Below are 54,406 nucleotides of genomic sequence, written 5' to 3' on the forward strand. Positions count from 1 at the left end.
ACATATTATTGTTATTTTTAAATGTAAAATGGTAATTTTACATATGTTTAATGTAGTATTTCCATTTTTTATATTGTATGTTTACATTATTATTATTATTTTCGAAATTATATATAATTGTTTTTTTACAAAATAGTAATGTTACATTATGGAGATAAGCGTCTTTTTTTAATGAAAAATGGTAATCTTACATATGTTTAATGTAGTTTTTTTCATTTTTTATGTTGTATGTTTACATATTTTTCTTAAAATAAAAATATAAAATGGTAATCTTACATATGTTAATGTAGTATTTCCATTTTTATGTTGTATGTTTTACATATATTTATTATTTTCAAAATTATATATAATGTTTTTTGTTTTTTTTATAAAACGGTAATGTTACATTATAGAGATAAGCCGTCTTTTTTTAAGTGAAAAATAGTAATCATACATATGTTTAATGTAGTTTTTACATTTTTTTATACTGTATGTTTACATATTTTTTATAATTTTCGAAAATAAGTAATATTAAAATGTAAAACTATATTTTAATGCCATGTGTCATCTTTCGAGATTATATTATATATTTACTATTATTTATTTTCTTTATATTGTGTATTTTTATTTCTTATACTTTCTATTTACTAATAATTTTATATTTAAGATTGATTTACATTTTAAGATAGATGTTTAAATACTAATGTACTTTTTCTATTTTTTTAAATTGTGTATTTCCTTTTCTTATACTTTCTATTTGCGTAATATCTATATTTTACATTTTAAGATAGATGTTAAATCTTAATATACTTTCTCCATTGTTTTTAAGTTGTGTATTTCTTTTTCTTATATTTTCTATTTACTTAATATATATTTTACATTTTAAGATAGATGTTTAATATTTAATATACTCTTTCCATTTTTTAAAAATTGTGCATTTACTTATTATTGTATATATAATTCAATATTTATATATTTATAATATTTACTTATTATTTATTTTTTTTATATTGAGTATTTCTCTTTTTTATACTTTATATTTAGTTAATGTCTATATTTTATATTTAAGATAGATGTTTAAATCTTTACGTATTTTCTATTTTTAATGTAAAACAGCAATGTTTAATAGAAGAACTTGGACAAATAGTCAAACATATTTATGTTTAATGTAGTATTTCCATTTTTATGTTGTATGTTTTGCTTATATTTATTATTTTCGAAATTATATATAATGTTTTTTGTTTTTTTTTTATAAAACGGTAATGTTACATTATGAAGATAAGCCGTCTTTTTTTTTTAAGTGAAAAATAGTAATCTTACATATGTTTAATGTAGTTTTTCCATTTTTTAATGCTGTATGTTTAAATATTTTTTACAATTTTCGAAAATAATTATTATTAAAATGTAAAACTATATTTTATGCCACGTGTCATCTTTCGGGATAATTTTTTTCTGCTGATGTGGACGCCCTATGGAGGCTTAAAAGCTCTCTTTTATTGTTTTTCCATTTTTTAATGCTGTATGTTTAAATATTTTTTACAATTTTCGAAAATAATTATTATTAAAATGTAAAACTATATTTTATGCCACGTGTCATCTTTCGGGATAATTTTTTTCTGCTGATGTGGACGCCCTATGGAGGCTTAAAACCTCTCTTTTATTAGTAGAGATTCTCGGTTGATTTAAAAGAGTTGTACTGTGTATACTTTTTTTATGTCACATGACCGTAAACTTTAGTTACATTAATTATAAGTTTATAACATTCGTTCCTTGTGTACATAGTCAAATAATGCACCTACCTCTTTGTTTGGTTAAAAAATAAAAATAAAAATTTCTATTTATTTCTTTTGTAACAACATTAGTTATTTGCATATGGTATTTGCTTTGTTTTTTCCTTTATGGAACACGTTTATATTTTCGTACAGCCTAGGACACTAATAATTTTGTTTTTAGGTCGATCTTATAATATTTCATTCTTCTCTCTTTAGTTTGGAATCAAGATCAGTCTCAAATTTTGTAGTAAATCATATAAAATTTTATGTTAAATTTGAATCTGTGTTTTTTTTTCTTGTTTTGTTTATATTTAATGTATGTTTCTCTAATGGATTTAGGACTTTAACTATTTAAACAATATTCGTACGGTAGTCCTGAAAGAAATTTTTAATGAAATATAAAAACAGTCTTTCGTTTTAATTTTTTGCCATGATTATATTATGATCTATCTAGGGATTAACCCGGGCTACGCCCGGGATTTTTATTATTTTTCTAATTTAAGTTGTTAAATTATTTATATTTAAGGTATGATGTATATATTTATATAAATGTTAAGATGCATGTCATAATTAAAATTTATTTTTAAATTTTAACACGTTAAATTAACATATTTTTTACTATTTAAATATCTTTTTTTGTAATTTTGTTGGCTATCTAGTTATCATATTTAGCAAAACTATCCGTTGAATGTTGAAATAAATGTTTTAGATATTTAATTAAACTGTAGAGTATTTTCGGATCGACCACATGCTCAACAATCGATCCATCCGTAAAAAGATGGTCGATCTCCTTGGCCAGGTAAGTACAATTTTAGCAAAAATATCTTTTATTTTCAAATATTAAGTATATAACTATTCTTTTGAATATTGGTTTTTTGAATTGTATTTTTTGATTAAATTATTGCATTATAATGTTTATGTAAATATTTTTTGATGTTTGAATTTGTGTTGTTCGTATACTTAACCTAGATGATATTGCTGTTTAACAATTTATTGTTTTCTGGATATAGAAAATAATGATATATCAAAACATATCTAATACTTGTTAAATGATAGTATAATGTAAATTACTTCCATTATTTGAAAATAACAATTGTTGTTTTTATTTTTGTTTTTAATCAGAAATTATTTTTATTTAAAAACATCATTCATATATAATATAATAGTTTAAGTTTGGAAGATTAATCTATATATATAAATTTATGTATATTTAAAAAAAAAAAATTTAAGATATTATATATTGAGTAACTGAATAAAGGCTGAATCTCTTATCTTGAAAATCAAATATTTATAGTTTTGTCTTCATGTTATACTCACCAGTCCATAATTGATATTTATAACTCAGTATGTTTTTTAAAAAACTTAGTTTTAAGTAATAAATAAATTTAATAAATTAAATTCATCCCCTATAATGTGCTGTAAACTATATTTAAAAACTCTCTAAAATTATATTTTAAGCATAATATTACTATTATTTAATTTAAGTTATTTTAAGCATAATATATGCTAAACCATCTTAAATTATATTTACAATAGGACCATCCTAAACCGGTTAATAAACCAAAAACAATACTAAACCAACATGAACCAATACCTGATTCGGCGAGGAAGGAAGTGTTTCGGGATAAACGCTTGAATGGTTATTAACTGTAATGGTTTGATCATGAAAGAGTTAGTATGAATATTAACAATAAAATTATGGATTAGATTAATTTAAATTTGTAAGAATATCTTTGAGTCTAAGAAAAACAATTCAATTCCCATGAATAAGTTTGGCTTTTGGAAGTTGCGGGTTTTCCAACAATGAATCCACCTAACAAAAAGTTTGTTGTTATAAAAAATCTCCTTCAAGGTCATTAAAGGTTTTTGGGACGGCAATATTTGATGGTGGAACCATTTTTTTGCTCGAGTGCTATGAAGTTTTTTTGATAGTGTGAGGTTGATGTTGATAGAATAATGAGTTTTATAGAGACTTTCTTGATGTAAAACTATATTTTTTTGTTTAATGTGGTATTTTTATTTTTACATAATTTACTACCATTTTAAGATAGATGTCCATTTTATTTAATGTACTATTTCCATTTTTTTGAAAACTGTGCATTTACTTATTATTGTATATATAATTCATATATTTATATATTTATAATATTTACTTATTATTTATTTTTCTATATATTTTGTATTTCTCTTTCTTATATTTTATATTTTGTTAATATCTATATTTTATATTTTAAGATATATGTTTAAATTTTAATGTATTTTTCCATTTTTAATGTAAAACGGCAATGTTTAATAGAAGAACTGGACAAATTGTCAAATAGTTATATTTATGTTTTTTTCTTTTTTTATAAAATGGTAATGTTACATTATGGAGATAAACCGTATTTTTTTTGTGAAAAATGGTAATCTTACATATGTTTAATGTTGTTTTTCCATTTTTTATGTTGTATGTTTACATATTATTTTTAAAAATGTAAAATAGTAATCTTACATATGTTTAATGTAGTATTTCCATTTTTATGTTGTATGTTTACATATATTTATTATTTTCGAAATTATATATAATGTTTTTTGAATTTTTTTTATAAAACGGTAATGTTACATTATGGAGATAAGCCGTCTTTTTTTCAAGTGAAAAATGGTAATCTTACATATGTTTAATGTAGTTTTTTCATTTTTTATGCTGTATGTTTAAATATTATTTATAATTTTGGAAAATTAGTAATATTAAAATGTAAAACTATATTTTATGCCACGTGTCATCTTTCGGAAGAAGTTTTTTTTTTGCTTATGTGGACGCTCTATGGAGCCTCAAGATTATATAGCAAATTACATGAGTTTATTGGTGTATCTACGCCAATTACTCTATATTTAATGTAGTATTTTCATTTTTTATGTTGTATGTTTACATATTATTTATTATTTTCGAAATTATATATAATGTTTTTTTTTACAAAATAGTAATGTTACATTATGGAGATAAACCGTCTTTTTTTAGTGAAAAATGGTAATCTTACATATGTTTAATGTTGTTTTCCATTTTTTATGTTGTATGTTTACATATTATTTTTTAAAATAAAAATGTAAAATAGTAATCTTACATATGTTTAATGTAGTATTTCCATTTTTATGTTGTATGTTTACATATATTTATTATTTTCGAAATTATATATAATGTTTTTTGACTTTTTTATAAAACGGTAATGTTACATTATGGAGATAAGCCGTCTTTTTTTCAAGTGAAAAATGGTAATCTTACATATGTCTAATGTAGTTTTTTCATTTTTTATGCTGTATGTTTAAATATTATTTATAATTTTCGAAAATTAGTAATATTAAAATGTAAAACTATATTTTATGCCACGTGTCATTTTTCGGAAGAAGTTTTTTTTGCTTATGTGGACGCTCTATGGAGCCTCAAGGTTATATAGCAAATTACATGAGTTTATGGGTGTATCTACGCCAATTACTCTATATTTAATGTAGTATTTCTATTTTTTATGTTGTATGTTTACATATATTTATTATTTTCGAAATTATATATAATGTTTTTTGTTTTTTTTATTAAACGGTAGTATTACATTATGGAATTAAGCCGTCTTTTTTTTAAAGTGAAAAATGGTAATTTTACATATGTTCAATGTAGTTTTTCTATTTTTTATGTTGTATGTTTCATATTATTTATAATTTTTGAAAATTAGTAATATTAAAATGTAAAACTATATTTTATGCCACGTGTCATCTTTCGGGAGAATTTTTTTTCGTTGATATGGACGCTCTATGGAGCCTGAAAAAGTCCCTTTTATTGGTAATATTACATTATGGAATTAAGCCGTTTTTTTTTAAAGTGAAAAATAGTAATTTTACATATGTTCAATGTAGTTTTTCTATTTTTATGTTGTATGTTTCATATTATTTATAATTTTTGAAAATTAGTAATATTAAAATGTAAAACTATATTTTATGCCACGTGTCATCTTTCGGGAGAATTTTTTTTGCTGATGTGGACGCTCTATGGAGCCTCAAAAGGTCCCTTTTATTAGTAAGGATTTATGTTGTATGTTTCATATTATTTATAATTTTTGAAAATTAGTAATATTAAAATGTAAAACTATATTTTATGCCACGTGTCATCTTTCGGGAGAATTTTTTTTCGTTGATATGGACGCTCTATGGAGCCTGAAAAAGTCCCTTTTATTGGTAATATTACATTATGGAATTAAGCCGTTTTTTTTTAAAGTGAAAAATAGTAATTTTACATATGTTCAATGTAGTTTTTCTATTTTTATGTTGTATGTTTCATATTATTTATAATTTTTGAAAATTAGTAATATTAAAATGTAAAACTATATTTTATGCCACGTGTCATCTTTCGGGAGAATTTTTTTTGCTGATGTGGACGCTCTATGGAGCCTCAAAAGGTCCCTTTTATTAGTAAGGATTTTCGTAAATAAGAATCGTTGCATTCGTGAAAAATAAAATGGAAAGTTGATATAAGGATGAAAATTATAAATCAAAAAGATAAGGGGAAGAAACATAAATATACAAAAGCAGCGTTCTCCCAACGATCTTCGGTTGTCTTTAAGAACTCTCTCAATCTCTTATATACCTCGTCTCCGATATTTTTGCTACACGTTTAATCCATTTTCCAGGAAATTTTCTATAGAAAATTTTGAAATTAAGGTTTCCCATTTCAGACATAGAAATGAATCTTACCCTAACATTTGCTAGTTCATTTTGATATAATCGAAACTTCCAGAACATGTTATTATTTCAGAAACAAACTATCTTCATATGATTGAATAAGATGGCGATTGAGGAAGAACATTGAATGTTATTTGGTTTTGTAAAATATATTTTCTGCAGAGTTTGGAGATAATAATGTCCAAAACTCAAATCGAATCATTTTCTGCATCTCTTCTGCAAGAACTTGAGGTTTGTTGTTTCTTCAGCTCCAAGAAACCGCCTTTTCCCTCTTCTTTTTGAAATATAGAACCGTTTCGATGATGTGGTTCTGTTTCTAATACAGATTATATGGGACGAGGTTGGAGAAACCAAAACCGAAAGAGAAAAGATTTTGAATGAGATTGAAGACGAATGCAGAAACATTTATATTGGTAAAATCGAAAAGGTTAAAGAGGAGAGGAGTCGGCTAAGACAAGACATTGTTGACTCAGAAGCAAGAGTGATTGATATATGTTCTGTAATGGAAGAGCCATCAGGTCCTGGAAGACAACAACAATCTGATCAATGTGGAAGAAATTTGAAAGAAGAGTTAGGAAAGATTCTTCTGAAACTTGAAGATATGGAAAAGAGAAAATCAGAGAGGAAAAATCAGTTTATTCAAGTGATCGAAGATATAAAAAGTGTAAGAGATGAGATTAATGGTGAATCTGATGAGACTTGTTCATCTGATTTTCCGGTTGATGAATCCGATTTATCTCTTAGAAAGCTTGAAGAGTTACATAGAGAGCTTTACACACTTCAAGAACAGAAGGTTTCCTAAACTTAACTAACTACTTTTTTTTTACTTTGATTTAATTTCTTGATCAAGAGGTTAATATTTTGAGGTGTTTTTTTTGGCTCAGAGGAACCGGATGAAACAGATTCAAGATCATCTAAGAACTCTGGAATCGCTTTGTTCGGTTCTTGGTTTGAATTTTCGAGAAACTGTTACCAAGATTCACCCAAGTTTAGTAGAATCTGAAGGGTCAAGAAGTATAAGTAATACAACACTTGACAAGTTAGCTTCATCAGTGAACCAATGGCACGAAACAAAGATACAAAGAATGCAAGAAGTCAGTTTAATGTTTACAAACTTTTTTTTAGTATCTTACAACTTTGCTCTTTGTTCTTTACATATAATCCATATTATTGATTGCAGCTTCAAGATCTTGTGACCACAATGCTTGGGTTTTGGAATTTAATGGATACACCAGCAGAAGAACAACAAAAGTTCATGAGTATTTCATGTAATATAGCTGCTACTGCTTCTGAAATAACTAAACCTAATAGTCTTTCCACAGATTTGCTTGAAGAGGTATCTTCACATCAGCTTCAACTTTTTCTTATATTTATAAAACTTTTTTTGCTAATTGATTGTTTAATCTTTAAAAGGTTAAAGCCGAGGTATGTCGGTTAGAGGAGTTAAAATGGAGCAAAATGAAAGAACTTGTTTTAAAGAAGAGGTCAGAGCTTGAAGAGATATGCAAAAGAACACACATTGTTCTTGAAGAGCAAGATATTGCGGTGGAGAATGTAATTAAAGCCATTGAATCAGGAGACGTGAACCCTGAAAATATACTAGAACATATCGAGTATCGAGCTGGGAAAGTGAAAGAGGAAGCTTTAAGCAGAAAAGAGATTCTTGAAAAAACTGAAAAATGGTTGAATGCTTGTGAGGAAGAGACTTGGCTTGAAGAGTATAATCAGGTTTGTCTCTTTTATAACCATCCATGGTCTTTCACATTTTGTGGTTAGTTATGGATTTTTTATGATTTGTATAGGATGAAAACCGGTACAATGCTGGAAAAGGATCTCACCTAATACTCAAACGTGCAGAGAAAGCTAGAGCACTCGTTAATAAACTTCCAGGTTTCATATAAAGAAAGTTTTCAGATTGTTATCTTTGGGACTCTTTAACTAACTGAAAACTTCTTGATTCTTCTTAGCTATGGCTGAAGCATTAGTTTCCAAGATTACAACATGGGAATCAGAGACAGAAGCTGAGTTTCTATTTGATGGTGTATGAGTTATCTTTTTCTGTCACTCAAAGTCCTCTCTTAGCATGCATAATTGATCTATTCATCTGATTTTCTACATTCAGAATCGTCTACTTTCAATGTTAGAAGAGTATACAGAACTCAAAGAAGAGAAAGAACAAGAACGTCGCAGGAGAAGAGTATTTTTAGCTAACACTCTTTTGCATCAATACACTTCTATGAGTAACCAAACGTAATGCTTGTTGGGTTTTGGTTGTTTATAGGAACTGAAGAAACTTCAAGGTCAAGTTACACCAGAACAAGACAAAGGAACCCCTACTAAGCATCAAAGCGCGAAAAAGAGTCTTAAAGTATCAACTAACAAGAGATTTGGATCATCTCCTCAAACTCCTCGATCTGATTCTCCTCATTCAGCAAAATCTTTTACATCTCAATCACGCCATGCCTGAAAATATGGAGCAACAACTTAAAAGTAGTCTTTTTAGTTCACTTTTATTCAACTAAAAAGAATCTATAGGAGTGATTACATGAAGACACCTCAACTATGTTCTTAACAACACCATATAAACAAAAGAGATCAGAAAGAGAGAGTTGTCTAGAAACTAAGTCATCAGCTTTTTTTGTTGGTAATATGTTATGATAAGTCACCACTTTTGTTAAACCCTTCGGTATGCTTAAAGACTTGCTAACTTATTAAGAGAGTCTGACAAATGAAAGGAATCTGAATGATTATTGGATCATTTCATTTGTGTTATGTCATGTACTCCAAGTGTGTACAGACACTGTGTCGCGGAAAGTAGATTTGACTTTGACCGACAAAATGTACTTGCTGCAAAAATCAGTGTCGATTCTTTATCCAAAGACTACTTCTTCTTTTTTTGAGAATTTATTTCTAAGTACGTGAAACAAAATCCTTGCGTAAGTGAATAAAAAGATTTAGCTTATCTTGAAAATTAATTGGTCTTAGTATATTTTCAAAGCAAATTTCGTTGGTCAACGTTACTAAAAGTGATTTACAAAGGATATTGTCAGAACACGGTATTTTTTATTTTTTTGAAATTTTCACTTTAACTTTTTTTTTTTTTTGCAGTTTCGTTTTATTTAATTAGACATATTAATTTTCCAAGACGGACGTGGATCTTTCTCTAAACCAAAATTAATAGATTGATTTTATAACTATTATATCATCGATATTAGAATAATATTAAATGAAACAACTGTCTACATGATATTTTTAGTATATAGTATTATTTCTTTCTCCTACAATTTTCCATTTTATTTATTTACTTCCTTTTTCCTTTGCAAAAATATATTATATCTTTCTGTTATGAAAAATTTGGGGGATATTGCATCTAATTTCTGAGAGATTTTTTACTTTGCTAATTTCCGGTGAGATCAAGAGGTTAATCACCCACTGAGAAAGCTTTTGCATTTTTCTGCTACAGTGTTAGTTTCAGCTCCATAACTGTTGAAAGGTAAGAAACCAAATCTAAAAACGGTAACCAATTTTTTTCTTCTGGTTTAATCTTTGATCCCAGCTATTTCATCCATCTTTATATCTAGTTAATTTTGTCTGAAAAAAAAAACAAAGGAAAACAAAAGAAATATTTGCTTCTTCATCTTCTTCCTCTATCTCTCTAAGTTTCTTTCTCTTCATCTTTGTTGAATTTAGCATTCACGGGCAAAATTGTTCTGCTATTTTTTTGGTAATTTGAGACTTTAAAAATGGAGGAGAAAGGTGGAATGAGTCCAAGTGGGGTCATCACAGTTAAGGGAGATGAAACTTTGGCACCAAGAACAGAGTTTCAACAAAACCCTAGCTTTCTTCCATCTGTGAGACCCACGACGGTGGTACCTCCTCTCCCTCCGGCTCCAGCCACTGTGACTCCTGGCTCAGCCGCTGCAGCGCCTCCGCCATCAATCTCTAGCGCAGGGACAGATCTGACAAAGAAGAAGAGAGGGAGGCCGAGAAAATACGCTCCAGATGGTAGTCTGAACCCTAGGGCTTCGAGACCAACTCTGTCTCCGACTCCAATCTCATCTTCCATTCCATTCTCTGGAGATTATCATCATCATTCTCATTGGAAACGAGGAAAGGCTCATCAGCAACCTGTTGAATTCATCAAGAGATCTAACAAGTTTGAGTATGAAAGCAGCCCAGGTAAACTTTGCAGTCTAGTCGTGTGTGTTTTAATCTTTTGCATTGGTTTTAGTGAGATAGATCTGATCTGGAGTTTTGAGTTATGTGTTGATGTGATTTAATGTGAATTTTTTGAGATGTTGGGAAGTGGGACCAAACATAACTGGGCACCCTTTTGTCTGAAGAAGGTACAAAGAGACCAGTTAGAAGACAGAGAAAGAGATCTGATGATGCTGATTGAACAAACATAAAATAAAAATACAAAAAAGATTTAAAACAAAGAGAGAATAATCTCTTGTTGTCTCTTCATCTTTAGAAGATAAAGAGTGTCTAGTCGTGTTAATTGTTAATTTGTCAGCATAGATCTTAAGGTTTCTAATCAGCTTGGTTAATTCTGTTTTAATTATTGTTATGGATAGTTATAGACAAGGATGATCAAGTTGGCTAGTTGAGAATTAGAGTTTATTAATTATCTGATTAGTCAAAGTCAATATCATCAAAACTCTGTTTTATCTATTTGTAGCTCCTCCTCCTGCTGGGCTATCATGCTATATGGGTGCAAATTTTACAACACATCAGTTTACTGTCAATGCTGGTGAGGTAATAAATTTCCCAAAACATGATTTTTTCTTTGGTAATGGATTATGTGTATCATTGTTTTGAGAATATATATTTTCTTTTAATCAGGATGTAACGATGAAAGTTATGCCGTATTCACAAGGTTCTCGAGCTATATGCATTCTTTCTGCTACTGGTACCATCTCCAATGTCACACTTCGTCAACCTACCACTTCAGGAGGCACTCTTACATATGAGGTAACCTAATTAACACTATATTTTTGGTTCTTGATGAGATTTTTGGCGGTTCTTGAATTAGTTTGTTATCTTGTCTTAGGGTCGATTTGAGATACTTTCTCTATCTGGTTCCTTTATGCCTACTGAAAACTGTGGAACCAAAGGTCGGTCCGGTGGTATGAGCATTTCTTTAGCCGGACCAAATGGTAAAATAATCGGCGGTGGCCTTGCTGGTATGCTCATAGCAGCTGGTCCTGTCCAGGTAACAGAATCTTGATTATCTAATAAATTAAAAACATATTTAATAATTCCATTGTGATTATAATTTGTGACAGGTGATAATGGGAAGTTTCATTGTGATGCATCAAGCAGAACAAACACATAAGAAGAAGCCTCGAATCATGGAGGCTTGTCCTCCTCCACCACAACCACAACAACAACCTCCAACTTTCACTATCACCACTGTGAATTCCACTTCTCCTGCGGTGGCCACCGTAGAGGAGCCAAAACAACAAACCTACGGTGGTGGTGGTACAATGAGACCGTTGTCTCAAATGCCTTCTTCTTTCCACAACGATAGTATCACAACGACCTATCATGGATATGGGAATATGAACACTGGTGCTACTAATTATAAAGAAGAAGATGACTATGAAAATGGTGGGGATGATGATTCCGGCGATACTAGGAGCCTATCTAATAGTGGTTGAGCAATCCTAGGACTTTCTTTTGTAGGAAGTAAGATACCTTTAAGGTCAAAAGTGTTTCAGCTATTCTTTTCTTTGCTTTTAGAGGGTTGTTTCAGGTGTGAGGCTTTTTCTAAAAAATTCTTCTTACTGTGTGTTTTTCTAGGGTATTTGTTTTTGTGATCGGTTTAGCTTAATTATGTTGAAATCGTCGATTAAATTATGTTTTATGGTTGCGGTTATTGAGATTAAAATTTACTATTTTGCATATGACATAGTTCTAACCAATTTTATATTCTACATAATTTTTGATTTAGTCAAAATAACACTCGAAATCTATAAAAAGTTCCAATGGTCTCTTTGGCCGTCCTTGTTTTGATAACACTGGTTTTTATCGGGAGATCTAGAAGATCGATCCAATCCAATATTCAATATTAAGATATACATCAATATATTAGAATAGGAAGTTTATCATTATCTATTATATACTATTCCATATTAGTTTAGGAAATTAGTTTGATTTATTCTCTATATAAACTATGCATCTTGTAACATTATTTTCATGAGAGTCTAATATAATTCTTCCATAAACACTTTTGTGTTCTTTACTCTCATCAATTTGTCATGGTATCAGAGCAAGAACAAAATTAAAAACATCAAAAATATCCTTATTCTCGTGTTGTCTTGCAAAATCGCAGAACAATCACTTCTCATTCAAAAACTTTTTTATTCACGACTTGAAGAAGAAGATTTTTATTCAATCATAGTCTTGGTTGTCTTTGCAAAATCGCAAATCATCAAACTTATTCTCTATTCTTTTGTTTCTCAATTTGAAGCAAGGAAAATTCATTCAACAATTTAAATTCATTCATCAACTTTCGTATGGCTATTAGCTCACGAAGATTCAGATTTCTTGACAGCAGTTTACCGGCAGCCGATTCACCCTACCGTGAAGATTGCAAAGCAAACAATCATCTCATTGTAGGATGGATAAAACAAATATTCGAACCAAAACTCAGATCATCTATCTCTGCTTGCAAAATCGCAAGCTATGGGACATTCATCAAGCTTCTGCAACGATTAGCGCATGAGCTACTTCTACCACCTATTTTGAAGATTGTTCAATCTCATACGTGTTACCACGTATGAACTTGAGGGAGGGTATTGGGAGATCTAGAAGATCGATCCAATCCAGTATTCAATATTAAGATATACATCAATATATTAGAATAGGAAGTTTATCATTATCTATTATATACTATTCCATATTAGTTTAGGAAATTAGTTTGATTTATTCTCTATATAAACTATGCATCTTGTAACATTATTTTCATGAGAGTCTAATATAATTTTTTCATAAACACTTTTGTGTTCTTTACTCTCATCAATTTGTCAGTTTTGCTTCGGGTGATGTTATGAGCAAGTTGGGTCCGAGGGAAGTCGCCATGGTTAAGGAAATGAATGAGTAGGATGAAATTATAAAAGAGATACGAGCAAGATAATAGGCATAGTAGTTTCAAAAAAAAAAAGATAATAGGCATAGCAGGGCTTCATTAAACAAAGAATGATGGAGAGTCAAAGTCGAAACTATTTTTTTTATCTCTAAGGTGAATGGCAAGATGCATAGCTTTTGTTTTTGGTCTAGCTCTTATATTATCAGTGGCGCAACCTATGAGGTTTAAATAATCTTAAGACCCAAACATTTCAGAATCTATGAGGTTCAATTAACGGCCCAAACATTTTAGAATTATATTCACTAAATTCTGATTCTAATGTTTTATGTTCTATAATTATATTAAAAACTCTGATAATATACAAAAAATATAAAAAAGGTTTTTTGTGTATAGGAGTCTAGGACGTTCAAAATTACTTATCAAAGGTTCTACAATGTTTGTGAAGCCTTCCATTAAGTTTTGTGGACTTTAAAAATCATAAAGCTGTGATAATTTAGAAAACAAACTAAAATTAATTTAAAAGAACTTTTGAGTTATTTTAATTTGGGAAATTTGCCAAAACGGAATAAAAACATAGCATGGTTGTCCATTCGCTATAATACCATCATTAAATTGTCCCTTTAGTATAATTTATTTCATAATACCAAAACTAACCTTTGATTAATCAAATTAAATACATTAAACACAATTTAAAAGCTTAACTGAACTTTAAATAGTTAAATAAAAAGGAAAACAATTTTTTAATTTAAAAGTTTTATTTTTTATTAAAAAGTTTAATAAAACTAAAAAGTTCAGAAACGTTTTAATTTTTTTATAAAAACAAAACTATGTAAAACGTTTTTATAATGTTTAGTTAATGTTTTATTAAAAACTTTCTTATAAAGTTTTATTTTTATTTTTATTAAAGTTTATTAAAAACGTTTTACAAAGTTTTATTTTTATTTTTCTACAAACGTTTTAAAACGTTAAATTAAAAAAGTTTATTTTTTTTATTAAAAGGTTTAACAAAAAAAGAAAGAACGTTTTTTAAAAAAAGTTTAATAAAAAGGAAAAAACATTTTTGACAAGGTAAATCGAGCTATACACATTTTAAGAAAGTTATAATATTTGCTTAACAGAAATTTTCTTAATTTTTGCAAAAAAACATGTTTTCTTATCCGTAGAAGACACCTTCTACACTGTGTAGAACAATGACAAAAGTTGAGAATGCAATTTCTACTTCATGTAGACGTCCGAGTAATGTTTAGATTTCACATTCCAAGAATTTTAGAATATTTCATAAAAGTAGAAACTGCATTACGGAGAAAAGTAGATATATTTACAATTAGTAAAATTCGCATTCCCCATATTTAGAATTTTAATTAAAAGTAGATTGTTTGTTCTAAAAAAAAGTAGACGAACTTGTATAATCTAAAATTCGTTTCTACTAATTCATTTTCTGTAGAAGACAAAAACTAATTTTAGTAGAACATAATTTAAAATTTTTATTTATTAAGTTTTTTATTTTGTGTATATGAGTGTTTTATTAATTGCTTATATTTTAATAATTTTTTTGATTCATGAAATTATTTATTTTATTAAGTTTCACAAATATAAAAGATAAAATAGAGACAAAATAGATAAAAATTGTTTTATACTAAATGGACAACCATGCTATTTTTTGGTCTGTTTTGACAATTTTCTCTTTTAATTTTTACGTTCAAGTAGTATTAAAAACTAAAAAGACAAAGGAGCCACCCATCAAATTCACCCATGATAGTTAAAAAAGACCTTAATAAAAGATGATGTCTCCTGCAAGGTTGAAGCAGAATCTGTAGCCACTCACTGTTCTCTATCGTTGTCTCCTCCTCAATGTTATCCCAATCCCACGTTCTCTTTATTTTTATTTTCTTAGTTTGCTATTTTAATTAGGAATTCATGTTTTTGTATCCCAGTCTTTAAATTGGTTACTGCCATTTACAATATTCAAGATTTTGTTATATTTTTCAATATCTATCTATATATATATAAAGAAATGTTTGTCTCTCTCCCGTGAAGCCACGTCATCAATTCGTGCGTTTTGGGAGTGACACGTGTCCCATTTTATATTTAGAGCCAAAATAAATGAATGCAGTTAAGGGTAATTGAATCCAGCACCTCTAGCACTGGTAATTTCTCTTAGAACCACTAGGCTAAAGTCACTTTTTATAAATATATGGCCGCGAAAATACTTATTATCGTATCAGCTGGAAGCCAATGCTTCTTCTGCTTGTGGCCAGGGCCGACTCTGAACTGACGTCAAGATGAAGATTGTGAAGTTAAAAACTTTGCTCAAAACAGTTTTGCAATGTTTCCAACATTTATAACTTGATGCATATAATATATATCAAAATACATTTGTTGTACACGCTTTTATTAGTTTTGATTTTAAAAGAAGGTATTTACAGTTATAAATGTTTTGTGCCAGTGAAGTAATGGTTGAAAAATCTCTATACATATGTCATTTTAAAATAACACCCAACTTCTATATATAGCCACTACATATGTTCATGTTATATTCTAGACTAAATATTTTCTCTTTTAAAAATATAGAAAACAATTTTTTTAGTCTACAAGCAAATGTTGTAGAACAAGTATGCATTATACAAAATAATATATATTTAAAATCCATACACAAAAACATAAAAGTTGTTATAGGCCTCTTTCTGACACATGCACACTCCACTATGAATAAGAATTAAAAAAAAAACAGTATTGTCATCAAACTTTATCACAAATCCACATTTGTACATCTATAATTATGAGTTGGACAATTAGTTAATTTGATACAATACCAAAGCAAGAATAATCGAAAAACAACTATACCACCGCATACTAATAAGTATCACATAACAGATAACCAAATTCTTGAATCTTAAAACAAATTTCAACTCGAGCATTTAGTGAATATCAAATTAACTAATATTCCGCCCGTAGGGCGGGCCGACCCTAGTTATATATATATTCTGGTGATTCGATTTTGGTTCGTATATAAGAAAATCTATGAAGACTTTTCTGAGATATGTCGTAATGACCATCCCGCGCATTCATGTCTATGTCTACTGTTTTAAAATGTTTTTAGGGTAAATCCTCAAAATTGTTCTTTTTTTTTTGCTAAAAAAAAATCATCTATAATTATTGCAGTGCATGCATCGAGCTCCAATTATAAGGACATACAACACATATTGTTATTTAACTTCAAATACCATATTTCAAATATTATTTTTATTGGTAAATTTGAAATTTTTATTTATTATATTTAGTGCAAAATATTGTGGTCCAAGTGCAACTCGAAGAAGATAATATTAGTTGATATGAAATTTTAGATTTTTGAAACAGTTCAAAATCTTTCCGGGCACTGGACCAGTTCGGTCTGGCCAAATTTATTTCCAATACCCTTATCTTGATAAGGTGTAAAGCAATAATAATGACAGATGCATGAAACTAGTTCAAGTGGAATAAGACATTATACTTTGAAGTATCTTCATCAATTGCAAGAACATGTCTCAATAAACCCAAAACTATTCTAACATTTTTTCTGAATCATATCTATCACCATGGGACACTATGGCTCCTTGTGTCTTTCGATTCAACACATCCTTCACGACCTTTCTGTAACTGATCTCATTAGTAGCAATCACCAGTTTGATATCTCTACTTCAAAGTACATGCAATTCTATTGATCATATATATGTTTCCACTAAAATTTGATTATGGATGGTTGCTACAACACGACGAATTGTAACCATTTAATTTATATGATATTATAAAGTATGTTTCAGCATTAATATAGCTTAACATTATTTCTCAGTCTTGGTTAGCACAATGATTAATGCATAGTTAGATTAAGTGTATATGAAGCTTCATGGAAACCCGTACGAGAGAGGACGGTCACTAGATTGTACAATCAATAACTTAATTATATACATCAATTAATCTAAACCGTACGTTCTCATTAATTTTGTAAAATCGAGAATCTAATCTTGTAAGAAAAACTGTAGGTTTGTTGCCAGAACAAACATGGACCCATGTTCTATATGTCCCTAAGATGTGTTTCAATCTTAATTCACTTCTTTGTTGCACTATATTTTACAACTTTCATTTTATATATTTAATCTCATTGAGATCTCCGTTGCCTCTGCTGCACTAGACATTACAGCTCATTGATCCTTATAATTCAAATTCTGTTTTTCTTTCTAATTTTTTGTTAAATTAATTGTATTTGGGTATAATACGCGTTGAAATCATCTAAACAGATAAATATAAATGATATTATATGAATATTAATTTAAAGTTTTGTTCCTAAAGATGCATGTAAGCATGTTCAAACATCCAGATGAATGACTAACATTTAAGCCATTATTGCTTTTAGAGCGTTCTTATGTTGCCTTTGTTTAAGTTACAATATTTTTTCCATGTAAACAGGTGTATTTACTTAGAACAATCATTACCATAAACTAATGCGTTTTTGAAACATATATAACAACAAAAATTTTAAAATCGTCAGTATTATTGCATGTGGTTTCCTTTTCCTATCACGTATATCTTGGGACAAAAATATTTCTAGTTGCGATTAAGAATTGAGATCGATGCACGTTGCCAAAGTGGGTATTAATTATTAAACGCCACTAAAAACAACCTTTGAACATATATAGTCTAATTCCATTTAGAGATCATAAGGAAAAGGAACATTAACAATGACAATAGCTGATTAATCTCTCGACAATGAGACAACCTGATTTTTAATATATCTGTGTATAAGATAATACCATATTATATACGCATGTTGAATACTATTACAACTTGACCAAATTTGTTCTCTTCTCCGTCCTTATATTTATATCAAAAGAAAAGATTCATGGAACTGGACCAGCCTGTTTGAATCTTATCCTATTCACAAATCTCCCCATATATAAATAAAGACCCTTCACCAAAACCATCATCAACCACTTTGAAACTTCCTAAGCAAGAGATTGAGAGAAACCCGATTTTATTTCTAAGAAAATGGCTTTTTGGTCTGCTGAGAATGCTACTAAAGCCTATCTTAGTACATTGAAAACGGTAAGAAATTACTTCTTTGTATATTCGAAAAAATTATAAGATCTCTCTAAGCCTAATTTAATTGGGTTTTGTTTAAAATATGAAATGGATCGAGTTTTTTTCTTCTTAATTTAATGTCACATTGTGACATATATGTGCATTTTCCAGGATCAAAGATCAAAAGAACCGAACGTGGCTGAGTTCATATCAGCTCTAGCCGCCGGAAACAACGCAAGAAAGATCGCCGTGGCTTGTGCCGGAGCAGCAAACACTGACATACTCGTTGCCCTGATCGCTGCCGCAAATCAAACGCGTGGTCAAGTGGTATGTGTTTTACGTGGCATCGAAGAACTGATCATATCCAAGAAAATGTTGGAACCATCAGAGATTCATCATATTCACTTCGTAGTGGGAGAATCTAGCGACAACAATTTAATCAATGATCATTTCGGTGAAGCTGATTTCGTCCTCGTGGATTGTAACCTTGAGAACCACCAAGATATCGTTACAAAGATCGTTAATCACCATGAAGAAAACGCAAGAAGTGACGGTGGAAGCGGTGTGGCGGTTGTGGTAGGTTATAACGCGTTTTCGAGAGGATCTTGGAGGTTTAGCGATGGGAGGAAAACACAATTTTTACCTATAGGTGGAGGGTTGCTTGTGACGAGGGTGAACGATAATGGTAATTATAATCAGCAGATGATGATGAACAAGAACAATCACCATCATCGTCACCATGACCGTGTAAGAAAGAGTCATTGGGTGGTGAAAGTTGATAAGTGTACAGGAGAGGAGCATGTGTTTAGGGTTAGGGTTCCACGAGGAGAAGCCATTATTGAAGCTTAATTTAAAGCTTATACATATTATTGGGCACGTTAGAGCAAAAGTCACCTCTGTGATGGTTCAGACGAGTGAGAGTTAGTAAGAAGAATAGTTATTTGTATAAGTAATTAAAAGGAGTTTTGATTGGTGTTGGAGTGTTTTGTTTGTATGAAGTTTTATTTATTTAAGACTTTTTTTTCTTGGAAGTGTGAATATGAAGAGTCGTGTTTCGTTTTTAATTTCTTTTGAATTTTGGAATTTGCTTTTGTCATTTCTTAAGCATGTGTACACACAGAGGGATTCTTCATATTTTGGATGGTTAGCAAATAAAAAATGCACATCCGCGAAGATGGCATCTGAAACTAAAACAATGAAATTAGAACATTTAGTTAATTATGGTGTATTTTACATATATGCAAGCAAATGTATTTTTATATTTCGTTTACAATATCTTCAAACTAGATGTAGATGTATATGTACTATATATATGTGTCAGTATGCTTATGCTCTCATCTCGCCTAACGAGATATATGCTCATTGCTTTTCTTTTTTTGTGCAACCAGATATATGCTCATTGCTTAAAACCATCATAACAACATTTTTAGATTGATGTTTAATGCTTATCAATTTACTTTTATAAGTCATAGATTTCAATTTAGGCGTGTACACAAACTAGGGGGCATTCAATATTTTCTAATAGAATAAAAACAAGTTAAGAGTTAGGGGTCACTATATATTGACAAACAATGATCCGTTTGCATGCATTGTCACAATCTGCAAGACAATGATCAATCACGAACGACACATTACCCATAACCTTTCCTCTATCCCCATGACCACCCCATTTCGTCTATCCTTCCCCACTGTAAAAGAAAATGATTTACACTCATTTATACTACTTTCGTTCCACAATAAGTTCACTGTTGCTATTTAGTTTTATATTTGTTGTAACAATATCAGTCTATATTTTATTGCAGATTTTAAACGGAATACACATTATATTCCTGCCATTTCAGATTGTTAATTGGAAAATTTTTATGTGTAATAATGAAAAGTATAACAAAATTTTGTGTGAAAAAAATTAAATATTATTTATAATAAAACAGATGTAGTATATATAAAAGTTCAATCAAATCAAAATGAATTTAACAAAACATCATCATTAATTGAAACCTCTTAGTCAAGTAGTTTGACCAAAAAATTAACTAATGATTTTGGACTAAGAGTTTGAGGTTTAATTTTCGATAACAAAATGTTATATATCAATGAAAATAAGCTTACAAAAATTAATGGTGTGGTTAAAGTAAAATTATTTATCATAATTCTAAAAATAAAATATCACACAAAAATAATACAAATAAATTTCATATAGTAGAATTTCATGTTAAAAAGTTATTTTCTAAGTGTTCTCATTATTTATGATAATATTTATTGATATTTACATGACAAGAAACACCAAAACCAACTTCAGTGAATATATATGCAAGATTTTTTTTTTGGAACACACATATATGCAATATTACATTAAGTAATTTAAAAGAAAAACAATTGTTTGTTGACAAAAAGGTTGTTGTAATGAATTGGGCCACATGTCGATGGAAAATGAATTGGGCTACATAGGCACAGACCATATAGTAGTTTCAAGAAGATTAAGAGACCCACGTCAAAAGCCCAATAATTTTCTTCAATAGTAAACAGGATGATTCACTGAGAAAACCTGCCAGTTTTTGAGAGCGACAACCGTTACAATAAAATTATTCATTCATTACAAGCACCAATTAACCCATCTAAAAATCTCAAACACATATGTATTTACAAAAAAAAAAAAAATTTGGTTAACATTGACTAGACTGTTTTTTGTAAAGACACCTATATGACTTGACATTACAATACAACTTGATATTTCAGATCACGTGGTACTGCTTCTACGAAATTTAGGATAAACATTGTGATATTTTGGGAGCAGACAATGATATGTGGCCAAAATGGAAATCTTGAAGATAACAATAGCCACATGCACTATTTAATTACGACTACAAGGACAATTAGAATATTAAATGTTTGGGGAGTTACGTCCACAATTTGGTTTCAACGATCGATCGACATCTTTTAATCCTTTAATTGATTTTTGTAGTAATAAAAAACCTGTAATTGTTTTTATAAAGAAATACATTTGTGTTTCATATTGCAATTACAAGTTGTAACAAAGCATTTCATAAAAAAGGTCTTACTGAATTCAAATACATCATTAATAAATAATAAACACAAACGTAATTACACTTAAATAATCTAGACCTACCATTTAAAACGATAAGTCAGGACCATTGGATAGTATCAAGTGTCGACTCCATTTGAATCTGAAAGAGACCACGAATTACCCATAGTGGTATACTAGATCATTCCAAATGTGATTAATGCTTTGTTCCAAATGTGATTAATTAAACAATTTAATATGTTTGTCTCAAAACTACAAACTCCTTACGCACAATCAGTGTCTTAGACGTTGCTTTCACATGTTAGATACTTCTTTTTTTTCTCTTCCATTTTCCTTTATAAAACAAAATATCTTCATTCATGCAACCAAATTCCCACTTGCATATTAAATAATTGTGCTTAAATAATATCATCTTTTTTTTTTTTGCAAATATCATATAATTTCTCTATATAAAACGTCAGTTACATAGAACACTTCAACACATATATATCATCACAACCATAATATCATAAAGATCATAACATATATTTTAAAGAGATGGCTGAATCTTTTAGAGCTACTAATCACTTCCTCACATCTCTTCTCATAACCGTAGCCATAACCATAACCACATTCAAGTCGGTCCATACAACAGCAACAAACACAGAGTTCGTAAAATCATCATGCACAGTCACAACATACCCAAGACTCTGTGTCGCTTCACTCTCAACTCATGCCAGTCTCATCCAAACCAGCCCCAAGCTCATGGCTCACGCTGCTCTCAACATCACATTAGCGTCAGCTAAAGCCACATCAGTAATGATGGTGCGTCTCTCAAGTAGTAGCCAGCTCAAGCCGAGAGAAGTCTCGGCCATGAGAGTCTGCGTGGAGGAGTTAGGTGACACGTTGGATGAGCTTCGAAAATCGATTGGTGAGATGGGTCAGCTAAGTGGCTCGAGCTATGAGGTATACATGAGTGATATTCAGACATGGGTTAGTGCGGCTCTGACAGATGAGAACACGTGCACCGACGGATTTGGAGGAGATGACATGAATGGGAAGGTTAAGATTTTTGTTAGAGAAAGGATTTTGGTTATTGCTCATTTAACGAGTAATGCTTTAGCTTTGATTAATCACTTTGCTTCTATTCATGGTTAGAGAGACTGAAATATTTTTAGTTTATTTTTATTGAAAGTTTCTGTTTGATTTTGTGTGTATAAAATATATTCAAAGTATGTATTCGTCTGTGTATAATAATAATTCAATGTGTGTGTTCTTACGATTACTGAATCAATAAGTACCAAATAAAGTGTTTCCTGAAAATTAAAAAAATGATTTTTTTAAATATTTTCCAACAAAATATCTATACTTTTTAATTTTGTCAACAATAGTTATATAGATGCATCATTTTCATAGTTATGTAGAAAAAAAAACACTTTCCAGTTAAGATACTAATTCAGTTCATTCAAATATCTTCCACTAGTGTTTTTGAAGTTGTACATTACATTGATCTTAATCAACATAGACTAGTATACATGCATGTACATAGAAAAAAAATATAATTCATGAAGAATCAATATGATAACAAAAATGCATTATTGTTCAAGTATTGTTTACAATAAAAATTTATTTTATTAAATTTTTATATATACATTTATGCTTTACTTGAAATAATACTATAAAGTATTAGGAAACTCACGTGAAGAAAAGTGTCTTTTTCTCCCACTTTTGTTGAATAATGGCAGACCAACTGCTTACGGTTGTTAGATTTTACACATGGAATCTGTCTTACACAATTCACACTCAGTACAGTATTAGTATCTTTTCAGGTTCAGAATTTTTGTTTTTAAATGATAAATGTAATTTACTATACTACAACACATTTGCAAGCACTTTACAATAAAATGCTGATTCGGGTTAAGCATTTTCAACAAACCAGGTTTAGTACAATTCAAAAAAGATCTCCCAGACTGAACCACAATACCAAACAAAGCACGAGCGTCTCTAAACTTCTTCTCTTCACACAAAATATAAATCAACCAGGTGTGACTAACGAGGCCAAAAATCAAGCCATGTCTTTAACTACTTTAATTGCTTCCATGGTCAATCTAGAGTAACAGAGAGACTTATATAAGATTAACCGGCAGAAGCATTCTTGTTATCTCACAGAGAGTATCTAACATCCCAACAGCTTCATCCAAGTGACCATGACCGCACAATCCCTTAAACAATCGCTTGCAACACCAAATCCTTAAACCACTTCCTCTCGCTTTGACTTATTCAAAAATATAAAGATACGCCTCAAGATACTCATCTTTATTACAAAGCTCATCAACTACTAAGCTACAAGCGTTGTTACTAGGAACATAACTAGAAGCTAGCACTCTATCTAAATCTGCTCTGGCCTCATCAAATCTCCTTAACTTAACCAAACAAAGAACCATTGTGTTCAAAACCGACGAGTCAGGAACATTACCGTTTCTTTGTTTATTTCTAAATGTGCTTGGTACACTTGGTCGGTTTAATGCGTACTTGATCGAATCGGTACACTTGGTCGAATCACTTTTAGGAATCTAAACCGGTTTTATTATTACAAATCGAACCGTTACTAAGCTGTTAATAAAATACTGTAATAACTTTATTTCAATCCGTGACACTTTAATAGTTGCAATTACAATAAAATCTCTATTTGAATCAACAATATTGATTAATTTATCAAATATTAATTTTTAAATATTTACTGTATATTTTCATTTTTCAATAATATCTACCAACTAGAACTTTTATCTTTTTACCAAAAGAGGTAACTACAAATATATCTTAGTTTACTTCTTAGAAAATGTGTATGAGAGTTATAGAAACTGTCTGATTTGAGAAGATAATTAATACATCGATTCCATATTAAATTAAGTACAATAATTTCTGTCCTTTATTTGTTCTAATTTCATATATAGTCATATGATTAATAGCTATACGTATCATTATTATTAAGCGTATGATATTTTCTAAAATAAGAGAATAAGAAAATTATAAGAAAAATGAGGGAGTTCTCCATAATAATTTAGAATTATAGGCAGGAATGATGACAAGTTGTGAAGGAAACGTATTCACAAAGTGCCAATATATGAAGCAATAAAAGTAAAAGAGGTGTGAATATTTTGGCAATTATTTACACTTGAGTTGATTTTTTAGGGATAATTATACTCTCTTTATTTCATTATAAGTGTTGTTTTAGGTTTTGGCACACGGATTATGAAAACAATTAATTTTGTACATTTTATTTAAAAAAATATTATTAATTATATATCTAACCATATTTCAACCAATAGAAAGATATATTTTGCATAAAATTAATAAATTTTGCATTGAAAATCGAAAACAATACTTATTTTGTAACAAATTTTTTTTTCTAAAATGACATTTAATATAAAACGGAGGAAGTATTATTTACGACTCTTGTGCACGGGTAATTTTAGCATCTACTTTCTTGTAACTAAAGACAGACACTTTGATTGGTTTAAAGCTTACAAACAAAATAAAAACATAGCAACGTTACGAAAATGCTGCAATAATGCTCTTCATTTATGTTACTCGTTGCATGTCAATAATATGATTATTGAATAAAAGTCAATAATATCATGCCAACATTGCATTGCAAGAAAAGGTTTAATCAGTACACTAGAATAAAGGGTCAATCATGTCTAAGTCTTACTCTTAACACACTCTTGAAGATCTAAATTTTCTATTATATATTAATATATTATGATTTGCTTTAACAAGACAAAATCAAACTCTAGTCCCTATGATTTAATTTGTATGTTTGTTGTCGTCATACCCTTATAATTAAGCTTATATGACCATGAATACATTTTGATGGTGGAATTCCGCAACTCAACAATCAACCAATCATGAAATAATAGAAATTCACACCTCATCATCTGTTCTCTTCTTCTTTTGATTTTCTTTCGAATATGTAATTATAAATGCTCGCCACTAATTAATCTTCCAAGCATTTATTCTACGTAAAATTCAACGAGAACAGTCTACTTTCCACCGTTCTGGTCTTCTTATACTCGTTCGATTGTTCAAACGCGCGAATTCATCAAACAATATACTAACTCCTCTCTGTCTGCAAAATCATAACCATTAACCAATATATAATTATTATCGCTCTGGTCTCTATCAAAACTTGCTCTGTTTTATTTCTACACTTATCACTAGAGAGAAGAGAAAATGACATGATGAACCAAAAGAGAAAATAAAATAAGTGGTTGTATTATACTCTTGCAACAATTCAAATCCATACATGTGCCATGTCATGTATATGAGGTATCATCCAATAGAATGATAGTAGGTTACACTAAGGCCCACTTATTAGACCGGAAAAGAAAGGTAGTTCGTTGGCCATGGACTTGACAGTGGCTAGGACCACGTCGGCCTCAGATCCAATCATATACTTGCAAGTAGGACCAGCCCAGCGGCTTCAGCTACAAGATGATTTGGCGTGACTTTACCGGTTAGGATCAAACCAATTTAACCGATTGCTCTTCAAGCTGCTTTGGGCAAACAAAACGTGTGATATGATGGTTTTGTTTATATAATTATCACTTTTTCAGTTTCCTGAATGTAAAACTTATTAATGTGATTAGTACAGTCGGTTTGTGGGTCTCCTGACTCTCATCATCCAATGAGATAATCTAAATGTTTGTTTTGGATACAAATATACAATCAACCGTACTTGTTGATCGTGTGAAATGGTTCTCTAGAGCAAAATGTTATGCTCGAAAAAATTACTGGAAATGTTTCATACAGAGCCAATCATTCAAACTCATCGTTTAAGCTCTACAATTTTTATTTTATAGTATGCATGGATGTGTCTACTATATATATATACTGTACAATGTAAAATACACCCCAGTAAATGAGTTAGCCATCCATATAGTGTAATATGCACGTATTACTCACGAAGATAAAGTGTTAATGTATATATGTAAAAAGATACTAAAATGATATAGAGATTGCAGGAATAATCATAGTGTTTGTAAGTGGAGAGTTGAAGATAGAAAGCGTACTGCTGAACCACCTTTTTATTTTATTTTTACATAAATAGAAATTTCACAGACATATGAGAAAAAGAAAAAAATGCCATCAAAAAGAAAACAAGAGAAAGTCTAGCATTAGGTCATAATAATTCACCATAAAATCTAATGATCTATATGATCCTGTAATTTCTATGATCATTGCTTTATTCGAGATTAAATCTATCAACCCCTGAACGTATGAGTGTATAACGTCTTTAACAATTAAAAACTCGGTTAAGTTTTTGTCAAGCACACTGTATATAGTTATGTTGGGCGAAACTAAGAACCTCTCCTCATCGAATGAGGACTCAGTTGCGTGGTATTGATTCATCTGAATTCGATGTACCGCTACAAAAGAAAATTTTGTTTTGTTGATTGAAATCACGAATTAAAAGACCAACGTGGTATGAGTATACGAACTGGGCCAGCACCGAAGGCGATAACGAGCTTTTTCATCGCGATGATGTTCCCTGTGTTATTACGTAACCACTCATGTGAAGCCACGTTATTTTATTACTGAATTTCTTTATTTATCTTACTGTTTTTTTTCTTGAATCACATTTTCCCCCTTATAATCACATATAAAAAGTGAAAACTTATGCAACACTTCTTCAGGTAGAGAAAGAGGAAGACAGTGATAGCTTAGTTATAATTAAAGACCCCCAAAATCCAAATAGATTCTTGTTAATAAAGTATGAGAGAAAAACACATAAATTAAAATGAGGACATTTCCTTTTGCATCATGAGAGTTTTTGTCTCTGTTTACATTTATATGCCTATAAATATGTGTAAATATAAGCCTAGAGAATCCGCCATTATCGGAATACTCTTAAGTCTTTCATGACCTCAACATAAACAAGACAAGACGCTTTTGTCTTTTTGTCTAAAATCTACGAAGAACCAAAAGGAGGAAAAATTGAATATTCTGATACATCTTGCACATAAGAAGAAGACTCCAGTAAGTTTATTTCCGTATAGAGAACCATTTGTGATTTATAACTCTCGTGATGTGATCAAATTTTATATAGTATATCAAAAATGTTTAACCTTCGTACGAGATCTTGAGTTATAAGTACAACTATTTTCTTCTTTTTCAGAAAAGTACAACTATTTTCTTAGACAACTACATTGGGTTTCTCCTCCTTTTAATGGAAAAGTTTGGATCCTTATATTTCACGTATGACATTTTTAATGTTGTTCATGGTTATTTTTCGTCCCTTTAGTAACATTTTCATCAAATGTAGAGTCAAATAGGAAAGAAATAAAAGATAGGAAGTAATTATTGTTTCATTCACTAAGATTATGGAAAGTTAACTACTAGTTTGAAACCATGCATACTATGATTCTTGTTTTTTTCTTTTTAACATTTATGTGTGGAAATTCAATCTAGATATTATGAGTATATCAAATGTAACATTTTTTTTCATAATGAAATGATACTTTACCCATCTTTACGTGTGTGGAAAAGGAAGATACATCTCTATGTAAACTTATTTGAATACTTACTTTAGTTACATGCAAATCTTTACCGATGATGAATAAAGTATATGTTACAAATTGCCACATTGCAGAAAGAAAAAGATCAAATGGAGAGTCTCTCACACATTCCTCCCGGCTATCGATTCCATCCGACCGATGAAGAACTCGTAGACTATTATCTTAAGAACAAAGTTGCATTCCCTGGAATGCAAGTTGATGTTATCAAAGATGTTGATCTCTACAAAATCGAGCCATGGGACATCCAAGGTATGTGTGTCCTTGCATGGTAACATACTAGTTGTTAAGGTTCAGATGTTTCTAATTCATATAATTAATTGATAATATATATGCATTGCATTGCCTCGTGTTCTTTATATGTTAGATATTAATTCACGTTTTATTACATTCGGTAATGTCTTTTTTAATATGCAGAGTTATGTGGAAGAGGGACAGGAGAAGAGAGGGAATGGTATTTCTTTAGCTACAAGGACAAGAAGTATCCAACAGGGACACGGACAAATAGAGCAACAGGCTCGGGATTTTGGAAAACAACAGGTCGAGACAAGGCCATATACTCGAAGCAAGAGCTTGTAGGAATGAGGAAAACACTTGTGTTTTACAAAGGCCGTGCCCCAAATGGTCAAAAGTCCGATTGGATAATGCATGAATATCGTCTTGAAACCGATGAAAATGGACCACCTCATGAGGAAGAATGGGTAGTTTGTCGCGCTTTCAAGAAGAAACTAACAACTATAAATAACAACAATCCACGAACAATGATGGGATCATCATCAGGGCAAGACTCTAATTGGTTCAGGCAGCAAATGGATGTTGCTAATGGTAATTACTACCATTTTCCTGATCTAGAGAGTCCAATAATGTTTCAAGGCTCTTCATCATCATTACATGATAATGATAATAACCATTATGGTGTTGTACTAAGCAATATCCACGAAGCACCAAGCGCATTAATGCAACGAGATGATGAAGGTGATCATGGTCATATTATTACTAATGATGATGATCATATGATCATGATGAACACAAATACTAATCATCATCATCAACCAGAACTACCCAATGATGATCATAATGATCAACTTATGGACTGGCAAACTCTTGACAAGCTTGTTGCTTCTCAGCTAATCTTGAGCCAAGAAGAGGAAGAAGTTAACCAAGATCCTCCATCTAATAATGTTTCGAATGAAACATATAATCATCTCTCTGAAGAGAAACCATCTTTCTCTTGGGCTCAAAATACACACACGTAAAACATGTGTGTAAATCGGAAGGCATATATGATATATATAATTAATTAATTGAGGGTCATCATGCCTGTTAATTATATTTTATACCAAACTGTTTTTATTTATTTATTATGTTACTTTTGTGTCAACCGGTGTAACTCTCTAGTTTATAAAATATATAAACACAACGTTTTTTATAAGATTGTAAGAATAATGACACAAGCAGAATCAAAACATATGCAATCTGATAAAACTGAGACTACAAGTTTGGGAACACAAAGTGATAACACATGAACTGCTAAAACACAACACACTAAAGAAGACGCAATAGACAAGACTTGAGAGATGTGTCTAATACACAGACACACCCGTTATTTTTCTCTCTTCATAACAGTCAAGAGTCTCAAAGAAGGCTAATTAATTATGTTCGTTACAAAAAAATAAATAAAATAAAGAGGCTAATTAATTATTGCCAGCCACAAAAGGGCTCAGTTAAAAGGCCTAACGTAATTTCACTAAGCCCATCTAAAACACTTTGAATGATTGGGCCTCACAAACCCATTACACATTTAGGGTTTTTGTTCTAAAGTCTTTAATATTTAAAGGTTAAAAGTTATTTTCGTAGCTTTCATCGCCGCCTTCGTCGTTGTCGTCTCGCAGGTTTCTTTCACTTTTGAATTTTGAAAACATGGCGTATGCTGCAATGAAGCCCACGAAGGCTGGTTTGGAAGAGCCACTCGAGCAGATTCACAAGATCAGGATCACTCTCTCCTCCAAGAACGTCAAGAACCTTGAGAAAGGTGTGTTTTAAAATCTCTTCCTTTTGATTTTCTTGATCTTAATCGTCTCATTTTAGCAACTACCGCCTTGATGATCTTAAAATAGTAGGGTTCATACTATTTTAAGAAACCTTGTAGATGAATCAATATAAAAGGGTTTAGTGTTTAGTTTAATTCGAATAAACTAAACCATAAGTGATTGAACAGTGAAGTAGTGTGTTTGATGTCCTTATTGTTGTTTGGTGGTGTAGTGTGTGCTGATTTGGTTCGTGGAGCAAAAGACAAGAGACTCAGAACTAAGGGACCAGTGAGAATGCCCACCAAGGTTCTTAAGATCACTACCCGTAAAGCTCCTTGTGGTGAAGGTATATACAATTCCTAGATCTATCATTAGTATGGTTAGACTTAAAACATGCGTGATTAAGCCTAATCTCCTTTACTAAGAAACTTCAACACTATTTTTTTATTTTTTTAATAGGAACCAACACGTGGGACAGATTCGAATTGAGGGTTCACAAGCGAGTGATTGATCTCTTCAGCTCTCCTGATGTGGTGAAGCAAATCACTTCCATCACCATTGAACCTGGTGTTGAGGTCGAGGTCACCATCGCCGACTCTTAGATTTCCTTTTTTTTTTCTGCAAAAGACAATCTCTTACACTTCTTGTCTCTTGGGGTTGAACTGGTGTTAACCAATGTTTTGTTGTAGTGGAACTTAGCTCCTGTGTTTTCTTAGTTAAAGGAGATTTTGTTTTATCCAGCCTTCATTTTCATCTATCAAAGGATTTGATCATATTGTTTTGTTAAATTCTCGAGAAAACTTGAACGATGTTTACTAAACAATATGCATTTGTGAGAAAGCTAATGATCCTTGGTTTGTACATAGAGACCATTTGATGATGTGAACTGACAATGATTTTCCGACGAAACAATAGTAGCATTCAACAAGATCATACCTTAATAACCGTTAAGCAACGGACGTGAAAGTTCCGAAAAGATCAGCAATAAAGATCAGTAATAAAGTTCGCCTCTACCACCACCACGACCGCCTCTCCTTCCACCACCACCACCATGTCCGTTATAACCAGGAGTCATCATGTTTTCAGGCAACGGGAGGATATGATCAACGCACTTCCTGTAGCTAAAATCATCAGCAGAATCATCTTCCCTAACAAGAAAGAAGCACCTGCTTTTCCACATCGGGTGTGTTCTCACTTGGAAAGCTTTGATCTCTCCCCCCCCCCAATCTTCGCGTCAGGCTCAGAATGCCCCTTCCTTCTTGATCAGATCTAGCAACACCATGTGCTGAAAAAATGAGCAACCAAAAACATAACTCAGTCCAACAAGTTGAGTTAGAAACTGTAATATTATAATTTTAACCACACTAAGACCCCAAAAAGGTTTGTAATTCCAAACACAAGCCACTATGAAACATGATGCTCTCTTACAAGTACCTAAACACATTACATAATCTTATATCCACAGTCATTATAAACAATCAATAAAAAGAGACGAGATAGTTTCTATAAAAATCACAACTTTGATCATAGAAAATTGATAAATCCTTGCATAACCCAATATACTCAATCAAAAAAATCTTATTGAAAAACTGAAACTTTACAATTAAAAAGAACAAAGAAAAAAGAGGAGTCAAACCACTCATATGCCAGCATTAAGCATGCCCGTTAGCTGTCCGAATTAGGTTCGGCTGGTTCGGATTTCTTATACTATGCTCATAAATCTAATTTGATTGAGATTTTTTTTTTTTTGAAAGAATGTTAAATTTATTCAAATAAAACAACATTTTGTACAAACTAATGCATGTGAAAACTAGAGTAGTTTGAATGTTTTAAAAGCAGAAAACAAAGATAATTTTATATTCTCTTGTCTCGAACCAAGCCGCCATTGCTCGGGTCAAGTGCTTCCCACCTTTTCCTAGTAAAGAACTGATTCTATTTCGAGTTTGTTTGTCAATGAATTTGACTAAAATCCATGGAGTGGAGGCTTCTGAACCGTGCCATGCTTTCTACCATTCCTCTCCATCCAAATCGTGTGACTCGCAACTTGGAAAACATACGTACCATGCTTTCTACCATTCCTCTCCATCCAAATCGTGTGACTCGCAACTTGGAAAACATACCGCATCAAAAACAGTTTGTATGTGGTAATTTTTGAATTAGTTTAGATTCATTTTTACGGATTTGCGGATTCGATTCAGCTATAATAAATGTGCAAAATCATTTATTTTATATTAAATAACTAATAAAATGGAATAAAAATATCTAAAATATATATAATTAAATATTTGTTAAATGACTTAAAATAGTTTAATATAATGCAAAATAACAAAAAAAAAGCTATGAAATCTCTAAAATACTACTCCTTCTGTTCCTGAAAGTATGATTTTTTAGATTTATTTTTTGTTCCAAAATGATAGATTTTTTAAAATTTAAAGGTACTTTTAGTAGTTAATGTTGAAAAGTTGTATACTTTTAAAAAATATTAATTGAAAGTATTTGAATTTGTTGAATATTATTGGTTTATATTTATTAGAAAATGTATAGTAAAATAAATAATAAATTCAATTGTAAAAAGTTAATTATTTTCTTAATATGCGTAAGTACTCTAGAAAATCTTTATTTCGGGAACAGAGAGAATATAAAATATCTAAATGACCTTGACATGTGTACAAAAATAATAAATTTAACTAATTTGACATATTTTCTGATCATAGTTTGGATTTCGGTTCGGATTAATGCAAAAATTCCTAACTCTAATACTCCGTCCGGATAATTTTTATAACAGTTATTAAATTTCAGATTTGGGGTTTGGTTTCAGCTTAGATTTTGGATTTGGTTTAAAGCACCCAAGCCTAGCCACTTAGCCAGCATAGAGGATTTTGACATTAGATTAAAGGAAAATTCTTCTTCCCTAAAAAACAAAACAATATCATCATGCTACTAGACTCTGCAACACAGCTCAATCTACACACATCCTGAAACATTAGTCCAGTTTTATCCGAAAGCTTTTGCTTATTATACCACATAAAGGGACTTTAAACAACTAGTCCGGTTTTAATCGACGAAGTTAATGTACGAGATAAGGAAGCCAAAGAAGTCAACGATTAAGCTTTAACCTTAAAGTGGAGAGAGTGCGAAAATAACTATAATCGAAAATGAGATGCTTCGGTGGCTAACGCATACTCATGACTCTTCACAAGTCACAAGTCTCATAACCAGCTTGCTCACTGTGTTCACAGGCACAAGTCAAGCCCTTCACATGTTAGCATTTAATACTCTTTTTCTTTTACATAATTCTTTTTTTTTATCAAAACATAATTCTTGTTTCTTATTCGTATATTTTCAAAGTTCCTTCCACCACTAGTTTTTTGCCTCCTTCATTTATTGTACGCATGTTGTATACTACAGTATAGATACAAAGTTCTTCCCGGCTCTTGATTTACTAAAATTTATTAACAAGCCTAGTGGGTTATAAATTGGACACTAGTAACTCAGTGATGTCAGCACAAATTATGAAACTAATGTCTTTGTTGCTTGATTTTATATTTCTATCACATTAAGTTTGAACATTATTTGTCGGATGCTGGATATACATTGCTTATTTTGATTTTAAAAATACCCAAATGCTTCTCAAACTTAGTCATAACTTTTATGAAAAGAGCAAAAACATCGTTTATGAAATCTTATTACAATCTCTGTAATCTTCATTAATCGATTTTGTTCTTAATCGATATTGTAGTACTTTTCAAAAAAGGAATATTATTCTTTTATTTATTTAAAAAATCTATAATCTATTATTGATATTATTCGTTTATTTTTAGGTGAACTGAATAATATTCATGTCAACTGAAAATCTACATTATCAGATAGTCGTCAAAACATTATCACAATTACAATATAATTAAAAAAATTTAATGTAGTCATAATGTTTGAATAACTCCAGTAGGTGGATTCTTTATATTACCATTTAATGACATTTTGTCTCAGGGATTATGATTGATTTGAAAGGACAAAATGATAATAGTAGGTTGTTGTATCTCCGTTCAGATACAAAACACTAAGGTTTGCGTAAAGAATGATGTTCATTAGATTTTCAAGTAAAAAGTTACTTTAAAGTTTAAACTCAAAATTTCCATTAGTGAAGTAAAAAATTAGAAAACGAAATCAATATAGAAAGTTGAATTTTGTGTAAAAAAAGGTTGAATTTTGTGCGTGTAAAGTTATACAATATATCAATGATTCCTTATATACATTATAAGAAGATTTGAATAACCAGAAACTGTGAAAGACATTTGTATATATGAGCCATAAAGTACAAAACACATTCATTAATAAATTAGATGGGTACACGTACACCCTTTGTGTTACGTTCTGAAGATACAATTAAAAAGAAAAATAGATTATATCACCAAAAGGGGAAAAGAGTGTTGTAGAGCTAAAAGCTCCTAAAGACTCTAAAACCCTAATGCAATTATAAGCATACATATTATAGGTTAATACTTATAACTAATTAACTCTCATATTCTAGAAATATCCCACTTGATTTAGTTCTAGCACATCGCTTCTTGTCCTTCTAACGACATGGCAACCATATTCTCATCAAATAACCATTTCTCAAACAAAGATAAAGATCCTTGCGATATCAAACCAGGGTCTTGCTCCATTGTTATCACCGGTTTGCTCTCTTGGTCATGGAAGAAGCTTGTCTCCTGAGTCAAATTATGAGTTTCTTCCATGGAATTGAAGCTAAAGAAAGACTGTTCAAACCCTTCTCCGCCTTCTTCGGTAGCTGCTGAAACAAGTGGTCCGGTCTCTGAAACCGGTGATGATGAGGATGTTAGAGTTAATGATTTTGGTGTGTCTTTCATGAAATCTTGAAGCAACCGAGCGATATTCTCAGCACTTGACGCATATACCCCTGATAGGCATTGAGTAGTAGTGGTGATTGTGGTGGTGGTAGAGGAAGAAGAAGAGAAGCTAGGGATGTTTTGTGGTATGATTGACAATGATGATGATGATGGAGAAAATTTTGATGATGGTTTTTTGTCTAAAGATAAAGCCTCACATAGAGCTTGCTTTGCCATGTTGATATCTGTCTGAAGTCTTCTCTCCCATTGACCTTTGTTTGAGCTGTGATGTTGCTTTTGTGAAATAGTGTGTGATGAAGTGAAGCCATCATTATCTTCTTCACCAGATTCATTGATCTTCTTGAGTTTCTTCTTCAAATGAGTGTTCCAATAGTTCTTTATATCATTGTCTGTCCTTTCTGGAAGGTATGATGCGATGGCTGCCCATCTATACACAGAGAATAACATATTTAGATCTATTATATACTCTAAGGTAGTTTTTGGACATATATGGATCATGTGCATGTATGTACCTGTTGCCTAAAAGGGCTTGAAGATGAACAATCATCTTTTCTTCATGCTCAGTAAAATTTCCACGCTTAATACCGGGTCGAAGATAATTAGTCCATCTTAATCTGCAGCTCTTGCTACATCTTCTCAGACCTAAAACACCAAGTTAACAAATATTTCAACTCAATAACTCAAGGAAAACGGATAAAATGGTAACTAGAGATGTGTGGACAAACGAGTCGATGAAATAACTTAGGCTATTTATGACACTCGTATTTAATTCATACCAACCAAGGCAGAGAATATATAAATTTAAACCTCTAAATAAATTTTAAAATGAAAAAAAAACGTAAATTAAAAGTTCAACTAAACAAACAAACTAGTTTGTGGTCAAGAAACTACAAAGACAAACCTGTGTTAGTAGGGACAGCTCTCCAGTTTCCAGGACCATGTTCTTGGATATAAGAAACTAAGATGATGTCTTCCTCTGGTGTCCATGGCCCTTTCTTCACTCCAGTCTTTTCACAACAAGGTGGTCTTCCCATTTGTCCTTTCTATACGAAAATATATAGCTAGCTTAGGGCAAGAAATTATCCCTTTTAAAGGGTTTTGATAAAGCTTATAGAACAAAATCTTAAACTTCGTGGTTTTCTTTTAGAAAGGTTTCAGAAAGTTTTGAGGATTAAGACAAAGAAAGTCCAAGGGTTTCGTTTTGTCTGAAGAATTGGAGAGAGCTGAAGGTTATATTTATAGAAAAGTGAGAAAGATAGATGAGAGAGAGAGAGAGAGCCGAAGAGCTAATTAGTAAGTAATTAATAAATTAATGGAAGAAAAGCAACAATAATGAAGGGGCCTGGCTTTGGCTTTGCTTTCAAAGAGTCAACATGGACAGCAAAATGCATTTACTCTCTTTCTCTCCAAAGTCCAAAGTCAGCCTCCTGCTCCTATCCTCCTATCTCTCTCCACACGGTTTCAAACAGAAATATTTGTTTTGCCGTTTACTTATGCCAAAAAAAAAACTAAATAAATGTAATATACTTGGACCGGTGCCTGAAACTCGAAACTCAAAAACTACATAATTTTTTGCATTTTTTATCATCTACAACTTTCGCATATACTCCAGATGGTCAAATGAACTATAAAACGACAGGAACAAAAATACAAAACACTAGTACTAGACATCATCTAAGTAATTTTTTAAAAAAATTTGGATAAAAGTAATAAAGTTTAGTTATATGTTTTCTTAAGATTAATATCAGAATTTATTATTAAACTTTAATAACCAAACTCAAACATTGACATACACAAAAAACAGATCATGGCAACCTATAATAATCTCGACTGATTAATTAGTTACTTATGTTAACTGTGAAATACTTTTTCGATGAATATGAGCTAGTTATTTTTGTTAGCCACTGAGTTGTAAATCTCTTCTAGGCGTATATTTATATCATACATACATGATACATGAATGTGATATCCATATCAACGTACGTAGATTTAGAAAATTCTAAATGTTCATGTATGTATGTATGTTTGTATGTATGTATGTATGTATGTATGTATGTGTCTGTGTATATGAATATATCTCAGTTTGTACATTCAGAACCGTGTGGTGCTGATAAATGCTTGAAGTATGAGATAAAGGAGGTGGCACCGAAAGAAGACAAAATAAATCAGAGAAAAAGTCTAATATTTCGTTATTGCTTGTAATTTCATTATTGATCAGATAAATATAAATAGCTTATAATAGAGGGTGGGCTTCTTTTGTTACCAAAATTTAAGTTCTATGGCTTAATAAATACTCCATCTATTTTATATTAAGTAGTACTCCCTCCGTCTTTTAATATAAATCGTTGTAGAGAAATTTTTTTGTTTCAAATTATATGTCGTTTTCGGTTTTCTATGTAAAATTTATTAGTAATTAATGTTGTATGACCAACGGTAATATATCTTTTATTTTTCAATTGGTTGAATTGTGGTTAAGTAAATAATTAATGATGTTTTTGTTTAGAAAATATAAGCAATTAATAGTTTTCTTAATCTACGTGCATAGCTATAAAACGACTTATATAAAAAAACGGAGGGAGTATCGTTTTAGACTTGTGCTCACGGATTAATGAAACAATTAATTTTGCATGTTTTCTATATAAAAACACAATTACCTATACACCTAACCATATTTCAACCAATAGAAAAATTAATAACAGAATAAAATTAATAAATTTTTCATTGAAAACCGAAAACGACACTTATTTTGTAACAATTTTTTTCTCTAAAACGACACTTAATATGAAACAGATGGAGTATATTTCTGAATTTCCACTGCTGAAACTATATCTGGTTTGTGGTGGCAGTAATTTCTGGTTCAGGTATGTGGTTACGATTATGCGTATCATTTCGGTTATTGACGTATTGAGATTCCGATGCTCTTACGGATTCAATTCTGGTCCTATCCTATATCTCATTGGTTTTGTCGGATATGGATGAACGATTACGGAGAGTCTCTGCTTTGGTTCGTGACAAGAATGTTATTTCTGGTTCTCATGTGAAGATCCAAATGATTTTAGTTGTGTTACGATGTGACTGGATCCAATGGAAGTACCATCTTAATGTTGTGCAAGCTTTGAGGTCTCTGCCAAAATGGTTATTTGGATAGAAAATCATTTCAAGTCTACAAACAAGAATTCTTGACTTATTTTTATCCGTAATTTGAAGACTGGCCCATTTTTCTCAGCTTATGTTTTAGTAATCTATCATTTCGATTTTTTCATATCTATGTAGTTTTATATGAATTGTATTTTTCGCCGACTTATGGTTCCAGAAAAATGTGTTTCTTTCCGGCATATATAAAAAAATTTATGTTTTCAATATAATCCAACATATGATAAAAAGATTAATATATTGAAATTACATTTCTAATATTTTAGCGCGAAGTATTTAATTTAGAAGGAAATATAGTTTTTGATATAGAACTTTTTTTAATGTGATATTGCACAAGAAGAAATAGGAAAAAGGAAAGTTTGTTTGTTTCTCTACCTGATACAATTATAATTTTTGAAATTTACAATTGACATAAAGAAAAGGTGCTATCCAAAGTGTTTTAACATTAAACTAAGATTTGCATGATGAGATGTACATCTTGTAACCAGCATAAAAGAGTGCATATATTTTTTTTTGTCAGCAATATAAAAATAATCACATAGATTCTGTAAATCACAATGGGCAATTCTGTAATCATATGGATAACAAATGATGATTGCTTCCTTGCAATGCGTGCAAGAATGTCGCTGTTGAATTCTGCGTACGTAGTATACGAATGAGCTCTGAGTTGTTGAAACTTATCTTCAAGACTTTTATGTCTTTTAAATAGCTTGCAAAGACTGACCATTATTCTAGTTTCAAAAAACTATTTTTACCAACTGAGAAAAATCTTTTGCAAAGTAACAGTAAATTGTTTTAGATTCCTCGTACAAAAAAGAGTGCATATACATATATACATTTAATTAATTTAAATATTTTTTACAGAATATTCAATGTTTTCCATTTTTTAGCAACTTACACCACGCAGCCCTAATTAAATGTCACCTCCTTTTATGAATAGATCCATTGAATTGTCGACGCCTCTAAAGTCCATAACTTAGAGCATCTCCAAAAGACACTATATAACTTCAAATATGAAATTTTTTGCTCTCCAAAAGGAAACTTCAAAACTTCAAATTTGAATTTTTGAGGAGTGAAACTCTATATTTAAAGTTTCACTATTCAAAACTTCAAATTTGAAGTTTCATATTTTTATTTGCATTTTGGTCCCTATAATCACACATCACATTTATGATTCACATATATTTTTCTCGTTTATTGTTTTAATCTTTAAAAAAATTATATCTCATAAATATTTTAAATTTTGTTTACAGGTTTTAAATTTTACACATAAAATTAAATTAAACTTTAAAATAAGATTTAAAATATTTTAAGTTAGATTTAGACAACAATAATGTACAAAAAACTTAACAAAAAGATTTTAAAAAATTACATGAAGACATAAATATTACACAAATTTAAATATTACAACAACACTAATAGTCAGGTAAGTTTGATCCGGAACCTTCAAATTTTCAAATCTTGTCCATTTTTTTTTTGTGTAACTGAAGATGGTTGTTGTTGTTGTTTTTGATGTCTTTTTCGTTCAATTCTTTCTTGTTCTTATCGATTATATTCACGAGTATTAATATCATCGAAAATAAATTAATTTTTTAGCAATATTTTATGCTTCTCTTTTACTTTCTTGTTCCGATCTAATGTATTTACTTTTTTTTTTTGAAAGAATTTTAAATTTATTCAAAAAAAACCTTGGTACAGAGTTTCACTGCTACTTTCTTTACAAACTCATCACATAACTCAAACTACAAAATTCTCAACTAAAGACAAGCTGCCTCATTTAAATCCTTGCAAACCATAGCTCCATGGTCTTCTCATGCTTCCCACCTACAGTCTTTCGAAGTGAAGTAACTCTATTTCTCACAATTTTGTCCAATCGGTTAATCAGACAAGCTGCTGGTTGAGGACGTTCTCCTACTCTCCTGATATTCCTCTCATGCCAGATAGCATAAATCACCACTTGAAAGCAGTATCTCATCAAAAAATTAATGCTTCTCCCTTGATTCCCATTTGAAATAAACCGGATTACACTGCCCCATTGATGGATCCTTCCCATGCCTGCCAGACTCCTCACCGTACCATTCCAAACTTCTTTAGAATAGGGACATTCAAAAAAGAGATGATCCCTTGTTTCAATATCCGTATTACACAGCCAACAGGTGGAGATAGCTTGTGGGTTCCAACGAAGCATTCTATCACCCGTTGCTAGTCTGTTATGAGCAGCTAGCCAAGCTATAAAAGAGAATTTTGGTGTAGCCTCAGTAAACCAAATTCCTTTAGACCAAAAGACTGTTGGAGACTTACATCTAATCAGGTTCCAAGTTTGGGATGTAACAAACCCTTCTTTGAACTCCCCATTTTCCCTCTTCCATAGACAAACATCCTCCAACTGATTAAGCCCCCGACTCTTCAGTCTAGTAATCGATCTAATGTATTTACAAGTATCAATATTACCCGATTTTAACAACTTTTAGCTCGTAATCTACAAAATAAAAAAATAGGAGAGTCATTTTTACTTTAAAATGCACTAATATATCATATATGCATTACAAAAATCATTTTATGAAATAATATGGTATTTTGTTTGAAGTTTAATATTAATTAAGTTATTTTTATTTAAATTTTAATATTTAATATAATATTTTATTAATTAATATTGTTGTAATATGTTTATATATGTGCTCGTTATTTACAAAAGTTTTATGAATTCAAATTAGTTATGAAAAATAAAACGACCATATTATAAAATATAAATAGTTTTGAAGTTGAGTTTAAAGTTTTGCTTTTCTCCAAAAGCATATTTAAACTTCAAATATAGAGTTTGGAAACTTCAAGATAGAGTTTTTTTTTGGAGATGCTCTATGGGGGTAATATATATTTATGATTTTTTTTGTTAGTATAAGATGTGTGTAAATTCTCATTAAAAAGATATTGGAAATTCTCGCTAGGAAATATATTGGCTAATTCATTAGAAAATAAATTACTGAGCAAAGGCAAAACTAAGAAAAAATATTTTGTTGAATCCAAATATCTACAAGAAACAAGGGGAATGTTGGAGCACGTCGTGGCTGCGTGCATTGAGCTTCTAAAATTATTATTTCTTCCGACGTGCATTGAGCTTCTAAAATGAATAGAAAACTATATTCACATATATATGATATGTATGCACTTTAGTACTAAGCTATGAAGTTATGATTCCACAAAAATAAAGAAAAGCAATTTGGTTGAAAAATTCCATAAATACCACGTTCTTTGGGATGCAACGCCCATACCTTTTAATTTACTCATCTTCGGGGTTCACATATTAAGTTTACTTTGACTATATGCCACATAGATGCCTACTTATATACTACTTTATTCATCAATATTAATTATTTGTAGAGCTGTATTAACTATAGAGGCATATGTTATCGAATATCTTTTACATGTAGTAATTAATAAACTAGTGGAAATTTTAAGAGTTTTTTTTTGTATTGCTAACTGAAATTATTAGAATTCCCGTTAAAATAAACAATTTTCTAAGTTACGACCACATAATAATTACACACGATCAAGGACATAACATTACGTTTTCGTTGTAAATAAAATTAAAGTTAAGTAAAAAGATAATTTATTACCGATGAAAAGGTGCATTATGAACTTTTGAGACTATTAATATAAGGAAAAACAGTACTGACTTAACTATGTATAGTATAACGGATACAAAGGAATAAATTAATTTCAGAATACAACTAATGCAAGTATGAGCACATATAGTGCAATCACATTGCAGAAAAAAAGACACCGTGATAAAAGTCTGAATATGACTGAAGAAAAATAGATGAGTCTACATACAATATGTGAAGGAGATATGCAACCATCGTATCTCAACCCAGTCCATGGAAGCTTAATTACAAAGAGGTTCTGAGTCTTTGGTGTACAACTTAAACTACATAGCGCTAAGAACATATATTTTCTACTTGAAGTCAATTTTTTGTTCGTTTTTTTTTTCTGTAAATTGATGCAGTTATTATAAAATACTTTTTTGGTTTGAATTTAATTTAAAATTCATCTAAAACAGTATCAAAAAAATGAGAAAGCTATATTTGCAGTAATATTATTATATATATCAGCCCATAACTTTTTTTTTAATCAGCCCATAACTTAATTTATAATAAACTAGTCGACCAACGGTAATACGTTAGTCACTTCATCTTCGAGCATGGAAACTTTTTTTTTCGAGCTTGAAATTTGTGTTGATATTTGTTTGTTTTTTCTACAATCAGTTTGCTTGAAATCCTGCGATGTTTCCTATAGTTTCCAGAAGATTAATATGGGTAAACAAGTCAACGACTAGGGTCGTCTTTTGGATGCAGACAAACTTTGGATCGTATCTCATTTAATACGCTGTTCTAGCTAAATAATTGGTAGGTTACCTTAGGGTTTAAAATATAACTTAGGGTTTTAAATTAGCCCAAAATTTAAGGGTTGAATGTGACTGTAACTACACGTGCCAGCATCCAAAGAGAAATATCAGGAAAGTTTCATTTAAAAGTGAACAATAACATAAAGTATTGGACCCATATCGTATAATTAACGGTGATTGATAATTTGATTTAGTAAAAATCATAGGTCTTCAAGAGTATATATATCCGAGGCATTAATTTTTAAAAATAGTAAGTATAAAGGATTGAGAAATATGTTATGTTTATATAATAAGTTAACTAGTTGATGTCCCGCACTTTGTGCGGATTAATATATCTGTACATCTAACAATTTTTAATTCTATTTTTTATAAGATAATAATAATTGAATTAGATAGAAATTTTAAATTTTAATTCAGATATATTAATATATTTATATATAAATTTTATAATAATATGTATTTGATCAATATTTTCAGTAAAAAAATCAGAGAAATTGGCTATAATATTAGTCATTAAAATTATAAATAAGAGAAAAGTAATGATGATATTATCGGTATATATTATTAATATCTTTTATTAATTAAATGTCGTAAATATCATGTTTATTATATATTAAAATATTTTTTAGAAAATATTAGTATATATATCGGTAAAATAGGTTCATGTTTATCATGATTTTAAATATCATGATAAATATATAGATATCAAAATATTAAAAAATTAATAATAATATTAATTAAACTAATGATTTATCTTAAAATCATGGAAAATATGACAAATAAGCAAATTAACTAAAATTATGGAGAATGTGATAAATAAGCCAAATCAATTCATAAATAATAGAATAGATAGACAACTAATTAGAATGTCACAAGGATATTTTTACTTTAGCAAAAATAATGCTTCTACATACCACCGCCTATTTTGAGAGCTAGAGAACTTTTTCTAGTCGTCATTAATTACACAACCATAATTATTTTTGACCGGTTCAAAGTGTAAGACATACACAAATCTAAGAAAGTATTAAACTTTCAATCCAACTTGTATCCTCTGATTTTTAAACGGCATCACTACAAGAAAAAACGCCGAATTCCGACGGAGGTTCCGACGGATTAAAATTCGTCGGACGTTTGTGACGGATTTCCGACCAATTTCCGACGAAAACAAAAAATTTGAAGTCGTCGGAATTCCGTCGGCCATTTCCGACGAATTTCAGAGGAAAAATGGCTCGTCGGAATATTCCGACGACTTTTCGACGACATTCTGATAAAACATATAACCGTTGTAGTCGTCGGACATTCGTCGGAATATACCGACGAACTTCCGACGACATTCCGATTGAGAGATATAAATGTTACCGTCGTCGGTATTCCGTCGGAATTTTCTGACGAATTTCCGACGAACCATGTTTCCGTCGGAAATCCCTCGCAAAATACCGACGACATAGCGACGACAAAGGGTTCCATTGAAGTTTGGAAATGTCCTCGGTAATTCGTCAGAATTTACCGACGATATTCCGACGAACTACACAAGTTCGTCGGAATGTCGTCGGTATATTCCGACGAATTACCGAGGACATGTGTTTCTAAAAAAATTTAAACATAAAAATCTATAAATTTAGATGCCAAAACTATGAAAATAACACATAATAAGTGTTTAGTATAGTATTAGATCACAACCGTTCAAATATAACAACTCATTAAAATATTTATGTATGCATATCATTGTTTTCATAACATCTCATCTTAACACTCATATACTTATACAATCATATTCATCTAATCTTACACTACAAATGTTACCGTCGTCGGTATTCCGTCGGAATTTTCTGACGAATTTCCGACGAACCATGTTTCCGTCGGAAATCCCTCGCAAAATACCGACGACATAGCGACGACAAAGGGTTCCATTGAAGTTTGGAAATGTCCTCGGTAATTCGTCAGAATTTACCGACGATATTCCGACGAACTACACAAGTTCGTCGGAATGTCGTCGGTATATTCCGACGAATTACCGAGGACATGTGTTTCTAAAAAAATTTAAACATAAAAATCTATAAATTTAGATGCCAAAACTATGAAAATAACACATAATAAGTGTTTAGTATAGTATTAGATCACAACCGTTCAAATATAACAACTCATTAAAATATTTATGTATGCATATCATTGTTTTCATAACATCTCATCTTAACACTCATATACTTATACAATCATATTCATCTAATCTTACACTACAAATGTTACCGTCGTCGGTATTCCGTCGGAATTTTCTGACGAATTTCCGACGAACCATGTTTCCGTCGGAAATCCCTCGCAAAATACCGACGACATAGCGACGACAAAGGGTTCCATTGAAGTTTGGAAATGTCCTCGGTAATTCGTCAGAATTTACCGACGATATTCCGACGAACTACACAAGTTCGTCGGAATGTCGTCGGTATATTCCGACGAATTACCGAGGACATGTGTTTCTAAAAAATTTTAAACATAAAAATCTATAAATTTAGATGCCAAAACTATGAAAATAACACATAATAAGTGTTTAGTATAGTATTAGATCACAACCGTTCAAATATAACAACTCATTAAAATATTTATGTATGCATATCATTGTTTTCATAACATCTCATCTTAACACTCATATACTTATACAATCATATTCATCTAATCTTACACTACAAATGTTACCGTCGTCGGTATTCCGTCGGAATTTTCTGACGAATTTCCGACGAACCATGTTTCCGTCGGAAATCCCTCGCAAAATACCGACGACATAGCGACGACAAAGGGTTCCATTGAAGTTTGGAAATGTCCTCGGTAATTCGTCAGAATTTACCGACGATATTCCGACGAACTACACAAGTTCGTCGGAATGTCGTCGGTATATTCCGACGAATTACCGAGGACATGTGTTTCTAAAAAATTTTAAACATAAAAATCTATAAATTTAGATGCCAAAACTATGAAAATAACACATAATAAGTGTTTAGTATAGTATTAGATCACAACCGTTCAAATATAACAACTCATTAAAATATTTATGTATGCATATCATTGTTTTCATAACATCTCATCTTAACACTCATATACTTATACAATCATATTCATCTAATCTTACACTACAAAAAATGTTGTTGTGTAAAATCGTGTTATAAAAACATTTTTATTGTTAAATCTTTATGCAAATACTATATATATTATCAAAGATTTGGATTTTGCATTTAGAAACTTGTAATCAACCCCTAAACACTAAGTCGTCGGAATTCGGTCAGAAAAAGTCGTCAGTATTCCGTCGGAATCTACTGACGGACACCAATTCCGTCGGAATTTCAATTTACCCGGGAAAACCAAACCGCGTGAAAATTTTCGCGAACCGCCAATTGGTATATATTTAATTATCCCGACGGAATACTGACGAACCTGTGTCCGTCGGAAACATTAAATATAATTACCCTTCTTCTTCCTTCTTCGTTATTTCCGCCTCCGCCTCTGTCTCAATCCTCTCCGCGATTTCTCTCCCTTTCACGGTGATTCCGACCATTCTCGAGCTCCTATCACCGGCGAATCCTCTTCTCACCCTCATATCTCTTCCCCAAACCCCAAATCATGTAAGAATCATCCCAACCTTGTTTTATCTCATTTTTTTAGGGTTTTGGAAGTTAGATCTCGGATTTTAGGTTGTTTGATTGAAAATTTTAGGATTGAATGGATAGTTTAGGATATATAAGTTAGAATTGTTGTTTGGATTGTTGTTTTAGTTTTTCTTGGAATAATTTTGTGTGTTTGTTAAAATTCAAAACGTTTTACTATTTTTAAAACGTTTTTTTATTTTTAAAAACGTTTTTCAAGTTTCCAGTAATAAACTATGTATAATAAAATGTTTTTTAAAAATTTTAAAAATATTTAACAACATTTTTCTATATTTATAAAAATTTTATAATTTTGTATACATATATATATATAAATCATGTATAATAAAAAATTTTAAAATTTTTATAAATTTTTATAAGTTTCCTGTAATAAACTATGTATAATAAAAGGTTTAATAGTTTTTTTTAAAACGTTTATAAAACCTTTTGTAAATATATAAATGAAAACATTAAAAATAGAAATGATTTGAAAAGATTTTTGATGTATTAATTTTTTTTTTAGGTCTGAGGATGTACCCCGCCCCGCAGCCCGTCTTCGACGTAGTTTGGTGAGCAGTTCCCGTGCATAGGGATCGTCTCATGAACAAAACTCGGTTCCCGCATATATCCCCGCTCCAGAAGAAGTTCAGCGCCGAGATAATGCAGAAGCTAGATCGTTTGATGTCTTCGAGTTCTTAGTTTTTTCTGCTTTTTAAAACTTTCTGAATGTTTTTTTTCTATTTCGGTTTGTATGAATTTTTAACTTTCTGAATGTTTTTTTTTCTATTTCGGTTTGTATGAATTTAAATTCTATAATATTATTAGTTTTAAATTTCAGATTTTATTTATTTATTAATTAATTTTTAATATAAAAAATATATAAAAATGCAAAATTAATTCGTATTTAAAATTGATATATTCCGACGAATTGAGGGCGTCGGAATATACCGACGAACGAAGTCGTCGGAAAATACCGACGGAGAAGGTTCCTCGGAAAATTCCGACGAACCATAGTCCGTCGGTATTTTCCGAGGACTCGGTTCGTCGGTATAGTCCGAGGAACGTGCTCCTTCGGTATATAGTTTTTCCGATGAACTCTGGTCTCGTGTGTCCGCATCGGAATATCGTCGGAAGTTCGTCAGAATGACGTTTCTCGGTATTCGTCAGAAAGTCGTCGGAAGGTCTGACGAAATTCCGACGAATCTTTTTTTTCCGACGAAATTATACCGACGGATTGGTTCGTCAGAAATTCGTCAGGATCGGTCTATTCCGACGAATTTCTGACGATTTCGGCCATCAGAATCCCCCTGTTTTCTTGTAGTGCATCGATATCCTGTTTTAAGATTGCATAAGTCAAAATCATTAATAGCTTCGTATTTTTGGCAATTTTGAAATGCAAATAGAATGTTTTCATGAATATAAATAAATAATATATTTACTTAATTTATGTTACGTAAAATTTTATGTTACATTAAATTGTATGTTACATAGCTTACGATACCTCATTGAATAATTATTAGTAAGACTTTTTGTAGAACTTTTAGTAAAAAGATTGTTGTGCATGTTTGATAACAAAAAATTATTGTGCGTGTATGACTAGAATCTCAATACACATGGGTTTCTAACTATTGGGTTTAGCTATGACACTAAGCCTCTGCCAACATAAACTTATTTAATTTTAAGAACAAACTCAACGAATCGTATATAATCTGATCTACTAAATCTTTTAATCAACCCAAACATTTTGACTTAACATGTCTGGACTGTCTTCTAAAGTATATGTTGTCCGTTTCCTTAGGGTATTAGAAACCATCATTTTCAGAGTTTCGATGTCGGCTTGTGAAGATCGACCACGTAAGTCGTCAATTGCATGTTGTCCATTTATATATTTTTAAACAAAATCATAATATTATAGGTATGAACGAATTGTAAGGAAGAATCTATGCAATGATCCAGACTAGTTAGGATAGATTTTGAATTAGTTTTCAAATATATGGATACGGTAAAGTATTAATAACCCATCTATTCTCTATAAGAAACTAGAAATTAACTCATAGGTGAGAATTTTATAGTTTTCTGGGTACTTAATTAAAACTAGATTTTGATCCGCGTTTAAAAAGCGCGGGTTTGTTTTTATTTGTTTTCAAAATTAAATAATTTTTTAATATGAATTTCTATATAAAATCGTGTAAAATTCTAAACACATTTATGTGGAATTGTGAACCGAACCATATCAAACTGAAACACACACAAAACCCAAAATGAAATGAATTTTATAAATAACCGTATTGATTATATATATGGGGAGCCGAATAACTGAAACCGAATAGAAAATCAAATGGATGCCTGAATTTTAAAGTACAAATTATATACCTACAAATAATAAATTATATTTAATTTCTAAATAACCAAATATCCTAAAATTACAATTTATAAACCAAATTACCTGTAAAGCTTAATAACCCAAAATTTTATTCATAATATTTCAAAATTATCCAGATTATCTGATATTTTTATTCGAACAAACCGAATTACCCGATATTTAAACTGAAAACTCTAAATTATCTAGCAATTTTTATCTACAAACCTGAAATTACTTGAAAAACAAAATTAAGCCGGAACAGAATTGGGCCCATTTTTGAGATATTAGCCGGATTCAAACTATGTTACCGAACCAAAGCAAAACCTTAATAACCCAACTAAAACCAAACTGAACTTTGTAAATACATGAACAGTTCCAAAATTTCTAAAACCAAACATTAAAAACCAACTGATATGTTTCCACCAAATTTAGATTTAATGAAAACCTATAAATTAAAAATCAGATAAAATTCAAAAACTCCCATCAACATATGAACCGACACATGTTGTCCAGATTAAAGCCCATAAAAACATTAAAACACTTTTTAAATGGACTAAACTTCTCATGTATTTTATAATAATACATAAAACTAAATAAAATATTCGATTTGTTCAGGTAAAAACTCAGAAAAATCTGATAACACCTTTTAAAAAAATTATTAAACTTTTTATATATTTTATAATAATACATAAAACTAAATAAACTATTTGATTTGTCTTATGAAGTACATGTATATGAAATCAGATTATAGTTTAGAAATATATGAAATAGGGTTTAGGATATATAGCTTAAAAGTTTATGGAAATTTGGTTTAGGGTATAGGGTTTGATTTATACAGAAAATATGATAAAAAATCTCTAGAAAATATGTATTTGAACAAATAAATAGATTCAAGAAAATACATGAAAATGGTAAGAGTCAAACGAGTAAATAATATATGGTTTATGGTATAAGGATTTGGTTTGTATTTGGTAATATGCATACTACCATTGAACATATTTTGTAAGTTCATACGCACATTTTTTTTTAAAATAGCCTACCAACTAATTTCATCACGACGGGTAGTATTTTGATTTTATATATGTTTGGTTATATAAGGTCGAAAATATGTATATTCCATATTATTCATTTGTTTTAACTTTTTCCTCACGTAATGAAGTGAATATTAATGCACTTAAAATATTACGATGTGTAAAATGATATGTTAGATGCAAAAATATCGGATGATGGCAGTTGGAGTTTCCATTTTAACAATATTGATAATTTTGATTAACTAAGGTAAATATAAAATAAGACATATTAAGATCCTATTGAATAGGTCCAACAACTTTGTTTAAGTAGATTTTTTCAGAATGTTTCTTTTTTAATAGTATAGACGAGAGAATTGTCTAGTTTTTTTTGTTTTTTTTTCTTATGGGAAAAGACTGTTGCTTAATATATATCCTTTGAATATATTTCGGGTAAAACTGGTTAATCTATTTCGGGTAAAATTGGTTAATCTATTTGACGGGGATTGCAAGGGCTATAAGAAGTGCAAATATTAACTGGTGTGTCATTTCAGAAGGCTATGAATCAATGTATGAATGTGAGGTGGCTTGGCTTTTTTCATCGCTAAATTGGACTAGACAATTCTTTATGTATTATCAGAAATTACCTCGAAATATGAACTTCTCTCTTTTTGGATGACTAGAAATTAAATTCGGAATCCAAAAGCTTGTACATCTTCTAATGGCGAAATTCAGATCATGTTAAACTATAACTATATTCAGAAGAACAGACATTTTCTAGCAAAATTGAATTCATAACCTTTTAATTTTTTACTAAGTGATCTAAAAATGTTATCCACTATATCAACTCTTTATTGTATGTAATGCCCTTTCCGAAAGAAAAAAAAAACTCGGTTGCCGAATAAGAGATTTTGTCACTAAAAGCATTTCTAATGGAAATTTTTAATTTAGGAGTTCTAAAAATACATATATGTGTATATATATACATTGTTATGTGTATAATTGCGAGGTTCTAAACTTTACGGAAAACTCAATCTAAAATATTTTTGTGGAGTATTTTGGGTTATGTTTTTCGTAAAGTTTAAAACTCTGCAATTATGTACATATATATGTTTTTAGTACTCTTAAGCTAAAACTTCGATGCTCTAGAGCTTTTCCAACGTTCGTATTCGAACACCTAAACATTCTTAAAACTTCGAAACCATTCCATCACTCATTGCACACCGAGCGATTGACATTTTACAATCCTCTTTGATTGCACTACCCACTAATCTATTGACGTGGAAGCATGCACACATGTACGGTAGAGATCAGAACACCTTGCCTTCTCCAGATATGGAAAGCGACGATCTTGGACAGGACATGCTTCGCACATTACGACAGAACAAATTACTCAAAAGGTGTTAGGTATGTTATGGGCCCACCTTAAAAGCAATATTTTATCGTATTGCTACTCTGTGGTCCCAATTTCTAATTAGGTCTCTGCCACATGTCGATGGTAGAACGAATATCACAACAATGATTTCAAAGGTAAGAAATCTGCCAATTCGAATTCGCTCAATACTATAATGGGCGGTGTATTATTTAATTGTATTTTAACATTTAGTTACTAAGTGTACTTTTTATGTGAATTACAAATTATTGTCGATTGAGTCATTTTATAATTATTATGAAGAGGCATTTTGTACGGGACCATACGCTCTTGATATGTATCATACGTGATAGAATTTTGAACGTGGCATGATATTAGAGGGGGTTCATAGTTGGCTATATATATTTGCAGTTACGAGCTTGATGATTGTAAGTCAACTATCATTTGAATTTGTTCACATTATGGAGATAGTAAAAATTCATATTTATATTATACACGTAAAAACTCGTTAGGGTTTGACTACTTATTAAGTGAGTTGACGTACTTTGAGTAGCCTATGGTTTGTATAGCAAATATGTTTCGAGGTAGACTGCTTATATACCCCCTTTACACATATGATGATAATTTTGGCTCAATAATAATAGATCAAGTCTATCTCTTTTATACTTTCTAGAAAAAGAAAAGTGGATATATGTTTTGGTTGTGGTTGGGCTCTGCTACTAGTACTACTACTCTATATTCAAAACGTTTATACATTTCTATTTAGTAATTACGAGTTATATAATCATTAAATATTATTTACAGTGACTAATCTTACTGTATATATACATATATTTATTCTCATTTCATAAAATATTAACACATACTAAAAATGATCAAAGTATATACACATGCATTAGTAAACACCATGTATAGTATTAATCTAACACATCTCCGTTCATAAAGTATGATTTTAATTTTTTTTAACACATATTATAAAAAAACATCAAACATATCCTTTTAATTCATATATCATTTTAAGAGCTGCACCATTAAAACTAAAATTATTATTATATTATATATCTTTCGAAATATTAAAATAATTTTTCAGGTAAATATATCATCGAATTCATATCTTACAATGTAAGATCAAATTATCAAAAGTAGTTTAAAGTTGGGAGAATTCTAATTTTACCACAAACTTAATTTTAAATTTATTTCTAAAAATGACTATTTATAAATATCCTAAATTTGTGATTAAAAATATTAAACTAACACTCCTAAATCATTTATAAATGTTTAAGAATTATTTATAGAAGTTTATAAACTCAATCTCACCTCATAAATACTAAACTCTAAACAATAATCACTAAACTATAAACCCAAATGCTATGATATTTTTGAAAATTGGTATCCAGTTAATGGCCTTTAAAGTAATTTCTCTTTAGAGTTGAATAATATCTATTAATAAATACTAGGTAATAACCCGCGCCTTGCGCGGGATGTGATTATTAGTTTCGTTATTTTTAATAGAAAAACATTAAATTTGTTTAATCTGGATATTGGTTAGGTTTTACCTTTTTTTTTGTTTTTAATTTTCTAAAATATAACTATGATTTTAAATTAATATTCATTTTAGTTTATTCGATTAAATGTTATTATTTGTTTATTTTCATATTATGAATTTTAGATAGTCGTTATGTCGAACTAATAGTTTCATATTAGAGTTTTTAAACAGATAATAGTTTAAGAAATAGAAAAGAATATTATTAAGATAAATCAATTCATTACAATTTGGTCGGTAGTGAAAGAAACATTAAGAAAAAATATTTCAACTTTCAAAAAAATTAGATATTTCAGTTGTGGTTAATACTTAGTTAGAAGGTGCTCACATCAAGGTGCACATGTATGTTTATGTAAAAAGTATATAAAAATAGTTGAAAAATATATAAAGATATTGTTAATTAATATTAAATGACATTTTTGTTCAAAATAATATATGAAAGATAAAATTAAAATTAATTTAAAATAAAAAAGATCTTGACATTAGTCATTTTTCATATAAAGGAAATAAAAATATATTCGTAAATAGGGATGGGCACATATCAAATATCTGGGTATTTGAAAGCATTATTGTCGATTCGATATTTAACCACCTAGATATTTGGTGACTCGGATATCCGAAATATTTTATAATTTTAAAGAATATCTGATTTGATTCGTAAATAAAATAAAATTTTAAAATAATTTAATAATAACATTTTATTACAAAAATAAAACATTATATAACCTTTTAAATTCTAGTACCTAATATAATAAATTTAATTCATAAAAATATTTTAAAAATGATATAAAGTATAATATATATAACATATATATAATTCTTTACATATATGTATATATATGCATATAACATATCGAATTAGATATATGTTCCTAAAAATATTCGTATTTGTGATTTGCTTCTTTTTTGGATATTGTATTTTAGTATTTGATTTGTTTCGTAGAGTTTCAAATATATCCAATTTTTTTTGTTCAAATCAAAACGGATAACGAATCGAATCAAAATTTATGAATATTTTGCTCAACTTTATCCGTAAATAAAAAAATAATATATATATAGTTTGGTTTTTGATTCGTTATCTATTTTTATTCGAACCAAAAAATTCAGAGTTTTATTGAAACCATGTATGTGAGTTTTATATTTAAAAACACAAAATACATAGTGTGAACACATTTATGATTATAGTGTGAACGCGTTAGCATATTTATTATCAAATCATTGTGAGACTGACACGTGTCTATTATAATGTGAATGCATTTATTACAATGCTTCTCTTTTAATATATAAGGGATGTATCAGTTTGTTCACTGTAAATTAGTTTAGAGTTGAAAAATTATAAAACCTAGCATAGTATCAATATTCAATTACACACTGTCTAAGTGGATACAAAAATCGGTATCTCTTACAAAATAGTTCCATCTGCCGAGTCCAAAACTAGTTCTATCCGGGGGCAGACACTGGTAAGGGAAGGGTGTGGCATGGGTCCCACCCTAATTTTTCTTTCAAAGTTTTTTTTGGGTATAATATTTGTTAAATATCTTTAATTTAATTTGTTATTGCATTATGGAGCTTTTACTAAGAAAATTCTTTCAAATATTTTTTTAAAAGTTTTTGTCACAAAATAACATTCAAGAAATAAAATGATCAAAATAATTCATTTTTATTTAAAATTTAAAATTTTGATTTTAAATTTTTTCAAATTTGAAACTCTATTCCCATATTCTACCAATTAACTCTAAACTCTAAGTATAGATTAGTTAATCATAGGATAAAAATATATTTTTATCTTTTAATAAAACTTATTTTGTCACATTTTCTTCATTGATGGCTATTTTGTGAA

The 54,406-nt window shown here is 30.1% G+C and overlaps 7 protein-coding genes and 3 long non-coding RNA genes across 12 annotated transcripts; 7 read left to right on the forward strand and 3 right to left on the reverse strand.

Annotated features, from left to right (window-relative positions):
• Positions 1–5,989: 5,989 nt before the first annotated feature.
• Positions 5,990–9,141, forward strand: LOC103837487 (65-kDa microtubule-associated protein 9). The gene is made up of 9 exons (XM_009113846.3): positions 5,990–6,686; positions 6,781–7,248; positions 7,340–7,549; positions 7,636–7,791; positions 7,869–8,183; positions 8,258–8,345; positions 8,423–8,496; positions 8,578–8,652; positions 8,737–9,141. The coding sequence occupies exons 1-9, from the start codon at positions 6,633–6,635 to the stop codon at positions 8,920–8,922; spliced, it is 1,626 nt and encodes a 541-aa protein (XP_009112094.1). The 5' UTR covers positions 5,990–6,632; the 3' UTR covers positions 8,923–9,141.
• Positions 9,142–9,432: 291 nt separating this feature from the next.
• Positions 9,433–13,890, forward strand: LOC103837408 (AT-hook motif nuclear-localized protein 6). 2 transcript variants are annotated; one of them, XM_009113769.2, is made up of 6 exons: positions 9,433–9,948; positions 10,190–10,634; positions 11,137–11,213; positions 11,301–11,429; positions 11,509–11,670; positions 11,744–13,890. In XM_009113769.2, the coding sequence occupies exons 2-6, from the start codon at positions 10,199–10,201 to the stop codon at positions 12,116–12,118; spliced, it is 1,179 nt and encodes a 392-aa protein (XP_009112017.1). In that variant the 5' UTR covers positions 9,433–9,948; positions 10,190–10,198; the 3' UTR covers positions 12,119–13,890. The 2 variants fall into 2 exon arrangements, with proteins under 2 accessions (XP_009112017.1, XP_009112016.1); XM_009113768.2 differs by having other exon boundaries at positions 9,443–9,948; positions 10,146–10,634.
• A 3,506-nt stretch (positions 13,891–17,396) lies between these two features.
• On the forward strand, positions 17,397–19,699 carry LOC103837409. The gene is made up of 2 exons (XM_009113770.3): positions 17,397–18,627; positions 18,775–19,699. Exons 1-2 carry the CDS (start codon positions 18,571–18,573, stop codon positions 19,450–19,452), a joined length of 735 nt encoding a protein of 244 aa, XP_009112018.1. The 5' UTR covers positions 17,397–18,570; the 3' UTR covers positions 19,453–19,699.
• Positions 19,700–22,099: 2,400 nt separating this feature from the next.
• On the forward strand, positions 22,100–22,907 carry LOC103837410 (21 kDa protein). The gene has a single exon (XM_009113771.3). The coding sequence runs from the start codon at positions 22,181–22,183 to the stop codon at positions 22,778–22,780; it is 600 nt and encodes a 199-aa protein (XP_009112019.1). The 5' UTR covers positions 22,100–22,180; the 3' UTR covers positions 22,781–22,907.
• Positions 22,908–23,144: 237 nt separating this feature from the next.
• Positions 23,145–29,631, forward strand: LOC103837412 (NAC domain-containing protein 101). 2 transcript variants are annotated; one of them, XM_009113772.3, is made up of 3 exons: positions 23,145–27,661; positions 28,275–28,449; positions 28,615–29,631. In XM_009113772.3, the coding sequence occupies exons 2-3, from the start codon at positions 28,290–28,292 to the stop codon at positions 29,451–29,453; spliced, it is 999 nt and encodes a 332-aa protein (XP_009112020.1). In that variant the 5' UTR covers positions 23,145–27,661; positions 28,275–28,289; the 3' UTR covers positions 29,454–29,631. The 2 variants fall into 2 exon arrangements, with proteins under 2 accessions (XP_009112020.1, XP_033135237.1); XM_033279346.1 differs by having other exon boundaries at positions 23,145–28,449.
• A 388-nt stretch (positions 29,632–30,019) lies between these two features.
• LOC103837413 (40S ribosomal protein S20-2) lies at positions 30,020–31,027 on the forward strand. The gene is made up of 3 exons (XM_009113773.3): positions 30,020–30,229; positions 30,460–30,573; positions 30,687–31,027. Exons 1-3 carry the CDS (start codon positions 30,118–30,120, stop codon positions 30,827–30,829), a joined length of 369 nt encoding a protein of 122 aa, XP_009112021.1. The 5' UTR covers positions 30,020–30,117; the 3' UTR covers positions 30,830–31,027.
• Positions 31,028–34,496: 3,469 nt separating this feature from the next.
• On the reverse strand, positions 34,497–37,319 carry LOC103837414 (transcription factor MYB96). The gene is made up of 3 exons (XM_009113774.3): positions 35,997–37,319; positions 35,608–35,737; positions 34,497–35,522 (listed from the first exon to the last, which is right to left on the reverse strand). Exons 1-3 carry the CDS (start codon positions 36,127–36,129, stop codon positions 34,778–34,780), a joined length of 1,008 nt encoding a protein of 335 aa, XP_009112022.1. The 5' UTR covers positions 36,130–37,319; the 3' UTR covers positions 34,497–34,777.
• Positions 37,320–39,751: 2,432 nt separating this feature from the next.
• On the reverse strand, positions 39,752–45,873 carry LOC117128300. The gene is made up of 2 exons (XR_004451569.1): positions 45,736–45,873; positions 39,752–45,290 (listed from the first exon to the last, which is right to left on the reverse strand). It is a non-coding gene; the product is annotated as an uncharacterized LOC117128300 (long non-coding RNA).
• Positions 45,874–46,165: 292 nt separating this feature from the next.
• On the forward strand, positions 46,166–52,085 carry LOC103855685. Its single transcript, XR_630751.3, has 2 exons — positions 46,166–46,261; positions 46,806–52,085. It is a non-coding gene; the product is annotated as an uncharacterized LOC103855685 (long non-coding RNA).
• Positions 47,371–53,400, reverse strand: LOC117128301. Its single transcript, XR_004451570.1, has 2 exons — positions 50,022–53,400; positions 47,371–48,376 (listed from the first exon to the last, which is right to left on the reverse strand). It is a non-coding gene; the product is annotated as an uncharacterized LOC117128301 (long non-coding RNA).
• Positions 53,401–54,406: the final 1,006 nt, after the last annotated feature.

This window comes from Brassica rapa, chromosome A09, assembly GCF_000309985.2.
Source record: "Brassica rapa cultivar Chiifu-401-42 chromosome A09, CAAS_Brap_v3.01, whole genome shotgun sequence".
NCBI lineage: Eukaryota > Viridiplantae > Streptophyta > Magnoliopsida > Brassicales > Brassicaceae > Brassica > Brassica rapa.

Bases quoted from the DNA above. Each gene is read 5' to 3' on its own strand.
- LOC103837409 (XM_009113770.3), top strand. From the start codon at position 18,571: ATGGCTTTTTGGTCTGCTGAGAATGCTACTAAAGCCTATCTTAGTACA. The intron at 18,628-18,774 runs GTAAGAAATTAC...TGCATTTTCCAG, and splicing joins ATCTTAGTACATTGAAAACG to GATCAAAGATCAAAAGAACC.
- LOC103837408 (XM_009113769.2), top strand. From the start codon at position 10,199: ATGGAGGAGAAAGGTGGAATGAGTCCAAGTGGGGTCATCACAGTTAAG. The intron at 10,635-11,136 runs GTAAACTTTGCA...ATCTATTTGTAG, and splicing joins TGAGTATGAAAGCAGCCCAG to CTCCTCCTCCTGCTGGGCTA. The intron at 11,430-11,508 runs GTAACCTAATTA...ATCTTGTCTTAG, and splicing joins GAGGCACTCTTACATATGAG to GGTCGATTTGAGATACTTTC.
- LOC103837412 (XM_033279346.1), top strand. From the start codon at position 28,251: ATGTTACAAATTGCCACATTGCAGAAAGAAAAAGATCAAATGGAGAGT. The intron at 28,450-28,614 runs GTATGTGTGTCC...TTTAATATGCAG, and splicing joins CGAGCCATGGGACATCCAAG to AGTTATGTGGAAGAGGGACA.
- LOC103837413 (XM_009113773.3), top strand. From the start codon at position 30,118: ATGGCGTATGCTGCAATGAAGCCCACGAAGGCTGGTTTGGAAGAGCCA. The intron at 30,230-30,459 runs GTGTGTTTTAAA...TTGGTGGTGTAG, and splicing joins CGTCAAGAACCTTGAGAAAG to TGTGTGCTGATTTGGTTCGT. The intron at 30,574-30,686 runs GTATATACAATT...TTTTTTTAATAG, and splicing joins TAAAGCTCCTTGTGGTGAAG to GAACCAACACGTGGGACAGA.
- LOC103837487 (XM_009113846.3), top strand. From the start codon at position 6,633: ATGTCCAAAACTCAAATCGAATCATTTTCTGCATCTCTTCTGCAAGAA. The intron at 7,792-7,868 runs GTATCTTCACAT...AATCTTTAAAAG, and splicing joins CCACAGATTTGCTTGAAGAG to GTTAAAGCCGAGGTATGTCG. The intron at 8,497-8,577 runs GTATGAGTTATC...TTCTACATTCAG, and splicing joins CTGAGTTTCTATTTGATGGT to AATCGTCTACTTTCAATGTT.
- LOC103837410 (XM_009113771.3), top strand. From the start codon at position 22,181: ATGGCTGAATCTTTTAGAGCTACTAATCACTTCCTCACATCTCTTCTC.
- LOC103837414 (XM_009113774.3), bottom strand. From the start codon at position 36,129: ATGGGAAGACCACCTTGTTGTGAAAAGACTGGAGTGAAGAAAGGGCCA. The intron at 35,738-35,996 runs GTTTGTCTTTGT...TTGGTGTTTTAG, and splicing joins AGCTGTCCCTACTAACACAG to GTCTGAGAAGATGTAGCAAG. The intron at 35,523-35,607 runs GTACATACATGC...CTCTGTGTATAG, and splicing joins CAAGCCCTTTTAGGCAACAG to ATGGGCAGCCATCGCATCAT.